This window comes from Pipistrellus kuhlii, unplaced genomic scaffold, assembly GCF_014108245.1.
Source record: "Pipistrellus kuhlii isolate mPipKuh1 unplaced genomic scaffold, mPipKuh1.p scaffold_m20_p_14, whole genome shotgun sequence".
Lineage (NCBI taxonomy): Eukaryota > Metazoa > Chordata > Mammalia > Chiroptera > Vespertilionidae > Pipistrellus > Pipistrellus kuhlii.
In genome coordinates this window covers 1,834,827-1,892,575 of record NW_023425449.1, presented here as the reverse complement: position 1 = coordinate 1,892,575, position 57,749 = coordinate 1,834,827, and the positions used below count along the sequence as shown (strand labels likewise).

The 57,749-nt window shown below is 44.8% G+C and overlaps 2 long non-coding RNA genes across 4 annotated transcripts; both read right to left on the bottom strand.

The window, feature by feature from the left end:
• Nucleotides 1-7,459: 7,459 nt before the first annotated feature.
• LOC123652335 lies at nucleotides 7,460-9,618 on the bottom strand. Of its 2 annotated transcripts, XR_006741606.1 has the most exons (4): nucleotides 8,916-9,618; nucleotides 8,449-8,877; nucleotides 8,301-8,306; nucleotides 8,197-8,208 (listed from the first exon to the last, which is right to left on the bottom strand). It is a non-coding gene; the product is annotated as an uncharacterized LOC123652335 (long non-coding RNA). The 2 variants fall into 2 exon arrangements; XR_006741605.1 differs by having other exon boundaries at nucleotides 7,460-8,877.
• A 645-nt stretch (nucleotides 9,619-10,263) lies between these two features.
• LOC118718646 lies at nucleotides 10,264-35,039 on the bottom strand. 2 transcript variants are annotated; one of them, XR_004987862.2, is made up of 3 exons: nucleotides 32,874-35,039; nucleotides 12,602-14,790; nucleotides 10,264-10,800 (listed from the first exon to the last, which is right to left on the bottom strand). It is a non-coding gene; the product is annotated as an uncharacterized LOC118718646 (long non-coding RNA). The 2 variants fall into 2 exon arrangements; XR_006741528.1 differs by having other exon boundaries at nucleotides 10,272-12,722; nucleotides 14,565-14,790; nucleotides 32,874-35,032.
• Nucleotides 35,040-57,749: the final 22,710 nt, after the last annotated feature.

Sequence of the window (57,749 nt, the reverse complement as noted above, 5' to 3'; positions counted from 1 at the left end):
CAGCCATTGGTTAAGGAAATGAATGCGCTTGTGCTGCTGGTATTGTTACGGTATCTTCAGTTCGTAACAAATGATGGTGTGTGTGAGTGTGTTTTCCGCTCATGGCAGTTATATAAAGTTTTCTTTTTAAACACATTTCTTTTAAATTACTCAACTTGAAATGGCAGACATGCTGCGGACAAGGCAGACAGACGTGAGAGGGAAGCACAGAGAGAAGGTTGGGAAACACTGGCTTATTTTCATGGGGAAAGGAGTCCCCTGTTGCTGCTCAGTGTGGAGAAATCCCCTTCGGGCCGAGGGACAGCCCTGCTGCCGATGCCTGTGCCCCCACAGCTCTGCCCACACATGCCCTGTGGTCCCCACACCGTCACACTTACTGTGAGCACAGCCTTCCCCCCGAGCTGCCCCAGCACCGGGGAAGCCTGACCTCCGGGCTTTGTCACCTGCTCCCCAGCACCCACCGCCCAGCACTGCTGAGCGAGCCCACCCACCCCTCCTCGTTTGCAGCAGCCTCGCTTCTCAGGGCCTGTCTGCCTTGTTCCTTCACTCCGTTCTCGGGACCTAAGGAGCCGTTCTCAGGCCCCGCATTTGCCCATTAAATATGTGCCTAGTGGTTGGCAAACTCATTAGTCAACAGAGCGGCAAGCCAGGGCTTGTGAGCCGCGGTTTACCAACCACTGGCCTAGACTCTTGTGTGCAGGACTACCAATGTGTGTATATATATATGCCTAGAGGAACCCCCTGTGCCACCCGTCCGGCCCCGGAGGGCTGGCGCTGCGCAGGGAGGATTGGCATCCTGGAGCGGAGGCAGGAAGCCATGTTCGGAGGGGGCTGTGCCTGCTGCACTCACCTGTAAGTCCATGGAGACCAGGTGTGGCCTGGGCTCTCCACGCCCCCTGCTCCTCCCGCCCGGACCGCCTGGCCACCCGGGAGGCACCCGGTCACCCACACACCCTCCTGCCAGCGCCAAACCCAAGGCGATAGGAGGGCTGCTGGGACCCACCCCCGCACCCCCTTCACTGGACGGGCGGCCAGGGGAGCCCGTCCCAGCTTTGGTTTGGAAACGGCTGCAGCGATAATAAGCATTTACAATCACCGCCCGTCTGCCGTGGATCCATTTCCTTCCGGAACTGCAGGCTGTCCCGGCTGCTGACGGTATCGGCTTTGAGCTGATGGCTTTTCCGTGGTGCCTACTGATGAGCAGGTGGGCTGTTTCTGGGTGGAACCCAAATGAATTTTGGAAATGTGGGAATGAAGCAATTTTTAAAAAATATATTTTATTGATTTTTACGGAGAGGAAGAGAGAGGGATAGAGAGTTAGAAACATGGATGAGAGAGAGACATTGGCCAGCTGCCTCTTGCATACCACCTACTGGGGATGTGCCCACAACCAAGGTACATGCCCTTGACCGGAATTGAACCTGGGACCTTTCAGTCCGCAGGCCGATACTCTCTCCACTGAGCCAAACCGGTTTCGGCGGGAATGAAGCTATTTAAAATTTGTCTCAGAATGTATCAAAGGCAAGTCTGAAAAAAAAAAAAAAAAAAAAAAGCAACTGTGGACTCGGGGCGTGGATGCTGGGTCACTGAGACAGCGGTGGTTCTCTCTGCTGTTCCCACGGCGTTTCCTCCTGCACCCACAGGGAGCCCGTTACTGAGAACAGTCCTGGCCCCAGGCACCCAGAAAGGACCAAGCCCCTTCGGGGGAGCAGACTGGCAAACGGAGGGGCGACTCCACCACTGGCTCCTCCACCGCTGGCGATTTGCACATTTCCAGCCGGCAAACATCTTTATCCTTTCATTCGCCAGGAATCGCTCAGAATGCCCTCCGTTAATGAAGAGGCAATCGCGGAATTAGATATAAATTGCTCCAAATTATGTCATTAGCGGCAGCCTCGTTCCACGGTGGTCCCCAGGGCACGTGGGCCTCCCAGGCGGCCGCCAGCGGCTCACAGCTGCACGTGCGTGAATGGGTGTCAATAATGTAGCAACAGGAAACGGCATTCAGTGACAAATCAATGATTAATCTAAATAGTTGAGTGGATTTGTGTCAATACTTTCATAATTATATCTAACGGCTATGCGACAACAGAATAATTTTCATTACGAGAAAATAGAATAATTATATGCTTTTTTTGAGAGAGAGAGAAAAGGAGAGAGAAATATTGATCTGCTGCCTCCCATAAAGCCCCAACAGGGGATCCAACTAGCAACCGAGGCGTGTGCCCGGACCAGGAACCAAACCCGCAGCCTTGTGGCCTAAGGGATGATGCTCCAACCCACTGAGCCACCCGCCAGGGATGCTTGTTTTTGTAAGATACTTTCCTGAGAGAGGATGCATACAGGTGACCTCAAAATAATGACCCTAGAGGCACCCAGCAATGATGAAGTCAGAGCTGGGGTTAATCACAGTCTGAGTGAGATGCTGAAAATCTTAAGTGGCACATTGTAGAGTCCATTTGACATTGTATGAAAGAAGAAAATATCCTACATAATAAAGATGTAACATGCAAATGGTCATTACGCGGTGAAGCGTAGCGACCAACCGCATAACCACCGGATCACAGATCAACAGGAGGTGGGGCAGCGAGCTACAAGCAGGCAGCTCTCACAGATTCAGATTCATGCGCAGGGATATATATATATATATATACATGTGTGTGTGTGTGTGTGTGTATATCCCAGTCGGCATTGCTCAGTGGTTGAGCATCAACCCATGAACCAGGAGGTCATGGTTCCATTCCCGGTCAGGGCACGTGCCCAGGTTGTGGGCTCAACCCCCAGTAGGGGGCGTGCAGGAGGCAGCCAATCAATGTTTCTCTCGCATCATTGATGTTTCTCTCCCTCTCCCTTCCTCTCTGAAAGCAATAAAGATGTATTTAAAAAAATAAATGTGCAATTACAATGCTAGCTGTGATTCAAAGGGTGGACATCAGGTCTTTTGGGAAGCAGGGAAGTTTGGCGGACATGGGGTTCTGTTTATTCCTGGGAGCTCCATGTGTGTCTGTTCATGGAATGCCGTGTCTCTGCGAAGTGAGAAGAGCAGAGAAGCGGACTGTGAGTGCGACAGAGATTTCCAGCCAGAGGAGGACCCACACCTACACCAGGAGGGGGCAGGACAAGACATAAGCGGGTGGGGAGACACCTGACTGTCGTCATGGGTTTTTCGAGTTAATGCGTTAGCCAAATGTCCTGGGAGAATGGCCGGTTGATTAACCTGCCATATGGTGCTGCTAATTGAAACGGAATGCTAATGAGGCATAGTGAAGTTAATTGTAAACTGAGGCAGAACATCGTGTGCCAGGGACTTACAGGACAAAGAGGTAAAGGTCGCGAGAACCCGCCTCTCCGTGCTGTGGACACAGCAGGTGAGCCTGTTCTGAGAGAGGGAGCCCCACCAGCAATTGCCAGGGCGTCAGTCACCGTGACGGACTCTGTTCTCACGAGAACCCAGCGCCTTCACAGAGGCTGTGCTTCCCAGGGGCCCGGGCTCTGATACCGCAGCCCTGGGGTGTGCAGACATGTTCTGTGGGGTAACAAGTTAACCAGAACAACAGTTACGACTTTTACAGACGAGCTTGGCTATGGGCACAGTGAACATTCCCGTGTTTCTGAGGCGTTCGGAGCATCCAGAAGTGATGTTAGCCTCTGACAGTAGAAACAGGGATCTCACTGAGGGTGTGAATGCCCGAGGCCATCTGTGTGTGAGGCTTTACATTTTGGTCAGTTGTCTGTGTTTAAAATACATGTTTATTGATTTCAGAGAGGGAGGAAGGACGAGGGGGAGAGAGATGGAGACATCCAGGGTGAGAGAGAATCATGGATCGGCTGCCTCTTGCACGCCCCACACTGGGGATGGAGCCCGCAACCTGGGCATGTGCCCTGACCGGAATCCAACCCTGACCTCCTGGTTCCTTGGTTGATGCTCAACTGTTGAGCCACGCCGGTCAGGCCACCTGTTTGTGATTAGTTTAGAGGAAAATTAATAAATGTGTAAGTGGCAATAGATTGAGTGTAAGCCAACTACCAGGAGGAGTCCCGGTGCATGAAAAAACGGGGGTCCCAATCACAGGAGGAACAGCCAGGAGGACCACCTGGATGCGCCTGCGGTGAGGCGGCGGGAGAGAGGGCGGGACGTTAGTTTTGTGGCCCCGTGTCCACAGCACTATTTGGACCAGCGGTTCTCCGCCTTCCTGATGCCCCGGCCGTTTAACACAGCTCCTCACGGGGTGGCCATCCCCAACCATAAGGTTATTTCCGTTGCTACTTCGCAACTGTCATTTCGCTGCTGTTAATGAGTCGTAATGTAAAAATCTGTGTTTTCCGATGGTCTTAGGCGACCCTGCTAGCGGTTCTCAACCTGGGAGATGAAATTAATTTTATGGTTGGGGGTCACCACCACAAGCTGTATTAAAGGGTCGCGGCATTAGGAAGGTTGAGACCCACCGATTTAGATGTTCAGAGGAAAAAAAGAAAAACTTCAAAAGGCATGGGCATCTGGGTGTCCATGAGCAGAGGGCAGGGCTCACCTGAACACAGAAATAGCTCGCAGTTGCTTCACAGACTGAGGCCAGGGCGCATGAGGGAGGCCACCAACCTCACATTGGTTTCTCTCTCCGTCTGTCTCCCACTCTCTCTTAATATCAATGGAAAAAGCATACCTGGGTGAGGATGAACCACCACAGCAGAGTGAGGCCACAGCCATGTGGCTGAGGGGGTGCCTGAGACAGGGCTTGGCCAGGAGGCAGGTGCAGGGTGGGGGGCACGCGCCAGCCATGAGCAGTTTTCTCCGCTCCACATGGGCAGAAGCAGGCATCTTCTGGGGGAACCCCAAGGGCAGGGATTCCGAGGGCTCGTCGCCCCGTCCCCCTCCCTCCATCGGGGCCCAGAACCCGCCAGCCCGGCTGGCTGCTGGGGGGGAGTCACCGGCCATGGCCAGAGGGCGGGAGGAAGCCAGGGACACAAACAGGCTGGCCGGCTGGGGCGCCCGCCAAGCTCTTCACGTCCGTCCTGCCACGGCCTCCCCGCCGGCCAGCCTAGAATTTTTTGGAACATATAGGTAAAATGGGGAACAAACAGGTAAGACAGAGCACTAAGTATACAATTTTACGTAAATGTTCCCAAAAATTCTGGTCTAGCACTTCTTAGTTGGGATTTAGGAATCTGTATTTTAACAACTCCACCAGGTGATTCTCATCACGAGAAGTTTGGCAAACACTGCAGTAAATAAACCATTGTGGTGGAGGGGCTGCTGACAGAGGAGTGACATGACGACCTAGAAGCCGTAAGGGGGCATAAGGGGGACTGTCAGGAAAAGATCACAAGGAAACCCATTGAAACCAAAAGCCAGGAGGAGCTTCCTTCCTGTTAGGATTGCCTGCAGAACTTTGTGGAGAAAATCTGTTAGGGATGGCCAGATGGGAGTTTTGAGGCTAGTGGCCTTCAGGTGGTGCATCACTCTCTACCAGAGAAAACTGGGGACGTAGCTGAGCCCTGCAGACTGGGCATTAGTAAGATTTTTAAAGAGCAAGTTCCACTGTAGGTAATTCAGTGACTGTCTGCGTGGAGGAGTTTGTGCCTCATCCTCAGCTGGAAGCTGTCATCGCCTCATTCCCCTCAGGACAGTGCGTCTCAGCAGTCCGGGCCAGGAAAAGCCTGGGCATTGCTTTTACAATCCGGACCAATCTCACAAAACCAGCGGGCGAGACGTGGGTTAAATGTTGCCAGCGCTGCTGCGCAAGCCGCTGCTGCCACGAGGGACGCCCTGAAGGCGAAGGGACAAACTGGTCTGGTAAGCCCATGCCCTCCTGAGCGCGGTGACCGGCAGAGACTGTGCAGGCAGGGAAATGGACACTTTATTTACCTCATTAAAACATGAACATTCAAGTTACAGTGTGCAAATGTACAAAACGAGGCTCCCCTGGCTCCAGTTATGTTTATTAGGAAAGTCTGGCTACAGGATGTGATTTATTCTCTTTATTTCACTGCCGATAGAAATAAAAACACACACACATAAATACCTGTTTTATACTCTTTAAAACTGTATTGGAGCGAGTCACGATGAACTCCCCATTACAATCTCTGCCGCAGTAACGGTGCTGTGCAGGCTGGAAATGACACTTGTCACAACTTACACTGAACTTTATCTTTTTCAAAGTCTTTGTGCATCGATTCCTTTACACCCACAGCCCTAAAGGCAGACAGCTGTGGTGACTAAGGCTCAACCTATTCACACAAATGCATGTACAGCATCAGTGAACTGTGTGAAGGGACAAGGCAGAGCCAGGTCTGCAGAACCTGTCCTGGTGTTGCACCCCAATGCCTGCTTCAAAGAGTTTAAAAACTCAAGTTGCTACCCACAGAGCACTTAACGGTTCTGATGTAGTTTACAAAGATGTGGATTTTATGCCATCAGCTTGATCCCCGACTTGTTGGCCTTGTTCTTGAGTTCCCCTCACTCCCAGGTTTCTGCAGCAGCTCCCCACGGGGTCCCAGGCCCCCCCCGGCCCATGACTGCAGCGGCCCAGCCAGGGGTGCTCTCCTCCCCAAGACACACACTGATGAGCGAGGCAGGGAGCCAGCAGACAGCCCTCCTAAGCCCTTCCCCTGCTCACACCCTGGTCCTCACCTAAAGAATCAACCCCCGCCACCCACACCCCCGGCCTCCTGCATTTCCTGCCTGCCCGGGTCCAGCCCACACCAGTACCTTCCTTCCCTGACCTCCTGCATTCTCTTTACACGTTTAACTCTCAGATCCTGGCTCTCTTGTGCTGTCAGTTGCTCTGGGAAGCATACGATTTGAAGCTACAAATAGCAGGTTCCAACGCTAGCTCTGGACCAAACAGGTTTTTAGTTACTTAACTGACCCAAAGCCTCGGTTTCCATTGAATAAGGAGAATAGATTGTCAGGCAAATGTGAGCACAATGAATACACTCACTTTGCTCACCTCCACCTAACAGAGTAGCTGCTCAATAAATGTTGAACTGAAAGGGGGGAGGGCAGAAACTGTCCTATTCTTCTCCTCTCCTTTAACCTGACAGACTACATGAAAAAAAACTAGATGGATGCCATACCCTTTTCCCCCCGATTTTTTTACAGAGGAAGAGAGGGATAGTTAGAAACATCGATGAGAGAAACATCTATCAGCTGCCTCTTGCACACCCCCTATTGGGGATGTGCCCGCAACCAAGGTACATGCCCTTGACCGGAATTGAACCTGGGACCTTTCAGTCCGCAGGCCGACACTCTATCCACCGAGCCAAACCGGTTTCGGCCATACCGCCTTCTTTAGAGTTGACACAACTCAGGTTTGGTCTCAGGAACCAGAGCACGAGGTATTCTCTCTTCACAATTCTGTTTAGCCCATGTGAGTGTCATCACAGTCAGGAGGGTGGTAATAATGTTTTAAATAAAACTCGTTTACATAGTATTTAACATTTATGAAGACCTTTAAAAAAAAAAGTTTATTATCTCATTTCACTCTCCCAGTGACTCCGGAATGTAGATAGAAAACGTGTCGTTAAATTTTATACCAGAATTATGAATTCAGTGTAGGTCTAGTACTTCTACCCTAATGGTTTACAAATCATTTAAAAAAAAACCCCACACTTTAATCACTTAAGACCCTAACACTACTTATATTTCACACCTTTAACATTTCCAGATGAGAGTGGACACTAAACCTGGATGGCCTCTATAACTGCTACGAAGAGCAGAGGATTTTCCCGAAGACAAGCTCAGCGTATTGCTTCCCGTGCACACCTGCAGCGAACGAGCGGCACGCAGGCGGCCACTAACCGCGGAGAAGCAATGCTTTTCTGTTCTCGGAAAGCTTCCCTTCCTTTCCGACTCCCCACTCTCTCGATGGCCTTCAATTTGCAGATTCACAAAACTGAGATAACTGGACAGGTCCTAAGCACAGCCATTAGTTGTTTCCAGAATCAGCTTCTGAGTTTGCACAGCGGGCGGGGGAGGGCGGATCGGCCAGCACTGACACTGTCTACAACGGGGCCTCTCACCCACAGGCCCAGCACGACCCTGGGCAGGTCACCGACCAAGGCCAGTTTCTGAACTCAGAACATGAGCAGTTTGAAGCAGTGAGGCCTTTAGCACAATCATTTATAATTCTGAGCTGGCTGATTTAAGGAAGTAAATGAAAGACATTAGTAAAATAAAACCAATGTTATTTACTTTACAAGTCTGATTTCCTCCCCCCACTCAAAACTTTTTAAGAATGACAATGGGACAAATAGTCTTACCACCCGTTCCACGCCCCACCCCCCAACACCTCCAACCCAACTCACCACTCTCCTGAGGTTTGGGGATATCCTCTTGATGGGATCTTTGTTTCACAAATGCACAGAAGCAGTATTATCCTTGTGTTACTTTTTTCATTTAAAACAGTTTGAGATTTATTTATATGGATACTCATCCATTTTAACTGTTACGATTTCAATGTATGACATTAAAAAGGGGCTTTATCTGCTACATTTCTGTGTTAGTTGGTCAACTTTTTCTGTAGTTTAGCCAGATGGCCAATCATTAGGCTTCGAAGGACACCTATGGGTCTCTACTGCACTTTTAAACATAACCATTTAACCATGTTGTGTTGGGATTCAGTGACACACAGGACTCAGAAAAATGGTCACAATTTATTATTGCAAAAAACAGTTTAAAACCCGCCAATGTGGCAGGCACCGAGGGGAGAGCCAGGAGACATGACGCCAGCTGCCAGCTGTCCTGGGAGCGCGTGGGCAGCACACGTGGACACTTGTGGACCAGAGAAACTCCCCTAAGACTTCCTGTGCAGGTTTTATCGGGGTCAGTGTCAAGGGCATGGAACACCTACATGGCTGACCTCACTCAGCTTCCGGCTCCTCCAGATGAACTCACGCTGTGTGGTTCGAGGCCCCACCGTACTCGCTGCCAGCACCCCTATCTGGGGTTGCGCAAACCCCCAGTGAACAGGGAGGCAGGGCGGGCGGGCTCAGGTTCTCTCCGGAGCCGGTCGGGGCCGGCCTTATCTGTGGAATGTACAGGATCTAACAGGCCACCTCCAGCCTCCCCTTCACACACCTATCAAGAGCCTTCTCAGTTCGAGGGCCCGGGGCTGAATGTTACTGGAGACTCTGGCTTTTTCATACGAACACCTATAAACCTACTTTTGCCACAGCCTGTATGTTGTCATAAGCAACAAAAGGCTGTGTTTTTCTGCTATCCCATACAAAGAGAAGGGAACGTTTTGTCAAAGTGTTTTATTACACACATTTCCTCCGGATCTGAACTGCAACCTTTGTGCGAACGATGGAGACAGCGTAGTTCACAACTGTCCTCAGTGCTATCTGTAAATGTAGCGGAATTCAAGGCAAATGCCAAACAACTCCTTGTAGAGCGAAGGCTGGTTCTCGCTTAGTGTTTCTGACATTTCCAAGGTCTTCCAGTGCCTGGTGCGCACAGCCAACGCCCCTCAGTGGAGGCCTAAGCGGAGGAGCCTGCGCCTGTTCAGCACCTCTCTGGGCTGACGCATCCTGCTGCTCACAGCGGTTTTCAAGTTAAGCGTGAACAGGTGAGAGGAGACTGTGGCGCACCCTCAGCTTTCTCCTGGGCATGTCTGCCCCTCCCCCAGGAAGGGGGGCCTGGGGGAGGGGCAGACATGCCCAGGAGAAAGCTGAGGGTGCACCACAGTCTCCTCTCACCCCCCACCCCCTAGTCTGCCAGGTCATGGCCACTGGGTGCTAAGAACATCGGCCTGGTCAGAACAGCTCTCAGCTGGAGCTCACAGAGCTGTCCGCCCACTATGAAGGCCTGATGACATCTGCATGGAGTTAAGGAAGGGGTTTCCCCAGTGCTCAGCAGGGGCCAGATAGAGTTAGCTGGGCTATCTAATCAAATCCTCATGACAAGCTAGGAGCTAGGAAGCCCATTTCACAGATGGGCCTAGGTGGGTTAACCTGACTCACTGCTATGCTGGCTCTCCTGCCACAGCCATAAAAAACAAGCCCACGATGAGCTAGACCAGTCATTAGCGAAGAGAGCCAAATATCAACAGTACAAAGATTGAAATTTCTTTGGAGAGCCAAATTTTTTAAACTTAAACTTCTTCTAATGCCACTTCTTCAGCAAAGACTTGCCCAGGCCGTGGTATTTTGTGGAAGAGCCACACTCAAGGGGCCAAAGAGCCGCATGTGGATCGCGAGCCGCAGTTTGCAGACCACGGAGCTAGAGCACTGAACAGAGGCACAGAGGGAAAGGGACTTAACATTTTTAATCTTCATTGTTGAGTATTACAGATGTCCTCTTTGCCCCTCTTCCCGCATCAAAGCCCTACCACCCCCCTTCGAACCTGCCCCTCCCAAGCCTTTGCCACACTCTGGGCTGTGTCCATGGGCTGTGCATGTAAGTAACCTGGTTAATCCCTCCTCCCCCACCTCCCTTCCCTCTGAAATCATCAGTGTGTTCGTGGTCCTATGTCTCCGGATCTATTTTAAGACTACAATGTTCTCCTTTAAGGACAAGGAGTATGAGGCCAGCGTGCTTCAGGAATCAGCCAAAGGTCACGTAAAAAGACAGAGCTGTAGCCTTTCCTCTCTCAAGGGCCTGTCTATTGTATGATCACCATGTCCTGAAACGATTATTCCCTTCCTGCTTCTCCCTTAACTCCTTCCACCAGGCCGAGGCACTGAGAGCGCCACAGTCACATGTGGACGCACAGAGGGAAGTCAGTGACTGAGTGCGGGCGGATACAGGATTCAGCAGGCCAGCCTGTATGTGAAACAAGGTATCTACTGGAAAGAACAGGGCTTCCCAAGAACGATAAGCGAGACAGAAACAGGTAAAGCAGGTTTGCCGACTTCTCTGAACACTGCTGCCCACACTGGACCAGTTACAGAGGGAAGTGAGGACCAGGCATGCGCTGCAGCCCAGGGTGTCTGACGCTTTAGGAGAGGCCTGTGCTCGGGCCCAGGGCGCCTCCTTCCCAGCCTTGGTTACATGCCCCGTCTGGCCGGCCACGTCACGTGTTCTGAGCACTCAGCACTCTGATTAGTTCCTCTGACGTCAGCCCTTGGTGGCCTGTCTCCTGCTCTGGCTGCCAGAGATATGGTCAACCATTGTTACACATAAGCAAACAGTGCAAACTGTTTATCTTGTTTGTTCAGTCCGAAGCTGAAGTTTGAATGCTTATATGAAAATAAGTTTGAATGGCTTCCCCAGGGTTATAATAAAAGCACTATCATTCTTATTGTACATACAGTTTAAAAACATGCTTTAAAAGTTCAAGGCGGACCACTATGAATCCTGACTAGGATTCCAGTGCAGGTAACTTTGCTCAAGGCCAGTGTGCAATGACAATCTCTGGTTCTGGTTCTGGTTCTGGTTCTACACCAGGTGGAGAGAATGAGAGGCACTTCTCCTGGTATCAGTGTATTTCCCACCTTAAACTGAAGACCCAATAACAAATCCTGTTGATTCTAAAATGCTTAATATGAAAAGTGACAGGATCCAAAAAACATCAACAAACTTACCAATAAGAGAGGGACAAAAGCAAACATTTAGTTGGAAGCAAAGCATATACTGGTTCCAAAAAGATATTGAAAATCAGAATCACACAATTTAAAAAATTATGGCTGTTGCATTCCAGATTGGCTGCATATAACAACAACAACAAAACGAGATAACAATGAAAGAAACCAACAAATATATGAAAACTTGCTCACTTCCCCTTTAGATAAGGGAATGCAAGTACAAGAGATACACTACTTTGTAGCATTCAGAGGAGCAAAAGAATAAACTGTACTTGTTCGCCTGGGGCAAGGACGAGGCCTCCCTAACGTTGGCCCCGTGCTCCCTCACTGTTAATCAGAGTAGAAATTGGCACAGCCCTTTAGAGATTAATTCAGCAGTATCTAGCCACATTTTATTTATTTTTAAATATTTATTTTCTTACTGATTTTTAAAAAGAGAGAAACATGTGAGAGGGGAAACACCGATTGGCTCTTCCTGCACTCCGAGTCCACAGCCAGAGCATGTGCTCTGACCAGAATCCACCCAGCGACCTCTCAGTGCACTGGATTATGCCCAACCAACTGCGCCACACCGGCCAGGGCTGTCCGTACTTTAAACAGACATGTTCCTTGACCCAGTTTATGCCTTTATAAACTGTCTTGTAGAAACAGTCACACCTATGCACCAAAACCCGTGTATTTTGCAGGACTGCCTGTAATACTGTAGTTAAAGATCAGAGCAACCTATGGGTCTACAATAGGGCAAGAAGTAAATTATGGCAGATTTATATAAGGAATGTGAAAATTTGATACCCAAATATGGAAACTTCTCCAAAATGCTTGAAAGAGTACAAGATATATATATAGTATAACTTCATGGTGATCTTAACACCACCAGCCTAGCAGCCCGGCACATATGTGCATGAGCACGGACGGGTGTGCAGAGTATCACAGTCAGTGTAACAGAGAGGAGGGCTGTGGCACTTGCACATTTTACTCCCAATAGTACAGATTAGTAATGGAACTTTAGAAAGTTATCTGAAAATAAGGACTTGCCAAATACCCAGTCCCCAAACTGTACTTCTCATTCATCTCATACCTTTATTCAGAAGTAGCTCAGCATTCGGTTAACATAAAATCTTTTTGTGCTACTGACTATACAGAGCACGCAAGCGATTATTAAATATAAACAGGATGCCCCAAATATTTTCACATATAACCTATAGGATAAGAAAAACGTATAATGTTAAAATTAAGGCAACTGTATACCGTTAGGGACCTTTTATACTTTTAACCTTACAAAAATCCTTTCTTCTGGGGAATTTGAGCTCTTATAAATTTGCATGGGGAACAAGTAGCAAAGAAACTTTCTCAAACTAGTTTTTAAAAACCAAAACAAACAGCCCAAACCCTGTTTTTAAATTTTTTTTATGTAGTAAGACAAGTACTGAACACGAGGACAAACAGCTGAAGAGTCTTTAAAGAACCACTCTGAATTAAGGCAGGAAAGGCCAGCACCTTTAAACAGTTCTAACTGCACCTGGTTAGTCCCAAGACAGTTAACAGCAGAACAGGTTTTGTGCTAAGATCTGGATTCATGGAATGGTTTTTATGTTTTACTCAGCCTCACAGGAATAATGTGTATTAAGTTATAAACACACCTTTGGGACTGGTTCTTTCCATTAAATTAAAGGAAGTTAAGGCTAATAAAAAAGTAATCCTAGTTTATAATGTGAAACTGCTATTGGTTTCAAAATGATAACTCTGTGAAGATTTAAAAGTTAAAAAAGCAAAAAACAACACAAAAAATCTTTCATTTTCATCCACAATTGGATACTAGCATATTTCTAGTTTTTAAAAACCTTAATATTAAGAAATTAACAAAAAGAGATCATATAGTTACTTATTGTAACTTTTGCATACTATTTTGCACTGAATAACCCCTGACCTTTATTAAAAAGTAGAATCACTTTTTAAAAAACTAAAATAAATAGAACTAAAAGGTAAGTTCTCGTATATCACAAATTTTCCATTTAACTGACATTTTTAATTACTGAAGTCTGTAGGGGACATTTGTTTAGAACCATAAAATTCGACTATAGGGAATCAATGAAATGAGGAAGATATAATGAACGGGAGAAGTTAAATAATTTCTGCCAAAGGCTTACAAAATAATGATAAGGAAGAGATAAATCTTCAAAGGATAGAAAACAGTTTCATTTTAGAACATATCCAAGTATTATCCAAGAAATCCAACTTTATATTGTTCTCTATCAACCAACTAAGTAACAAATAGCAATTGACAGAAATGAGGACATTTTAACATACATCTAAAATCTGTAACATTTAAACTGATAAGCATGCTCATCAGAAAATAAAATTCTATTACATTTCTGATACATAGTTTTTAAAGAAATCAAGATATATATGTTCTTATAAAGGTGGGGGTTAGCTCAGTATAACTTAGAATTGTATTAATTAAAATAAGATAAATACTCCAATTTTCATTTATTTAATGTGGATATTCTTCTAAGTGACAAAGTGAGACAAAGCTGATAACCCACATAATCAAAGACCCCATAATACAATCAGAAAAGTATATACTATAAAGATATAAATACATGACCACTTAACAAAAGAAAAAAGAGTAATGAATTAAAAAACACTTGAATTAGGAATTTAACTTTCAGGCTATTTGACAGGCTAAACAATACAACATACAAACATTTTTTTTTTTTTTATATTGGAGAATAGAAAAGAAAATCCACTGAGGTTCAAAGGTAAATTGATAGGAATTCCCAAATATGCTTAATTTGAAAAATATATTTCATAAAACTACCTTTAGATTATATGATGCTTCCCTAATGCACTATGATATTTTCTCTGAAATATTATTAACTAGAAAATATTTTAAACACTTGACAAGTTTCAAGTGACTATGTGAAACTCACTGAGATATGTTTTACATCTGAGAACGTAACAGAACAGCCCCCATTTAATAAAGAAAATAATGAAAAACTAGCTCACTGAACAAGTACCACGTAATGAGAACGAGTACTCACCTTTCGAGAACAGGTCTCCATGCCTTCAGCTCACACTGCTCTTTAGTTGAGTGTCTCCTAACATGGAAGCGTCTTCCCCAGAGAGGCATCAAACGTGGATCCTAACTCTGGACTTAGCCAAAGGTACAGCCCCTGCCCCGCTGCCAGAATGATGCGTACCTGTTAAGTAACCTTGGTTTTGTGGTGGTGGTTTTGTTTCTTACTTATTCAGAATGTGGATTTATTACTAAAAAAAAAAAAAAAAAGAAAAGAAAAAGAAAAGTAAAGCTGATTTCATGAAACTAAAAAATAAAGCTAGAGAAAAAAATTTTAAGTCTTTTCAATAAAAGCACAATATATGAAAATACCATTTAAACCAAAACAATACATAAATAGAACTAATTATCATGTATTCTCTTTAAATTTAGAAATGTATGATACAACTTGGGAAAAAATAACATATGACAAACAGGTTTTTAAAATAATAATAGCAGCTACCACTTATCAAGACCTTAGTATGTACCAGAAATTATTCTAACACTAGTGGGCCCGTGCACAAAATGCATGCAGTGTGTGTGTGTGTGTGTGTGTGTGTGTGTGTGTGTGTAGACGTTCTCTCAGCCCAGCAGCCTGCACCCTCTCTAATCAGGGACCCCTTGGGGGATGTCAGACTACCAGTTTAGGCCCAAACAATTCCTCTTGCAATCTGGGACTGCTGGCTCCTAACTGCTCACCTGCCTGCTTGCCTGATTGCCCCTAACTGCCTCTGCCTGCCTGCCTGATTGCCCCTAACTTCCCTCCCCTAAGGCCTGATCTCTCTCCCAACTCCCCTCCCCTGCCGTCCTGATCCTGTCTAGTCTCTGTCTCTCTAGGTTTTTCTCAGCAGTTCTCCAGGCTTCCCTCTTCCTCTTTCCTGGCTGGGAGGGGGCGGGGCCAGTAGGGGGCTGCTCCACCCTCTGCCCCCCCTCTCTTCCATCCAAGCCTCTTCTGTTTTGTTTCCTCATTCTGAGAGAGGCTGTGAAAGGGAGAAAAGGCTGTGAGCTGGTGGGCGCTGTGGTGTCTGTGCATGTGTGTGCAGTTGTGAGTGTGAGTGCCGGCCCCACTTCCCCCATCCCTGTCTCCGCTGCCACAAGTCCCCACCCACTAGAGCCTGCTGCACATGCAGCCTGGGCTTTAAGTCCAGTCTCAGGTTACTGTGGTTGTGACGGGCCCAGGGTTTTTATATATTAGACTACTACTGGTATTAACTTGTTTAATTTCATAACAATCCTATTAAGTTGGTAATGTTATATCATTTTAGCAGATTGGAGAAACTGAGACACGGGGAGGTTAATATATTCCCCAAAGTACTAGTACCTAATCAATGGCAGAACCAGAATGATTCAAGCTGGGCTTCAAAACTCTTATCACTCACTAAATTGTGGTGGTATGCAAAGTGCAAACCATTTCCATTATGTCAGAAAGTTGACATCATCTTTATTGCTAAAATAAAACCAAGTTGTCTGCTTGAAATGTGCCAGCAGTGATTTATTGAACACTGTAGTTAGCATTAATAACAACTGGCTTTTATTGAGCACATAATGTGATGGCACTAACGAGCCACTTTACCGCCATCATATAGGTCAATCCCACCACAATCTGGCAAAGTGGATGCTGCACCTCTTAGCAAATGAGAAAAGCACCGAGGTGTGAAAACAAGTTTCTTTTTCTTCTCCAAATCACTTAGCAAATTCAGGGACAGAGCCCAGACGCTACAGATGTATGATGTCACTTGCTAAAGCACAGAGAGATGCCTACAAATACGACCCAACCACCAAATAAGGACAATCTTTTGTCTGAATATGCCAAGTCTTGTGTCATGTTAGAGATAGAAGCACACAAATGAAAGATAGGACAGTAGCTTAAATGTACAATAATTACATTAAAAATCCACATCCCTGTGTACTCTTCTTGCCAAGTCTTGCCTTGGTCGGTGTTAATGGCTGACATTCCAAGACAGCTGAAGTAAACATCCACCTCCCAGCCAATCCATGTATTACAGCTGAGTGTAGGATGTTTACATAAACTGGTCTTGGTCTAAAGCAGGACTTACAAAATCCTTTACTGTGTTTACATTGGTCTTTAACCAAGACTAAAATTTATATTAAAGTACACACGAACTATTACTATATTTTAAAAAGATAACTTTATAGAATCTGTTGAAAAAAGAACAGTTACTGTGATTCACATAAATGAGGCACGAGTCAGGCTGAAAGCTATTTTGAGACAAAGTTGGGGATCCAAGGAAAAGGCAGAAGTGACATTCTTTCACTGCGGTAATTTATGGCAATATATGCAGACATTCTGTAAATGTTCCAAAGCTAATTGTGGCAGATTCCATAGCCTTTCATCTTGCTTCATCCCTCTGTTTAGAACCACTGAACTTGCATTTATAGGAACCCATTTGATGACAAGGGCATCAATCACCCATTCTTCCGCATTAAGAAGATTCTTGTTTGGGATCAAAGACAAAGTTAATAAAACATCTCTGCAGAGCTCCAAGCTTAGCTGTGCCTTTCTTTTTCTCATCCCCTCCCCCACATCCCGCCGCTTCCTCTCCCCATCTCCTCCACCACACTCAGAATTCAGACCATTTCACCCAAGCAGCACCCTCACCATCCTCCTTCCTGATCTCTTTCCACCTCCAATGGCCCCGTGTCCTAACAGAACCTCCCCTCCTCTCTGCTTTCCTCAGATTTAAAACATTAAAAGTGGTCTCACCAAGAAGAAAATCTCCACATCTGGAAGTAAAATTAAATATTAGAACCACTGCCAGAAAAACTAAAAATATCTGGAATTTCACAGGCACCCTGGACCCAGGGTACCTCCTAGGTCTCTACCTGGCTTCTCCCCTTCTGCCTGCTTTTCCTAAAGCATCAGCTCAAGATTTAAATACACACACACACACACACACACACACACACCCCTTTATTTTTCTCTCCAGGAGTATACTGTTTTTCTGTTTCAACTACTCCTATAGCAATATTTTTTTCCTTCTTTTCTTTGCAAATATATTCAAATAGTTTTTTTCTTATTTTCTTTGCAAATATATTCAATTAGTTTTGTTTGTTTGTTTGTTTTTGCACTAGACCATTAAAGTGATACTTTATCTGGCAGAAAAGTGGGTCTCAGGCTTCCAACAAACCTTTTTAAAATCAAACTTCTAAAGTACTACATATTTCAGGTTGGGGTTTTATGTATTTTTCTTCAGACACTAATTGGACACAATACCGAACAGGGACAAATGGAAGATGAGCTCCCTGGTTTAGAAGCATGGATCCGGAGCAGCATCTGCAGCACATGGGAACTTATGGGAAAGAAATGCACAGTCGAAAGCCTGCTCCAGACCTACAGTGGAAGCAGAAACTAATTCTTGCAGGGCCCTGCAATCTGTGTTTTAATGAATAAGCCCTCTGAGTAACTTTGATTCATATTAATATTTGAAAATCAATGGGCTGTTTTCACCAACTTCGTTGAAAGCCAAAGCAAAGATAGCAACAGACATTCAGTTATTGGGAGGGTTAGAACATACTACAGGTTTTTTTTTTAAAGGCAATGTCAAAACATGTATCCTATGTCCACCTATAATTAACCAGGCTGGGGCAACTGTGGCAGAGACATCTGAAACAGCACAATTTTTTTAAAAAAGTAATTAAGCTCATACTGATATTCAAACTTAATTTTTTCCCCTTGAATATGCACAGCAAATAAAGGAACTTTCATTCAGTGAATGAAGTTTTAACCAGAGGAGTGAATGGGAGTCAGAATGTGCTACATGCAACTAGAAAGGCATGTTTCTAGGGACTTACGGCTCATCGTCCTGCGACCAATGAGGACCCAGAGAACAATGTAATTTTAACCATGAATATCTGTACACAAACATATCTAATTGGAAATGAACTTGAAGACACATTTGTAATTGTTTTCTTTAAAAAAGTAATCCCTAAGTTATCTCAAAGCAAATATTAAGGAAAAAAACATGTCATCTTCAGAATGTTCAATAACTAAAAATAATTTAGTATCAGGTTTAACAAATCTCTGTAGATAGTAAAACTTAGAGCTTTCTATGACCTGTCACACTTCTCCTCAAACACTAACACCAAGGGTGGAGAAACCCAGCTGCTGCAGGCTCACTGGCAAATACTGAGCTCTAACATTTTAAGGCATTCATTTGAAATAATCAATTGCTAAATTTGCAAGCCACTGCGAAGTCTGTGAAGCTTCAAAATTAATGCACACAGAAGTCATTTGCAAATGACTACGAGGCTTCGCTCCAGCAGTGGAGCAAGGGCACTCAGAATCAAAGCCAGCATGGCCTCCCAGCCACCTCGTTAGGGCAGGATAACACAGAACAATGTTACATAACGCACGTCCCAGTAATTCCGCAGCTTCCAGGGATAACTGCCTCTCTGGCGGAGCATAACAGCTTTATGCAGAATACCTACCCCATTTTTAGCTTAGATTTGGGCTACCTTTCAAATTCAGCTATGCAAATTATTAAACTAGGCAGTTTCTTTCCATCTTGCTGAATTTCACAGCTATGTAACTTTTTCATTGGAAATAAACAATGTCACTTGATCTAACAAATCAATCCTATAACCAAAGAATTCTTTCTACCTTTGCCAGGGACCATTTCTTGGGCTTTTGGAAATGGCTCCATCCATTCGCTTTTTGGAATCTAAGGCTGCCAGTGTGCCAAAACACAGCCACATAATATACAGTAAATCTGCTTTATTAAGAGTTCAGTGAGAAAGGATGCTTAATGCATGCTAATCAGCAGGCATGAAGATTATACTTACAAGTTGCAAAGCTACCAGTGTCTGAAGCAACTAACTACCCTCTTTCCACCCGCACTAAGTATTGTAAACTACCACTCTAACAAAGGAGCATTCAAAAACCAATGCTATAGCACAGGCATTTAGAGTAGCTGCAGTATGACCAAACTGCCATTTGTTTGCTTGGATAAAGAACACAAGAAAACAGTAGACACTCCTATAATACAATTAAGTTGTTATCAGAGACCTCTACATGCAAGGTGCTCTACTTATGCCCATGCCCTCAAAAAAGCTTGTAATCTAAGCAAGGATGCGTGTAAAATTAGATTAGCAAGAACTACCTTTTGGTTTAATTATGCACTGAACCTAAAACAGAATGATGTTTAGTAATTTAGTAATAAATTATAAAAATACCAATGCTTTAATGAGGCAAAAAATTAGAACAGAAATGTTTCCTAGTGTCTGAAAGAGAAATAGAAATAAAACATTTTTTAAACTCCGAAAAAAGCTACTATAAAATGATACGCTATCCACTCATCCACACTGAATGTCATCTATGATAAAAGCCCTGTTTGTCAGCTCTGTGGAGAAATACGGAAAGAGACACAGTAGAGAGAACCAAGATGGTGGCATAGGTAAGCACCAGCACTTGCTGCCTCCCACTACTATGTCAAAATTACAGTGAAAATACAGAGCTATCACCCAGAACCACTTAAAATCAGACTAAATGGATATCCTATTACAGAAGGAAGGAAGGAAGCACATTGAGACTGGTAGGAGGGGTAAAGGCGCGGGAATAGGCTGGTCCAACACCCACGAGTTGCTTTTATTTAATCAGGAGGAACATTTCCAAGGCCTCCCATGAGAAGCAGGAGGTCCCAGCCACAACCCAAGCCCCCCACTCTTAGAGTTTCAGAGCTAGGAATATAAGTCCCCATAACTTCAGACTGAAAAAACAAGTGGGAATTGTGGCTGAGTGACATGGAGGCTGTTGGAGCCCCAGGTATTCCTCTTAAAGGGCCCACACATGAACTTATGGTCCCGATTCCTCTGAGCTCCAGCACTGGGCAGTGGCTTTGGGGGAACGCAGGGACATGTAGGGAGGAACTGGACTGACTGGCAGCAGGGCTGGAACTCAGGGCAGTTGGTTTTCTCCAAGACAGGAATGCTTGCTAGGGTCATTGTTCCTATACTGGGACCTTCCCATTGCAGAGCTGACAGCCATAACCCCACTCCATCTAATTTGCAGCTCCACACAAACTATTTGCAGCTGCTTTTCCATATGAATGGCCTGTTTGGCTCAGGCTTCAGACTTTGCTAAAATCTCTTAAGCAGCAGTTGAAGTCAATGTGCCCCAAACCCATCAATAAAAGGCCCAAGCACTAGCACCAGCCAGCCTTCCTCATAGCTGGGCCTTCCCTGGGCACTTCCTACCTCAATTCAAATAGCAGCTGTCTGCAGATCTCTCTCTAGCTCCTGCTGAGTGGCCCCAGGCAGTGGCTGAGTTTGCACCACCTGGGAGGCCCCATAGCCAGTGACCTGGTGGACAGCTTCAGACCATACCAGATTACAACCCTACACATCCATAGGTGACACATTCAAAGGGCAGACTCAGTGAGCACCAAAGCCCCACTGAAGCAAGTCCTGCTCTATAGGGGTATCTCCTGCATAGTAGCTCTTCCATTGTAGACACAGCTGGTCCTCACAGCCAATTGACCTGGAGGCCAATTCCTCCCAGTGGCACTAATCAAGGCTCAACTACAAGACTGATGAATAAAGAGGCATGGAGACATGGACCAGGCTGATGAATGTTAGAGGAAAGGGGGTGCAGGGGTGGAAAGAGATTAACCAAAGATCTTATATGCATTACCTCTGGACACAGGGTGGTGAAGGCCAGGGGCAAGGCAGGAATTGGGTGGAGGGGGCATTGGGGGAGGGAGGGGAGAAAGACGGACAACTGTGATACACTTTAACCAATAATGATTAAAAGGAAGAGAGATAGAGAGAGAGAGAGAGAGAGAGAGAGAAAGAGGGAGGGAGGGAGAGGGAGGGGGGGGGGAAGAGAATACCTGCCCAGAGGCATTCATACTCTACTATAGAAAAGGCAAGCTACACCCTGAAATTACTTAGGAAAATATACTTAATAGACCAAGTAAAATATAACCAATGGTAAATATTGTGAATAGGCTCAGTGCTTTGAAGTCTTATAATTTTCTGGAGAAGAGTTCTGATTAGGAGCTGTGACATCATTCAGGGTGAGCAGAACAAGAAGCTGGCAGGGTGTGTGTGTGTGTGTGTGTATGTGTTATGTGTAGGGAGTTGAGAGGAGGGAGACAAACTCTACACACACATCTCTTCCCTTCAGAGAAAACGGAAACTTCTAGGCTTTATGCTGCTGGATGGGGATGGTAAATTTATTCTCCAGAACTCCCACAGAATTTCTGAAGGAGGAAGCAGTGTCCAGAACTGTCAGAGGTTAAACTGCAGCCTATTAGGAAAAGAAATAGGGAATTAAAAGCCCACTGATAGGGCAAAACCAGAAATAACCTAGTGCGGCTGGGGAATTCTCTGAGGCCCAGCAGCAGGATGTGAAGTCTGGGAAGCTCAGCTGGCATCTGCAACAGGATATCCCGTTGTCAGGACAGCGCCCAACACTGATTCTCAGAACACATGCCCTCGCCAGAGCACTCACTGAGGATCTAAAGGTCTTTAGCAGCTCCCACACATTTCATAGCTTCCCCAGTTCCACTTCTCGGCATAATTATACCCAAACGATGTCTACGAAAGCTGGTAGTAGCAAACATCTGACTGAAAGCTTAGTTCTGTCTTACAGCTTCCAGTCGGGGATGTTTACAACCACAGACTTTCTGAACAAAAAACTCACAGAAGGAAGAGAAGCAAATGCTGCCAGTCACCATCTTCACCTAGTGTTTTTTAGGTTCTTCAGTGCTGAATGGCTTCTGTAACACCTTGGAATGAAAATGGTAAGTCAATGATATTGTCAAGAGAGTAAGTGGTTCATCAATCGTAATTTTCCTTAAATAATTTAAGAAAGATAATATGCATTATGCATTTATGTTGGCAAATATACAGCATTAAAAGTATTACCCAATTATCTCACGTGAAGATACATTTTTTATATTTATTATATGCAAAAATTAGCTCTTTTCTCCCTAAATCTAGAGGTTCAAAATAATAAACACAATAGAATGACAACCCTAACGATTAGTGACCATACATCTGCCCCAAGACCTCACTCTGTGCCTGCTGCCCTCCTGTTATTAACAGTGGCTCGTTTCATGAACAAAAGCCTCCCAGCTCAGCTTGCTAGTAGAGTGGTGCGCTGGCAGTGGGTCACACTGAGGAGCAGTCTAATGTTTTCTCCCTGCTGAGTTAGGTTAGGGACATACAGTGCATGGAAATAAACAAAACAAAGTAGATAAGAGGACTAAACTCATGACCTTGGCTTTGTTTATAAAGTGATACACTGAAACCATTTTGTTTCCCACACCAGGTTCCTGAAAGTCAGAAAGACTAGGCTAAATACAGTAAACCTGCATTCCATTGAAAGCAAGATGTACTTTAATCTAAATTACTGTTTCTTAAAAAAATTATAAAAGTTAAATCACAGTGATTTCCAAGAAATAAACATATATATACATACACACACAAGTATGCATATCTCTCTCTCACACAGAACACACACACACACACACACACCCCAACGGGATAACTTCCAAAAACACCAATAGGCACAATTTTGAAAGGGTACTAATTTTCTAATATCAATGTTTTTTTACGAAACCAAAGAGTAAGGGATTTCAGTCACTGCTATTTACTCTGTGATATTTAAAGGTTACTTTTAAAAATTCTTTTTGTATTTAAATGTCGTAAATAACTCTACCCATTATAGAAATAATGCTGGAAGTAATGAGGAAAGTGCATGTGGTCTCTATGGACACAAGATGACCTTCATTGTTTCTGAAGACAAATACTTTAAAAGTCCAGTGGCTATTTACAGCGAAGACTAGTCAAGCTGTTCTACAATGGAAAATTTCCAGATTTAAATTAGGGGGGGGGGAAGCTATTTCATGCCTAGAACAGTACATGATGCTTAACTAATTAGGATGCTGCAATATTAAGTTGCAATGAACCAGTAATTACAACTTTCTCCTTCAATTTCCCTCTGTTCTCAGTTTAATTTTTTTAAGGTTGATCAGAAGACAGAAATGTTTACCTCAGTTATGATATTTACTCACGTACACAATATACAGAATCTTTTCTTCAGGGTTGTTTGGGATCTTTGTCAAATGCTGTACATTTGTACACAGTGTATTCTTTCAGCTGAAAATTACATGTACAGAGTGAATAATTGTTACTATAGAATCAATTATAAAATACCTTCTATAATTATAAATATATTCTAGACATAATCTTCAAGTATAATATGCAATCTGTAGTTCAGAAATGTTCTTTAATTTTGTTCTTTTATTCATAATGAAATACAGGTGAAATCTAATGAGGTTGTAGCTGAGGCTAAAGGGTGACCTTTGTCACAAACATATTGCATGTATGTTTGTATACCCTTCTTACTACTGTTAGCACTTTTCCTGTTTACAAATTTTTATAAAGACAGGCAAACTGTACATTACATACATGTAATCTTCTATCCAGGCAGAAAAGAATTATTCTTGAACTGCTGGCTGGAACAGTGCTACTGTGCAGAAACTAGAATGTTTGTCAACCCCACCTGGCCAGGCAGGTTATGAGGATCCATATATAACAGATGCCACACTGCATTTTGTCTGATTCTGCCATACTTTACATCTCTTAAGTACAATGTTACAAACAACTTAGATACCTAAATACACCGCTTTCACTAGACAACCTAAAATGAAGACATTATCTCCTAATAGTATTACTATAAGGAAGTTTTCTTGAGTTTAAGAAAATTTACTAGAACACAGAAGAAAACAGTTAACAAGAAATATTTTGTAATAAGATAAACATGTTGGGGAAAAAACGAACTCAAAGTTGGTAATTCTCAATTGGCCTAGATTTTGCAGCCACTAAAGAAAGCTATTAATTTTGCTGAAATTCAGTGGTGCCTAGGCAACCTCTCAGAAACGGATACCACCATTTTGACCCTGAACTCTGAAATAGGCAGGGTCGCTGGAAGGGTTGACTCAAGGAGTAGTAGCAGGGAGCAGCAGCATGGTGGTGACAGAGGGAAACACTTGGCTGAAGGCAATAATTCACAAGTCAGTGGGAAACAGGTAGTGGAGCAGAAAACGCCCACATTAAAAGAAAAAACAAGATACCCTAAAAGACATTCCATTCATGTTTCCAACCCATTCAATAAAACTTACAATTCTCTATATACTCTATGTAAAGGAAACAACAGACACACAAAAGGGAAAGAAAATATCTGAATCAGTAAACTCAATTTATTTGGGGAAAGAAGTTTAAGGTGGCAAAATGCTTAGGACTGATGGCAAGAGCGTGCTTCCTGCTGTCTGAGGCCTCCTTACTCACTATTACCAATTGCCGTCTGTAAACAGGCTTCACAGTGTTTTCATTCGGTTTCTCACCTTCGACCAGCAGCAGGGGAGGTGCTAACCTACTTTATGAATGAAGAAGAAGGTACACACTAGAGGCGACTAGGTCTGACCAAGCTACGCCATTAAGACCGATGAGCCACTACCCAGGAACCACCTGCCTAGTGACGACCTCTGAGGGCAAACAGGCCTGGCAAAATGAAGTCTGAGGCTCTGACCAAAGTCACAGGGAACAATTATGATATAATTAATAGTAAAACAGCCCCCACCTACCTCCTCAAATTCTGAAAATCCCTGAAAACTATCAATGAGATGATGGAGGTGAAAGCACCTAGGAAGAGGAGGAGGAGGAGAAGGGGGAGGGGGAGGGGGAGGAGGAAAGTGCATCCCAGTCATCACCACATCTTAAGCCTGCGGAGCAGCCCACCTTTCAGATGGATGTCACAGTGACTCTCTGGGAAGCAGGCAAGGTGGGACTGCTGTCCCCACTGCAGGCAGCTTAAATCTTTACTGTTATAATAATAAATAGTTCATCTCTGCAAGCAATTATTCATTTCGGATGCTCTATGACACTCAAATTGATTATCAAAGAAAAGTTTGCCTAAGGAACTTATAAAAATGTAGACATAAATGACTTTTGAATTAGACCTCTTTTCAAAATATATATATTTTATTGATTTTTAACAGAGAGGAAGAGAGAAGGATAGAGAGGTAGAAACATCGATCAGCTGCCTCCTGCACACCTCCCACTGGGGATGTGCCCGAAACCAAGGTACATGCCCTTGACCAGAATCAAACCTGGGATCTTTCAGCCAATGCTCTATCCACTGAGCCAAACTGGTGAGGGCCTGAATTAGTTAGACCTTTTGTAACCATTTCCCCATTTCTGTCACCTCTACTGTGCTGCATGGTAAGTCACACGAACACCTTTCGGGCAGTGAAGGCTTAGGCTTGCGAGGCAGCAGCAGCTCTCTTTCCGCACAAACAGAATAAAGCATCATCAGACTCCCAGGCACCTCGCGTGCTCTATCGAAGCCAGTGGTTCTCCAAGTGTGGCCCCGAACCAGCAGCATCAGTTCCACCCAGGAAACTCAACGAGCAATTCTCAGGCTCACCCCCCGACTTCCGGGTCAGGAATTACGGGACAAGACTCAGCAGTGTCTAACAAGCCTTCCACGTGATTCTATGCACACGAAGTTCCTGTAACCACTGATCCATGTAGGATTTTACCACAGTTCCAATAACATGCCCTTAAAGTTTTTTAAAAAAGTGCGACAAAGTAGCTAGAAGATGGAAGGAATAAACGGCAACAGAATTAAAAACATCCTAATTATATTCCAATCAAACCTCACAAACGTGAACACCTAAATGTTGACGACTGGGAAGCAGAGGTGGACACTCCTCTGACTAGGGAACAGAAAAGAGGCTCGAACAGCAGTCAATTCTACTCAAGGCAAGTGTGAAAAGCACACAAGTCCCAGTCAGCCAGCCAGGACACCACTGGGGAAAGTGTGCAATTTCTGCTAAAAAAAACAATAAACACCTCACAACCAAAAACTGTCATTCTCAATCCAGAAAAAAAAAACAAGTACGTCCATCCAGCCAGAATGACAAGGACACATTCAACAGGCACTGACAAGCGCTTTTCTCTTCGACCTTCTCAAACGACCAGCATCAGTGCCCAGAGTCTCTCACTGCGACCAGGTGACTGCATGCATCCTAATAGCATAATTCAATTAACGTTCAGAACGCCAACCATGACAGTCACCCTTTGAAATGCTGTTTGGAATCATTTTCTGATAGTCAACATTTCTGAGGGCAGTTCGGGATAACAAGCAGGAACCTGAGCGTTACAGTAGACAGAACTAGGCCAATATGTAACTTTGGGACTCTGGGAAAGTGACTTGAGTTTTCTGTGCCTCCTCCATGACATGAGGATGTAAATGCTCGTCTTGTAGGATTCTTGTGAGGACAAAGGAAGATACTGTATGCCTGTCAAATGCTGAGCTGGTGTTAGGCGCAGACAATACGTGATAAATGGGGGGGGAGAGAAGATTCTTTACCTCCCTTTTGTAACTGTGTTCACATAGATTTTCCTATTTTCAATTTCATATTTATAAACTTTGCGTATCCTTCAAGGCCCAGTTCAAATGCCAAATTCTCTATAAAAACTTCACCAGTAAAACCAGCCACTTAAAATTTATAGACATACACATCAATAACAGGAACAATGAACATGCATCGAGTGCTCCCTATGTCTGAGACAGTGTTCTAAGTGTGACATGTCTGTTAGCTCAGCTAATCCTCACGACAGCCCTGTGAGGTGGGACTCTATTGTCCTCTTTCTGTAAGGAAGGGCACAAGGCAGAAAGCAGTCTGCCCAGAACCGCACAGTGGCTGGTGGCCTGGGCTCTGAGCCCCGGAGCCTGGCTCTCCCACTCCTGCTCTCACCTGTGCTACATGCCTCCGCTGTCGGCTGAGAAGGATGGGTAATTACTGCAGAGACCTTCCCAGAGATGACAGTGTTATATTTAGTACAGCTGACGATGTTTTCTATGCATGCTAAAATCATTCATTATGGACAGCTTATTCACTCTTCATGAAAAATACTTCTCCAATTCTAGTTCCTTCCTCATCAGGCCTGGGAGATGGATCATTTTATCCTCATGTGACCCAGAGATGGAGATTGCCATCAGACTGCCAAAACAAGCTGCCATCTAATACTCTGTGCAAATATAATACAGTTACCAGGAACTGATCATCCAATATTCTAGACAATGTATGCCATACTTGCAGATTTTGATTTTAGACATATACACATTGTCAAAGATACTCCTTGTAGAAAAAGATATGAGTTTCAAATTAAGGCAGGCTTAGGGTATGGAATTGAGTCTTACTAAAAAAGTACAAATATGAACATTCTTTGTGTGGAAGACACAAAGTTAATATCTTCATTTTTTTCAACCAAACTTTATAACCCAGAATCAAGAGTAAGAATAAAACATACCTATCCAAGGGATAATGTTTAGGTTATAAAGAAAATTATAAGCTCTTAAAAGAAGAAGGCTTAGAAAGAAACCACTTTCTCCACAATTATAGCAGTGCTACTTTACCTACTTGTACTCTGAATGTATTTTGGTTCCTTATTTTAAGATTCAGAAAGTGTTAGCACATCAATAGTAAACTTCATGTACTAGTTTTCTTAGGAATGACCGCCCTCAAAAATACATATGGCAAATGAGCCAAAATAAAGAAAAAAATCTTTCCTATTTTAAGAATTTTTCAAAAATTAAGAATAAATAAAATCTGCATCAACTGTTTTTAGGCTCTAAATGTAATTCTGTTTAAAACAAGCCAATCTAACACCAAGGTGCCTTATCTTTGGCCTTGGGCCAGGGGGCAGGAACAGAGAGGGCCACCAGGACAAGTGTTATTGGTCAGACAGCCCAGTGCAGGGACTTCAAATTCACCTACATTTGGTCTAGGGCTTTGGCGGGAGGGGAGGGGGGGAAGGTGGCACAAAACAGCTCAGGGAAGGCCAAGAGCTGAGGCAGTGTAATGTACATTTCACCAGAATAAGGGACCTAACACCTTGGACTCTGAAAGTAAACAGACCCTGAACCTGGTGCACCTCACAGACACACCCATCTGCATCAGGGCATTTAACTCATGTGGCAACTGTTTGCTGGCTTCTGTTTCCACACTAAGGGAAGAGTGTTTAGTCCATCCCAACAGCCTTAGTTAAGGGTAAGTGTAATATACCACACATGTAATATGAACGAGCAACAACAAAGGCAGCACACAGTAAGCAAACTGATGGCACTGTCTTTTCCTTGGTTCCATATTCTGTCTCAAGAGCCTTTCATCCTATGACTGGGAGGCTCATTTTTTTTTTTTTTAATCTATAATAATAAAAGGGTGATATGCTAATTAGACTGGATGTCCTTCGGACAAAGCTGGGGCTGGAGTGAAGCCACCTGGGTCCTGGGTGCCGACCAGCGGCCGGAGGAAGCTCCCCGGGGCCTGGAGGGAAGCCGGTGCCAGCAGCCAGGAAAGGAAGGCCTACTCTTGCATGAATTTTCGTGCACCGGGCCTCTAGTATTTATATAATGTGAGCCACTTAACCTCTTTGGATCTAAGTTGTTTCTTCTATAAAAGGAAGAAGTTAAGGCTAAATAATTCTTAAAAGTCCTTTCATCTCAATAACTCCATGACTGTATGATGGCACTATATTCTAGTAATAAAGACATGTCAACGGTTGCTGAGTGTTTCTATGTGGTCAATAAATCTGAAACCAAAGTTGTTTACTGCTCTGCTAGTCAACTGCCACATACAAAAAACAATCCACAAAACATTATTTTTGAAAATACATTTAAGTGCTTAACAAGTTTTAATAAAATGTAAAAGATAAAATAAAATAGTATTTGCTTTACACAACCCAGACTTGGCTTTGATCAAGTATGGCTAGGATTTATATATCTGGGAAAATATATTTTCTTTCTCACTTAACTTTGTGATGGCTTCATTTTATTATTAAGAACAGAGGCTCAAAAAAGTTAATCACCTGATCAAAGAAAGAGAATGGCATAAAGGTGATGCCAAAAATATGAACTTGTATCTTTACACCCAAACTTTCTATTTTTTCCCCTCCCTTGAGGATATGGGTATTGATTTCAGAGAGGGAGAGAGAAACTGGGATGTGAGAAACATCAATCCTTGCTTCCCATTCTCATCGCGACCGCAGATGGAGCAAACACGTTCCGGTGGATGGAAGGACGCTCCACCCGAACCACGGGGCCAGGGCTTCACTCCCAAACTTTCCGTTTCCTTTTTGGGTGTCAGCACCTCCACTCTGCTAATTGCCTAGGTTCTAGACTCTAAGTCCACCTACACTGTTAACTTCTAAAATACTTAAGAACTGTTATAACCCTATGATGAGAATAGTAAAAAGATGACTCAAATGAGGTATGACAGATTCTAAAATGAAACTGCCAATTCTGTCAGCTGGCTCCAATAAACAAGAAAAGAGGTTAAGTAATGACATTAGGAAGTGTCTGAAATAATTCACATTTTTAAATGATATGCCTAAAAAGATGGAAGGTGATGCTAACCCAGAATGAAAAGACTGCCATTCATCTGTTTAAGACCAGTGAAAAGGAGGCTACAATTAAAAACAAAAACTAGTGAAGTAGCAACAACCAGAAGCTGGACTTAAGAATGTTTAGGCATCGTGATAGTTTCATTTTAAGCATCAACTTGGCGAGGCTTTGTGCCCAGATATTTGGTCAAACACCAGTCTAGATGTTGCTGTGGAAGTATTGTGTAAATGCAATTTAATTAACATTCACAATTAGTTAACATTAAGTAAAGATTTCCTTCCGTAACGTGGGTGGGCCACATCCAATCAGAACAAAAACAGGTTTCCCTGGGAAGAAGGAATTCTGTGTCACGACAGGAACAGAAAGCCTACCCGAGTTCCAGCCTGCTGACCTATCCTATAGATTTCAGACTCAGGACTGTAACATCAACTCTCTTGTCTGAGGTTCTAGCCTGCTGGCCAGTCCTGTGCAGATTTTGGATTTGGACTTGCCAGCTCCTCCAATCAAGTGAGTCAATTTCTTAAAATAAATCAATCCCCACCCCCCCCCCCCGCCCCTCTCTCTCTCTCACACACACACATACAACCATATGATTCAACCATTCCACTTCTAGGAATTTACCCAAGAGAAATGAGGGCATATGTCCATACATAGGCATGTATTAGTAGCAGCTTTCTTTCTTTCTAAAAATATATTTTTAAAAATATTTTTATTAATTTCAGTGAGGAAGGGAGAGGGTGAGAGAGATAGAAACATCAATGATGAGAGAGAATCATTGATTGGCTCCCTCCTGCATGCCCCCTACTGGGGATCGAGCCTATAATCTGGGCACATGCCCTTGACCAGAATCGAACCTGGGACCCTTCAGTCTCCATGGCCGACACTCTATCCACTGAGCCAAAACAGCTAGGGCTAAAAATATTTTTTTAATTGATTTTTAAAGAGAGAGGAAGGGAGAGACAAATAGAAACATCCATAAGAGAGAAATATCATCAATCTGCTGCCTCCTGCACGACCCCTAATGGGGACTGAACTTGCAACCTGAGCATGTGTCCTGACTGGGAATCAAACTGGTGATCTCTTGGTTCCTGGTCAATGCTCAACCACTGAGTCACACTAGCTGGGCAACAGCAGCTTTATTTCTAAACGCCAAACACTAGAAACAACCCAGCGTCTATCAAGAGGTGAAAGAATATACAAACTATAGCATGTCTGCAAAATGGAAAAACACTTAGCAATAAAAAGAAATGATTGACGCACACTACAAGATGGCTACATCTTAAAATAATCATCCTGGATGAAAAGAAGCTAGGCTAAAAATGACTGTTTAATGTATCCAGGACATGCCAACCAATGTAAAGAAAACAAGTAGTGGTTGCCTGGGGAATAAAGGGAGGCAGGGGATTACTGAGAGATTAGAAAACTTTTGGGGGTCACAAATGCATTCAATATCTTGACTATGGTGATGGTTTTATGTGTATAAACATATGTCAAAGCTTATAATGTTGTACACTTTCAATATGTGCAGTTTAAGTATAATAATTATATCTCAATACAGTTGTTTTTAAAAAGTTGTGCCCCGGTCAGTGTGCTCATGGTTAGAGTGTCCGTCTGTGCACAAAAGGATCATGGTTTTAATTCCCAGTCAAAGGCATATACCTGGGTTGCAGATTCGTTTCCCAGAATGCGTGCAGGAGGCAACCAATAGATATGCCTCTCTCACATAAATAATTCTCTCCTCAGCCCCCAGTTTCCACTCTCTCTAAAAAGCAGTGGGAGCCAAAACCGGTTTGGCTCAATGGATAGAGCGTTGGCTTGGGGACTGAAGGGTCCCGGGTTCGATTCCAGTCAAGGGCATGTACTTTGGTTGCCGGCATATCCCCAGTAGGGGGTGTGCAAGAGGCAGCTGATCGATGACTCTCTCTCATCGATGTTTCTAACTCTATCTCTCTCCCTTCCTCTCTGTACAAAATCAATAAAATATATTAAAAAACAAAACAAAACAAACAAACAAAAAAAACCACTCTGTAACTTTCTGGCCCACCTGCCCCTAAACATGTGTGCTCTCCAGGGTACTCTAGTCTCAGTTCACAGCAGGGCTCCCCTTCCAGGAGACTCATGATTGCCTTGGGTAATTTGATGAGTTTTGACCCAGGTCCCTGTGTATTTATATAGACTTACATGTAATTACTTCCCAGGTTTCCAGAGCGCCCTGAGCCTTGGCCCTGTACTCCTCAGCTTCTCAGGTAAGGGGATTTCTTACAGAATCCTCCCCTGGGTTTGTCTCTAAACCCCCTGCAGAGTGAGTGAGGGGATGGCACACTATGGCAAGGAGAAATTCGAATGCCCACAAATAAAACTCACATGGAATCTAGGATCACATAATAGTTTTCTAGATATGTTGGCAAAATAATTCAACTAGACAGATTCTTAGGTTACCTAGTAAGTGTTGATTAATAGATTTATGAAGGAAGTTTCTGATGGCTATACTGTAGAAGACCATTCTCTTAAACATTTGCAAACATTTGCTTCACAAAAGGACATACAAAGCATGCTTATCAAATTTTGGAGATAAGTTGTGACAGTAAGTAGCTGGAACACATCTATGAATTCAGCCTAGGGGTAAGTAAGGTGAAGGTCAGGAAACATCCTCAAATTCAATAACCTTTCATATGTATACTTGATTCTTTCTCAACTACCAATAACTGGATGGCAAGCTCCTTGAACACAAGTCTTATTGATCTTCCGAGAGCACCTGCAATATTGTCAGAATACACTCTGCCAGGCCACATAACTCCATGGTAATGAATGGCTCTAATATCACAGTGCCTACAACACAAGCGTTGGTTTCTCACTTACATAAAATGTCTATTGTGAATCAGCTTCAGCGAGGCACCGACATCCAGGGACCCAGTCGGATGGCTCTGCCGTCCTGGGACCAGCCCTCACCAAAGCATGCTGGTTCTATGGGAGAAAGAAAAGACCACCAGCAGAAACATAAGATAGAGTTTGAAACATCTGCTCAAATGTCCCACATGTCTCTTACTCTAACATTTTCACTGGTCAAGGAAAACCAAGTGTCCAAACCTGGTGTCAACGGAGTGGGAAATATAGTCCTCCTGCAGAGAGGACCCTGGTCGAGAGGTGCAATAGACATTTTGAGCAATACTACAATTTACCACACAGCCTTCCCCATAGAACGTGCTCAGGGCCTGGAGGTAATATTTACATGCCAGGCCATAAACACCGAAGGGCAGGGACTGTAATCTGTCTTGTTCACTGGATGTACCAGCCACAGAGTGCTGGGCACACAGCAAAGGACAAACTGAATGCTTACACGGTGAGCAGTAATGAGATGAGCATGGGTTCTGGAATCACAGGCCTGGGATGAAGTGTTATGTCTGCCAATTCCTGACTTAGTGGAAAGTAATTTTTCTCTTCTGACTGTTGGATAGTTGTTGCAAAGATTAAATAAAAATATTTGTGAAAGCCCCGTGAAAACTTTGCTTTAGCTCTTTATCTTCAGATAGATAGTCCAATGGGATGACATTTGATAAAAACAAATTCATTTCAACTTTCATATAATGCAATACATAATATCTGGCATTTACTTTAAAAGCATTAACTGGCAAGGATAAGAAAGATTATATTTAAAGCAGTTCACAGGAAAAAAAACAACAAGGTTTTAGTTGACCATAGCTCAATATGATCAAAGGGTAATGTGGCTGCCAAAAAATGTTAATGTACATTTCAGGCTGCATGAATAGAAGCACAGTATCCAGTTAATAGCTTCATTGTCTTCAGCAATTGTTCAGCCATACCGGAAGTAGTCAGTTCAGCTCTGGCTACCATGTTTTAAGAGGTATAGTGACAAACAGACTTTGTCATGAGTTTAGTGATGTGGATGGAGAAAGGTCTGAAAACCATGTCATGTGCATATGGTTTGAGAATTAGGGCTTCCCCCCTAGGCGCATCAAAAAAGACTTAAGCAGGATTTAACAGTCATTCTCAGATACTTTAAAAGTTACTGTTTGTAAGAAGACTAACTTTCACATGCAGAGACTTAGATTGCCAAGAACCAGGAAGTGAAAGTTAGGGAAACAGATCTAGCTAAGAGAGAAGTTATTTCTAACTGGAAACATTCTAAAACAAGAAGGGTGGATGACAACATGATAGAGATGGATGTGGGAGGACCAAATCTAACTTACTCCTCTATTAACTGAGCATTTTTTGAGGCATTTGAAAATGTCCAAATGGTATTTTTCCCCCTGATTAAATAATATTAATACTAGAAACAAGAACTGCAGTAAAAAGTAAAACAAGGAGGTATTTGGCTTAACAGGCACCGAAAGTCATGCTGGTGAAGGGAAATGAAATTTCCAGCTGGATAACATTAGATATATAGCCAGCGTTGTGGTTTGCACGGAGGAAACAGGCTTAGTCAAAACTGTATTCTACAAGTTGTTTTTCCTGGTGTGACCTAGCTCCTATAATTTCCAAGGAGGTGCAAAAAAATATTTACAAGTTCCTACAACGGCAATCAGCAAAAATTTGCTAATACTAAACTAGTGTTGTAATTACAAGACAATTTCTAGTGTATCGATCAACTGGAATAAGTATTCAATTTTCCCATGGGAGACTATTACACACATGCCATTGGTATTAAAAATGATTCCTTGCTAATATCTTGTTTCCTTACTCTTCAAAATCCAGCTTCCGTTTCCCCACACATTCTCTGCACACTCTGGTCTCCCCAGTAGGTGATAAGTAGTGTATAAAGATAACACCTGAGTTATCTTTATATCCCAGCTTCTCATGTTAAAATCACTCAATTAGTACAGTAAACTCAAAATTGTTCTTTAAAATTTTCTTCCTTTAGTAAAATATTGTTTAAAGTTATACACTAATTTCTCATTATATTTTAACCAGATGCCCCGTGCACACAATTTGTGCATGGGTAGGGTCTATAGGCCTGGCAGGCGATCAGGGCCGATCTGTGGGGTGACTGGCGGTGTGATTGGGGACCCTGACTGGCACCCGCCTTGGCCAGCCCCTCCCTCCCCTGCCCCTGGTTGCCTCCCTCTGAGGGCTGGGGGCAGCTCCTGCGTTGAGCATCTGTCCCCTGTGGTCAGTAAGCATTATAGTGACCAGTCATTCTGCTGTTCCTTCTGCCGTTGGTCAATTTGCATATTAGGCTTTTATTATATAGGTCTGTTACACACAAGAAAGCCAAAGCAGGCCAGAGAGCCACACTGAGTATTGTGTGCTTCATTCCTTAGTATAGCTACTCTTTGCAAAATATCTTGGGATACAAATTTCTTCTTCCCTTAAATTTCTCTCTGCATGCTTAATGAACATATTTAACAGGATTTCACTGTACTGACATAAATTACTAACACCCTACTTACTGCCTTCACTGCAGGTACGTAGATAAAATATGAACTTAAAAAACAGGTTCATTGACTTTAAAATAAACTTGTATGTGGCTTTTTGGAGTGGACATACATTCAGATTTTTAAACATCTATTCTTTCAAGCCAAGAAAGTAAAGGAAATGTAAAAAACAAAAAAGCTGAACACCTATCCTCTGCGAGGGAACATGCAAGTTTAGGACGTATTTGGGACAGGTTAAGGCTTGTTGAACTTGTCACTGGATGCCTAGCCGGTTATTTATCTCTCCTCTCTTGTGGGCACTACCAGGAATTGCGAAGGTCATGGGAACACAATGCTCTGCGGCAGGATCAGGAGAACATAGTTTCAAATCTCCCATGTCAACCCCTCTGACAAAAACAGTCCACATTCCACTGGGAGGTGGGAGAATGAGTCAGTAAAGAGATAAAATAGTTGCCAGTTTGAAAATGCAGTAACTAACTAAAAATGTTAAATGTCTTTTAAATTAGATACTCATGTATTGAAGCATTTTTTAAAAAAGATGGAAATGATGCACAATAAACATTTATTTAAGAAGCCACTAGAAACTAATTATAGATAACATATACTGAATGTTTTGCGTGTGTTGGGCATACTTAAGTGCTCAACATACATTAACTCATGTATACCTTCATCACAGCCATTTAAAACAGAGCAACATCCTCATTCTACAGGACAGAAAAGAGAGGCACAGAATGGTTAAGTAACTTGCACAGGATCACATAGCGAGCGAGGGGTAGGTGGGAAAGGGATATGAATTCAGGCAGGTCTGCTTTAGGACCCATTCTTTAACCTCTATGGGTAGGTATCACTACAATCCATACTTTGATATTTGAAGGGCTTTATGAGATTATTAGCTTTAATCACATATAAAGAAAAATGTTTATTGGCAATTAAGACTGTACAAAATTATTAAAACTAGAGGCCTGGTGCACGAAATTCATGCGCGCGCGCGCGCTTGTGTGTGCGTGAGTCCCTCAGCTCAGCCTGCACCTCTCACAATCCTCCCCGTCGGGGGATGTCTGACTGCTGGTTTAGGTCCGATCACCAGACATCCATCCCTCTTGCAATCTGGGACCACTGGCTCCTAACCGCTCGCCTGCCTGCCTGATCATCCCTAACTGCCTCTGCCTCGGCCCCTGCTGCCACAGCTTCCTCCGGAAGGACATCTGGAAGGACACCTGGAAATTAGCTGTTACACTTTTATTATTATATTGTAGATATTTTCACAACTAACTTTTAAGATCAGATGACTGAATCCAATATATCACTTCATTTAAGCCAATAGCACAACTAATCTAATCTTTCCATGGAATATATATTTTGCCCTTATACTTCATATGTGTAAGTGGGAACCTTTTTACAAAGAATAAGTATGTGATACCATGTCACTTTAAATACTTTGCACTGGCAAGATCTGGGATGTTTTATTCACATGAATGTGCATTAACGTAACACTACTACTTCTCAAATTCTAAATGCAATTAGTCAACAGACATTTGAATACTTAACAAACACCAAGTCTTATGGATACAAAGATAAATTAGATGGTCTCTGCTCTCAAGGGGGGCCACAGTTACGAAACAATGGAAGTAAGTGCTTTTAGGGAGCTATGACCAAGGCTCCAAGGGAACAGAGTTCCACCTAATATGGCAAGAATGGTGGCAGTTCCACGTGCAAAGGCATGGAGATGTAACATTTTCCTCTTAGGGAATAACAAGCAATTTAGATAGAACTAGAATGCAGGGTGTACAAGGCAAGCCAGGGAAACAGTGATGAGAGATGAAGAATGCCGCTGCAGCGAGATAAATGTCTTAGAAGTCATAATAAAAAGACCCAACCATTGCAAGGATCTAAGAGGAACAGTGATGAGATCAAATGTGCTAATGAAAGTGGCTATCACACTTTTTATTTTCAACAACAGAACCTGCACTGAAATGAAATATTATGCAGACTTCCAATTGATCATGTTAACTGCCCTGGTTGAAATTGGAATGAGCCTGTTCGACTTTCTCCAGAAGCCTTTTTCCTAAGTTTCAAAACCACTGCTTTAGAAAGAAGTCATTGTACTAGTATCTTCCCAATCACATTCTATGTACTTCATGCGTCTCCCAATGTGATTCTAACTTCTCAGTACAAGGATTCATCCTCATAGTTCAATTCAATTACAGAACGAGGCATAACTAAAGAGATATTATGAGGCCTTCAAAATTAATAACAAAAAGTTACAATACAGAAAAAGAAAAAATTATCAGCTTTTGTATTCTTGAGTTAAATTATAATTTAAGTGACCACATTTTCTAACCTAAAAGTTAGAATTTATAGTTAGACATAATAGCCAGATTATTCAAAACTCATACAGTATTAGAAATCTAGACCATAGGATTGTAACTAATACTTTCCAAGACGGATGTACTTGAATTTCTTTACAATAACTCTGTATGTGAAAATCCTTCCCCACCTGTCCTCCCATCTTATAAAATTAGGAGTTCTAAAGTGACCGCTGAGAATGACTGTCGCTGTGAAACTGCTTTCTCGTGGCCATCTAATCCGTTCCCAGCAGTAACATGTAAAACTGAGTCAAGTCATGCAGGTCCTACCTAACAATTTACTACTCTTCACAATGAGAAGTACTAATAAGAAAGCAAGGTCACAATCCTAGAGAAAAGGTATTTAATGATGTTTTACATAAAACAACTTGATTTACTTTATACAATCTATTCTAATCTAATCCCTACCATCCTTCCTTCTGCCTTTATCCTCCCTTGTTCCTTGCACTAACATTTTCAGAAAACAAAATTAAAGTCTCAATAAAATTTAAATTGTCAACCCGTTATAAATAGATTAACTTAAAACAATTCTCAAAACAATGCTTAACACATAGTGTTATAGAACAATCTCACTTTTCTTCATCAGACAAAACATGGAAAAATAACCAACAATCACCCTATCATGCATTAAAAGTTCTCTTATAACATGTGGCTGAAGGCCAACTACTGACAATTATTGATATTAAAAGGGGGAAGAGGGGAGAAAAGCAGAGGACATAAATTTAATCCTTCAGTACATCATTTGACCAATATGTACAATACATTCACGTATAAGCATGTTTAAGAAATGTTACTTTAAAAGAAACAATATAAACATCATTGTTAGGAAAATACCATTCCATATGATATCATAAACTCAGTCCAAAACTTAAGCATTCAATGGATCACTGCTGGGCATACTCTAAGGCAGCGGTCGCCTACCAGTGGTCTGTGGACCGAAAGGTTGGCGACCTGCTGCTCTAAGGTAAGGGCGAGTTTCTGAAAAATATTCCATGAATAGATGTTTTTTAAGAGACTGTACAATTACTGTGTTGATTTTAACAATATGTCAAATAAAGTTAACTTAAAATAAATGCTGATAGGATTTTTACATTATACATGCTGTGTCTAACTGTCCACATAGTAATACAAAAATGTTCATAACTTAAGATAAATTATTTTCCTCTAGCTTGTGAAAATTGCAATAAACTTTCTATTTAGAATATTTCTGATTAAACCACATTCAATAACTGAAATTCAAACAATCTCCCAGATGAAATAGTTGGGAAAAATCAAAGAGGCATTTCTATCATTCTGAATGTTCTACAGATGCTACAGACAAGATGACCCAACACTAAAGACTAGCATGGCTTGAATATGGAAAAGATAAATATGAAAGAAAATCCTTTCAGAATAATGAGCAATTTACAGTGTCATCTGTGACTAAAATTCTGAACTCAGCCTTTCTTATTTTTAAATCATTTACTCAAATTTCTGCAGATTACAAGGTCTAAATGCTTTAAAATCCCACTTGGTGGACTTACACATACACATTAGTATTAGGTAATATTTTATGCTTAATAAGTCTAGAAAATATATTTCAAGACCCAATTTACATAAAGCATGTTGCACTGCTGATTGCATTTTACAGAAAAGAAAAACTGGGAACAGAAAAATTAAGTGACATTTAAAAAGTGACACTGGGTTAAATAATGAAATTGAGAACATAAATCAGCCTTAAATTCTAATTAAAATTTCTAAATCATTACCTCTTTTCTCACAGATTTTGGCACAAATAATTTTTAAATGCAGTCTACTTTTTTTTTTTTGCATGTACTTGAACATTTTTTAAATTACATACCCTCATTAATGATAAATCCCAACAATGAACTTATTTACCTCACCGTGCTCTAAAGTTAGTAATCCTTTGAGATAGTCCCTTGGGGTTAAAAAAAATAAGTACTTCTCTTAATATCACATTTTTAATCTTCATTTTTATTCACTTGTCCAACAGAGGAACTAAGAACCTGTTCTAAAAAATCAGCGGCATCAAACTATTCCCTAAATTTTTATAATATTTAATTATTTCAAGAGGAATAAAACTGTGCTCATTAACTTAAAGTTGGGCTCTCAACCCATAGTCAGCATGAAAAAAATTATTTTCTTTCTGTCTAGTGCATGAAACAAAACAAAAATTACTAAAGCTCTCAAAAGATACCTAAACTAATTAATATATCTGCACGCCCAGTTCTTATCCTTTAAGTCCCTTTAAGACTTCTCTCAAAAAGTGGGGAGAGGTGTCATCAGAAACCCAAGCATGAACAGTATAAAGAAAAATTTGATTAATGATCCTTAATAAAGTTTGTGTCTAGTTCTTCCCTCGTTCCGTGACCCAACAAAGCCCGAGCTAACCCATTAGCAAGTTTTACTAATATTTTCACACTCAGTTCTCTTTGTCATTATCACCAAAGCAGAGATTTCTGAATGAAAACTCCCTAAGAACGTCATTCAATATCTCCTGGGATTCCAAATAAACCTGATTGCACTAACAAAAAGGAAAGAAGAAAATAAAAATTCTCCCTTGAAAGTTTAAAAGAGTATATAGTTGTTCTTTTATCAAAAGAGAATTTTTCACAAGTGACCTAACTAGAACTGCACCTTAGGAAAACCAAGCCTTTAATTCTGGAGAATAATTTGCACCTGGAGAGAAATTCAAGGTAATGGTTTTCCCCACGTGCGGACTTCAGAGCAAATCTATGCATTCGGAGTTGCTGTAGCGTGGGCATAACCATTTGCCAGGGGCTGCAGGACCACCGTCCTAGTGAGAACATCCTGTAACACGGTGCTTTCGACACCTCAGTACCTAAGCTCCCTTGGATGGGGTTCCAGACGAACCTACCATAAAATCCTGGCATTTTAACTAGGTTTCAATGCATTCCTTAAATGGGAAAGCACAAATCACATGACAATGTTCCCATTCGAGTGAAACATTAATAAGGAGCACGCAATTAGCACAATTTTGCATTTAAAAAGCCCACAAACACTAATTTTATCCCCAAACATTTTTGGGAAAGAGCCAATTCAAGGAACTCACTGATAAATCTTACATTATGCCAAAAATCTGTTGCTAAATTGTTGCGTGGCAACTCATTTTTCATAAAACAAAACACATTTTATAAGTAGCATTAAAAAAGCATTAATTACTTGATGGTACCTTTTAGTCAGCCCTTTTTTTGTAAAATATGGACTTCTCATATAATAACATAACTAACCACTATTTCATTTGTTGTGTCATCTTATACTCGTAAACATCAAATTTCTTAAAGTGAGCACAGCTGTTTTCATAGCCAACTTCATCCCAGCATTACTGCCTTCTCATTTCCCAAGTTCTAAAAATGTAACCCCAAAAACCAGCTGTCCAACTGCGGTAGCATATACAGCAATACTAGAAAACTTGAAAAAAGAAATGGAGTGATTTTTAAAATGTAAAATAGAAATGGAAATGTATTCCCAAAAAGGTAATGACCACAACACATGCCTAATAAAAATTATTTAAAAAAGTATCAAGACATGCGCGTCTCGGATGGCTTTTCCATGTCTATCACCTGAAGGAACCCACAGCCTGTTTGTCTCCATGAACACTGACCTCCAAGAAGCCGCCAAGACCGACAGGAGGGGACATGCTGAGTAAGTGCTGATTTGCCCAGTTCTAGGGTTCCCTTTAAAAACAGAGAAGGGAGAAACAAAAATAACATTTATTCACATCTCACAGGAAATTATGTCTTAGGTTTTAACACCCAAGGTATCAAAAGTACCCCATCCACAGGACTTCTTTACACAGACAGGTACCAGAAATGGCCAGAGGGCCAGACTTCAAAGGGGCATCACCGCACAGCAGCAGCACAAAAAGTGCTGCACAGCAAGAAGGAACAAGACCCCAGACCAGACCAGAACCTTCCGTATCCTATCCTGGCTGCAGGCCACAGCGACTCAATTTCAAAATGAGGGCTCTTTCTCTCCTGACCCAACTTTTTGAAGACAAAGAACCAAAGATGAAGCAGGAGAAGTACCCACACATCAGGAAGGCTTAGGTGAAGGACGGAGCCTGCAGATGCTGAACCGAAAACAAGCTCACCGGGAGGGGTCCCGGCTGCTCTCCTATCCTTCACCAAAGACCCATCAGCGATCACAACCTTGTGTCTCGCACAAACCAGGCATTTTCTTGGGTGAGACTTAAAAGTTAAACACTTTCACCCACTTGGCATAATCTGTTTCAGCTAGACTCAGAAAACCTTATCGATGTGAAAGGACTGTGTTTTGAAATTTCCCAATAACTTTCAAATAAGAGAAAAGAAAAACAAAAGCGACAAGTCCGAGCTAGCGCTGGATCATTTCAAAGTGACTCCACGGAGAGCAGTTCGCGGTGGGTAATCCACGCTGGCGCCTGGCCCACAGGCCACACGCGGGGTAACGCGGGAAGGAGAGGGGAGCCTGGGCACCAGGATGGGCGGGGGCTCCCGGGCGCTGCCAGGGCCGCTCCGCTCGCTCTGCAGGGTGAGGGGTGGTGGCCCGGCTCTCCCTCCGCTCCTGCAGGGCCCGCCCCGGTATCAGTGCTGGGCGTCCTCCCATTTTCCTCCCGCGGAGCCCCGACACCTGAAACCCCGAGACAGACATCACCTGGTCTCCGCTGCGGAGTTTGGAGTCAGTGTTTTTAAAGTGCACCTGGCACGGGCTCAGCCGGGGTGCGCGTGTGAGTGTGTGTGTGTGTGTGTGTGTATGTTTGTGTTGTGTGTGAGTGTGAGAGTATGTGTGTATGTGTTTGTGTTGTATGAGTGTATGTTTGTGTTGTGTGTGTGTTTGTGTGTGTGTTGTGTCTGTTTGTGTTGTGTGTGTGTGATTGTGTGTGTGAGAGTGTATGTGTTTGTGTTGTTTGTGAGAGTGTGTGTGAGTGTGAGAGTGTGTGAGTGTGAGAGTGTGTGTGATTGTGTATGTGTTTGTGTTGTTTGTGTGTGTGTTTGTGTTGTGTGTGTGTGTTTGTGTTGTGTGTGTGTGTTTGTGTTGTGTGTGAGAGTGTGAGTGTGTGTGTATGTGTTTGTGTTGTGTGTGAGAGTGTGTATGTTTGTGTTGTGTGTGTGTTGTTTGTGAGTGTGTGTGTGAGTGTGAGTGTGTGAGTGTATGTGTGTTGTGTGTGAGTGTGTGTGTGTATGTTTGTGTTGTGTGTGTGTGTGTGTGTGTGTGTGAGTGTGTGAGTGTGTGTGTTTGTGTATGTGTGAAAGATTAACCCGTTTCCTGCATGAACAGGGCAGGAGGGGCTCGTGGCAGGCAGGCCGATCCCTCCCTCCCAAGTAACTTTCTGGTCCTTCGTCCTAAAATAACCAGAAGCAACAAACACCGCCATCGGCATGGCAACGCCCGCCGCCCTCCCGCGGCCCGCCGTCCGGCCGTCCGCTCTCCGACTCCCCCCGGGCGGGTCCTCCGCTCCCCCGCTCCCCCCGGGCGGGTCCTCCGCTCCCCCGCTGCCCCCGGGCGGGTCCTCCGCTCCCCCCGGGCGGGTCCTCCGCTCCCCCGCTCCCCCCGGGCGGGTCCTCCGCTCCCCCGCTGCCCCGGGCGGGTCCTCCGCTCCCCCGCTGCCCCCGGGCGGGTCCTCCGCTCCCCCGCTCCCCCCGGGCGGGTCCTCCGCTCCCCCGCTGCCCAGGTCCGGCCGGGAGCCGCCCGGAGCGGCCGGGGCGGCAGGGCACCCGGGCGCCGTCCCAGGGCGGAGTTTCTCCAACTGCCCCGCCGGCGGCCCGCGCCCGGCCGGCCCTGCCCCCGCCCGCCGCCCCGGGGCGGCCCACCTGCCCCCCGGCCCCGCGCCGGCCGCCCGTCCCGGCCCCGGCCCCGGCCCCGCCACTGCGCCGCCCGAGGCCCCGCGACCGGCCGACCCCGCGACGCCCCCCAGAGGCCGCGTCCCGGCGCCTGTCAGCGCCCGGAAGGAAGGGGTCCGCCGGCGGCCGAGCGCGCCGGGCGCCCCGTCTCCGCCCGGACCCGCTCCCCGCCGCCCGCACTCACCTGGCCGGCCCGGCCGCGGGGCGGGGGCGCGAGCAGGCCGCCCGCCCGCCGGTCCGCCCGCCGCGGCCCCCGCCGCCGGCGCGCGCCCCGAGCCCGCCGCGCGCCTGAGGCGCCGGGAGGGGGGGAGGCGCACGTGGCCGCGGGGAGAACGGACACGGAGGGGGGGCGGGGGCGGGGGGCGCGACGAGAGCAACGGCTCGGCGGCGTCCGCGGGGAGAAAGCCGCCTCGAGCGGGTCCGTCCGTCATGGCGCGCGGCGGCGGCGGCGGCGGCGGCTCCTCCGGCCTCCCGTCCCCTCGCCTTTAGTTTGACCTTTCCCTCCAGTGTGTCTGAGGGACGGGGAGCGCGGCGGCGCGCGCGCGTGCCAGCGCGTGTGGTGTGCGCGCGTGCGCGCGCGCGCGTGGGGAAGGGGCCGGGTTCGCTCCCCGACGCCTGACGTCACTGTCATGGCAACGGCAGCCCCGCCCCTCGATTCCCATTTCCTTCCCCCATCTCCCCGGTGCACGGTCCGGGACCTCACGTGCTCACTCACACGCACGCACGCACGCACGCACGCACGCACGCTTGGAGCGCTTGCGTCCAGAGCGCTGGGCGTAAGGGGAGGGTGGGTGGAGGTCGTCCGGGCCTCCGGCTCTCTTGCCTGAATTGGACCAATCCAGTGAGAGGGCGCCGTGGGCGGGGCGGGGCGGGCGGGCGGCGTGAAAAATTTCCCGAGTTAGAGTGGGAGCCTTTCCTCCGCGGCCGGGCACTGGTGGAGAAAGGGGGCCGTTGCCCGGGAGTTTAGGGAGAAGGAGACGGAGGAGTTTAGGGAGAAGAAGGAGGAGAGTTGAGGGGTGGGAACCCGGGTCCCCAGTTTAGGGGAGGTTAACCCTTATATAAGGTGACCAGACGTCCCGCTCCTGGCGGGACAGTCCCGATTTCTAACAATTTGCTCCGCGTTCCGCGGCGTTTTAAAAATCGGGACTTTTTTAAGGCGCCGCGGGGACAAATGGTTAAAAATCAATCGGGACGTCTGGTCACCTTACCCTTATCCAACGAGGACCGCGACAGTCAACCTCGTACTGCAGTGTGGCCCGGCCCCTAACGCTGTGTGACCTTGGACTTGTGACTTAGACACTCTGAACTGAATGCCTTGGAGTTAGTGAACTCTACCACGGTGCATGAAATGCCTCACCAGACACATGGTAGACCCCACATACCTAAGTGTGGAGCCCACAACCTCCTTACTCCACAAATGGGGACCCAGGGCGCAGGGAGATTGAAAAGATTAAATGAGCCGAAACCGGTTTAGCTCAATGGATAGAGCGTCGGCTTGGGGACTGAAGGGACCTGGGTTCGATTCCAGTCAAGGGCATGTATTTTGGTTGCGGGCATATCCCCAGTAGGGGGTGTGCAAGAGGCAACTGATCGATGACTCTCTCTCATCGATGTTTCTAACTCTCACCCTTCCTCTCGGTACCAAATCAATAAAATATATTAAAAAAAAAGAAAAGAAAAAGAAAAGAAAAGATTAAATGACTTTATCACTGTCAGTGCTTGGTCTTGCCTGGCCTTCCCTGAGAGAGGGGATAATTCCAGGAAACCTTCCCGAGCTCCCTTTGCTATCTTCGGGGTCTTTTTTATTCCCTCCCCCTTACTCCGCCCCCTATTCATGCACAAATTTAGTTGGAGCTCTGGACTTCAGAGCTGGACAGCCCTGGGCAGTTTGTGGGCTTCTTCGTTTGCATTTGAACGCACCATTACACACTTCAAAGCCAGTTAAAGACACGTTAAAAGCCCTTTTGCTGTTTCTCTTGAAATCATCGTGTTTTCTTTGATTACAAATCTGCATCATTAACCTACCTAGTATAGGTGTACGGGAAAGGGGAGTATTTCACTCCCTAAGGCAGTTTGTGGGCTTCTTCGTTCACACCTGACCAAGGAACAGAATGGCGCTCTCCCCAAGTTCCTCTAGGGTGGAAGTTTCCTCTGGAGTTTTGGTTAAAGTATAAACACTGGAACAAAAATGTGCACATACCTAGCTAGTGGGGAGAGGTTAAATCAGTGAACCGAGGTTTATGCCTTTCCAGCCGGGAAGGAGCCATGACCTCAAGGCTGCACAGGCACCTTAGGATTCAGGTGACCTGGTGACCCAATCATTGCTCAGACTTGTGCTAGCTCCTTCTATCTTAGCTGTCCGTCACTGCCTCCCCGCAGTTCTCCAGTGCCGCCATACGACTTAGCTCTAGATTGGCAGTTAACTTTTTCTCCCTCCCTATCTTGTAGCCCCAAACCTAAACCTGATGCCGGTAAAGAACATCACCCATTCCTCAAACATGCCCTGTTTCCCCTATTCTTTCCATGAATTCATTCCCTTGACCCTTCCACGTTTCAGCTAAACAATAGATTTTTCCAAAAAGTCGCTGAATCTATTCAGCTGGAGTGAAATAGTCCCCTTTCCTGTGCACTTGTACTAGGCATATCGGTTAATGATGCAGATTCGTAATAAAAGGAAAAACGATGATTTCAAGAGAAACAGCAAAAGGGCTTTATTCAAAGGAATGTCCATCGCTAGCTACACATTTCCCCCATCTTTAGGGTAATTGGTGGATACCATCCCAATAGAACTTTTCTTGTTTTGAGGCAGACTAGAGACCCAATTTTCCACTTCTTGTAAGTTTTGAAGTGCTGCTCAGAAAGTACATGTGCCATCGATCAGAACAAGTGGTCATCTGAAGGAGCAAGGTCTGGTGAATACGGTGGGTGAGTTCATACTTCCCAGGCAAGATCTTTTAACGTTTCTTTAACTGGCTTTGAAGTGTGTGGTAGTGGGTCATCATGAAGCAAGTTTACTTTGTCGTGTCTTCTGGCCCATTCTGGTCATTTTACCATCAAAGCGTGGTTCAAGTTGATTATTTGTTGTCAGTAGCGATCAGTATTAAGGTTTCACCTAATTTTAGGATTGCATAATACACCACACCTTCCTTATTCCGCCAAATGCAGAGTATTTTGTTCGAAGCGATTTGGCCTTGCAGTCCATGTTGATGGTTGGCTTGAATCAAACCATAATTTTGTGCATTTGGGATTCTCAAAATAAATCCACTTTTCATTGCCAGTCACAATTCAATGCAAAAAAAAAAAAGGCTTTTTTTTCATGCTATTGAAGCAACGTTTTACTGATGACTTTTCGGTTTTCCATTTGTCTTTAATTCAGTTGATGTGGCACCCATTTTTCTTCCTTTAAAATCTTCCCCATTGCTTGTAAACAATTGGAAATTGTTTATTGAGCAACATTTAATCTTTCTGCAAGTTATTTTTGAGTTTGACACGCATCTTCATCCAATAATGCATGTCATTGTTGGTCTTCAAACTTTTTCGGTTGACCTGGACGTTCTTTGTCTTTCACATCGAAATCATCACTTTTAAAGCATTTAAACCAGCATTCACAAGTATCTTGAGATGGAGCATATTCACCATAAGATTCCCGAAGTATACGATAACTTTCAGCAGCACTTCAAAATAATTAATTAAAACTTCCCACAAATGCTCTTTTTTTGGGGCACAAAATTCTACATTTTTAAGTGTAAAAATATTTATGATGTTAATATCTTCAGAAAATTTGACATATGAAGTTTAGAAGTTTGTTGTCAATACAACAAAATAGCATACATATCATATCGCATATACACTGAGTGGCCAGATTATTATCTCTGAATGCGGAATAATTTGGTCTCTAATAATTAATATTAGAGGCCTGGTGCATGGGTGGGGTCTGGCCAGCTTGGCCAGGGGGAGGGGACATGGGCGGTTGGCCCCCCCTGCCTGCTGGTAGAACTCCTGGTCGAGAGGACAATTTGCATATTAGCCTTTTATTATATAGGATATACATTGAGTGGCCAGATTATTATACATTCAGAGATGATCATCATCTGGCCACTCAGTGTATATCACATATGTGTAACTTCATTTATTGAAAAAAAAATCCGCATTATTAACCTGTACACCTTGCTTGGGTCATTGTTCCTCGAAGACTTTGTGCTCTGTGATTTCCGCTCATGTCGCCTACAGAAAGCTGCTCTGAACATCCGTGTATAGGTTAGCTTCTCCGATTCTAGCATCTTATGGTCTCATACAGCACTTATTACCCATTCTGTTACTGCTTGATTTATTTGCCTTCTCCATCAGACTCTAAAACCCTTTAATGGCAGAAATCATGCTCTTCCACTTTGCATTTCCAGCACCTTCCTCAGAAACACACCACTGCTGAACAACCAACCATTGAATTGTCTACATGAGCACCCTGCCCATTTCATCAAGTTGTTAGGAGTAGAGTTCACTTTGTTTATGTCTCCGAACTTAAGATTTTTCTGGCAAGTTACGAGTTACATAAATCTTGGACTACTCTAAAAGGCACCTGAGATTACATGGTCACCTTCATGCTATGGAAGAAGGTACTGCAGGAGCACAGGATCCTGAGCAGAACAAGAAGAGGTCCAGGGAAGAAGAGGTAGTCATTTCTTCACTGCTATCAGGTACCTCGAATGAGAGACTTTCAGACGTTAGGGATGAGATCATTGGCAGGTGTGTCTGATGTTGCTCCCAGAACAGGGGGGAAATTATGTAAAGAGGAGTCTTTGAAAAAGATCAAGCAATGCTTGCTTACTCTGAAGTGGTGGCCTGTGTTTACATGTCTTATCTTCCCCACTGGAATGTGAGCTACTGGAAGGCTGGGCCCCTGGCTTATTTTATTCATGTTTGTAACCCTAACACCTACCAGGTTGTCTGGCACACGGTGAACACTCAGTACTTGTTTATTCCATGAATGAATGTATTCTAAGCTCCACGAAGGAATAAAGCTATTACAGTTTTTTTGATTCTCATGAAGCGATACCCTAGTATTAGGCTGGTAATAGGTAGGTGTCTGAAATAACAACGAATGAATGAAAGGGCAGCGATGAGGTAGGAAAGACCTACCACACATCACGAACTTAATACATTCCATTCATTAGCCCAGTTAATCAATCCCCCATCAACCCTATACTGTGGGCATCAATTCAGATAAGGTAACTAAAGCTTAAGGTGGGAACTGGACTGGGCCAAGGTCACACTTTTAGTTGTTGGCTAAGTCAGGTTTGATTACAAATTCACCTAATTTAGAAAGAGACAAGCCAGGCCCAGTGAGGGCCGTGTTTTTCTTTTTATAATTATTTTTTCCATAGCTGAGATGATGATTCCTTAATTTTAGGATACGAAGGTTCGGCCTGTAACTCGAGGCTGTTTAAAATTGGCCTTGGGAGCATGAAGGACCCAGCTGATGCCTTTTTGAAGTCTAGTGAAGGGAAATGTATTTGAATTTGTGACACTGTCAGCTGAGTTAAGGGGAATCTTGGCATTTAAAAGGCAAGCATTGAAAAGTGGGGTCAGAAGAGAGCCAGGTATGTTTGCGAAAAGGGCCTCATTAGAAAAAGGGGAGGGAATTCAGTTCTTGTCTGGAGGGACTCTGCCCCAGGATCCCGGGAGGCCCTTGGAGTTTGCGTCAGAGCTCAGGCAGACTTACAAGCACCCACTTGACTGGAGGGCACTCTCTCTGGGAAGGGCACCGTCTTCCACCAGTGTTTCCCAGACTTCTCTCATGATGAGAATCACCTGGTGGAGTTGTTAAAATACAGATTCCTGAATCCCAACTAAGAAGTGCTAAACTAGAATTTTTGGGAACATATAGGTAACATTGTATACTTAACTAAGTGCTCTAAGATGTATTTTAACAACTCCACCAGGTAATTCTCATCATGAGAGAAGTTTGGGAAACACTGCACCAGAGCATCAGCTTGTCGGGGGAGGAGGTGAATGAGGAAGAAGTGAGGAAGAGAGCTAACACACAGCCAGCCCTGGGGTGAGAAAGGGGAATCACCTGTTCTACCTTCATAGCCTGTGAAAACCAGTGCATTGGAATTAGGAAGCTGTCTGCAGGCTGTGCACTGCACAACCCAAGGGGGCGCTATGTACATGGGCGTCTCTCTGGGGCTATATAGAACCTAATCTGCATAAACATGTAGCAATGCTGAGTGACCTGTACCAGGCCATCTCTGTCTACCTTGGCAATTTAAGTGATCCTGATTATACCTCCGATAATACAAATCAATATTTATTGAATGCCAGTTATCATCTAAAAACCTCCAATGGATATTATTGTACAAAGTTTTATCTGAAGATTTGAGCAAGTCAGATTTGATTACAAGTACACCTAAGTGCGTATTTCAAAGTGCTTATTAAACTGATATCACTACCATTCCATGTGTTTATTCTAATAAACAACACTAGAGCATCTAAGTTCCAGGCATGATTCAAAAAAGCTGGTTTCAACAAATGTACTAAACACTACAGCCTGGCCGGGTGGCTCAGTGGTTGAGTGTTGACCTAGGAACCAGGAGGTCAGGATTCGTTTCCCAGTCAGGGCACAGGCCCGGGTTGTGGGCTTGAAAAAAAAAAGATTTTTTTTTTTTTTTTAATTTCAGAGAGGAAGAGAGAGGGAGAGAGAGAAACATTAACGATTAGAGAATGGTCTATTGGCCGCCTCCTGCACCTCCCCTTTCCTCCCCCTCCTCCATCTGAACATCTGCCCTTGACTGGAATGGAACTGGGACCCTTCAGGCTGTAGGCTGATGCTCTATTCACGGAACCAAACCCATTAGGGCTCATCATTGATGTTTCTGTCTCTCACTCTCCCTTCCTCTCTGAAATCAATAAAAATATATTAAACAAACAAACAAACAAAAATACCCCACTAATAACAAATTTTAGAAAAATGATTACTTGATTTCTTAAACAATAAAACTTATGCTTTTTTTAGTTCATTCATGCTGTTCTCCAGATCCTTTTTGATAGACACTTACCCACTAAAACTTGGATATGGCAGCTGGTTCATCCATTGCAGTATACCAGGATGTCCCAGTGAGTGAAGCTTTTATCGCCCTTCCCCCGTCTCCCGCCCTGTTTCTTTTCCCTCCTCGCTGTTTCAGAAGAGGTGCCAGAAAGCTAGGCTTAAGGGTTTCCAGGAGTGCTGGGGGAAGCATCGTTAGTAGTGAGTCCATGGCTCTCTTGTCCAGGAAAGAGTGTGATCAGCCTGTAGCCCTGGGTCTCTCTGGGGAAGAAAGCTGATTCCATGTAGACACATTTGACTTGGACTGCTATCCGAGCAAGAAATAAATGAAAAATTGGGAGGTTATTTGTTGTAGAAGCAAGCTTTCTTCAATGGATTAACTAGAAAAGTAAATGATAATCCATTTTGACACCCCCATATTTGTGGAGCTGCTCATACATACAAGTAGGGTTAAATTCTTAATTTCAGAGCCCCCAGTCACATAGTTTTATTCTAAGTCTTCGATGGCCTTTATATACACACTAGAGGCCCAGTGCACAAAATTCATGCATGGGGAGCATGGGGATCCCTCTGCCTGAGCTGCACCCTCTCCAATCCAGAAACAATCAGGGGATGTTTTACTGATGGCTTAGGCCCATTCCCTGAGGGGAGAGCAGTCTGGCCTCCCTCTGCAGGAGGTGACCAGGCTGATCAGGGGAAGGCACCACCCCCATCACCACACTGCTGCTGCCACTGCTAGCCATCGCAGCTGCCAAGGTGTTTTCATCAACATGGACTCCAGTCCCTTCACCACAAAAAGATGACAACTTTCTTTAGACATTTTCAAGACGTCTCTTTCATAGGATATGGCATTTCTTTCTTTTTGTCTTCACCTGAGGATATTTTTTCCATTGATTTTTAGAGAGTGTGGAAGAGAGAGAGAAAGACAGAGAGAAACATCAATGTGAAAGGGACACTTCAATTAGTTGCCTCCTGCATGAGCCCTGACCTGGGTCTCGGCCAGGGAGGAGCCTGTAACCTAGGTACATGCCCTTGACCAGAATCGAACCTGGACCCTGCAGTTGGCAGGCCTAGGATCTATCCTCTGAGGCAAACTGGCTAGGGCAGGAGATGACATTTCTTAGCCCCTCCAGCAGTGGACCTTCGTTTTTTCCTCCAGGAATGAGGTGGAAAAATCCTAGATCACCTTCTTGGATTCTTATTACCCAAGTTACCAAGAACACTGCAAGCGGCGTATGGGGAGCTTAGCCAATGAGCGGTCAATAAAGGTGTTTCCTCTGTAGCTCACGTGCAGAGGTGGGACTGCAGGCGTGCCCTGTTCTCTGTAGACCTGCGCCATCTGTGACTGGCCTCACCACGCACGCAGTCCCCTCCCACTCACCTGTGCGCGCAGCCTCCTCTCGAGCAGTTGTGACATTATGGTGTCCTGGACAATTTGGGTATTGCCTCTTTATATATAGTAAATCATTGTTGCGCACTTCCAGAAGCTGATAATTAGTTTTTAAAAAAAGCCACCAGGAGGAACTAATACACACACATACAGATCACTGAGGAACACACACACACACACACACTCACACACTCACAAACCTTACAGAACAGCTGGGGGCAGAGCCTCAGGCCACTTTCTTTATTCTTGCTCTTATCAAGATCAATATCAGCATCTTCCTCACCACTTTGCTTTAAGTCAAAGCACTCTAAGACGTAGGAAATAGTAACCTTGTCTGTTTCAGGACCTGGGGGAGGGGTGAGTGGGCCCCAGGAAGGGGTAGGCTATTTTTTCTGAGCCGTCACGCTCACCCTGTACGTCTGTCCTGTGACCTTATGCAGCATGCAGCTCCAGGCCAGGCATCTGTGTCCAAATGGCCCTCAGCTCTCCAGAATGACGGCAGAGATGGCATTTCCTGTTGATACTTTACGTGAGAATCAGCATAAAGGACTCCAGCGTGGCTAAGCGAGCTTTCCGTTCTCCCCAGGATGGGGCTTGGGTCCACCCTGCAGGCCAGGAGTGTGCCCCGGGGCCAGCCACCCGATCTTTCTGTCAGGCTGACAATCTGAACCAAGCCAGAGGCCAGGGGACACGATGCAGGAACAGCCAGAGAGGCGAGGGTGGCTAAACTGTGACAAAATCCATGTGTCTAGGGGCGCTGCAAAGGTCACTCCTGTCAGATGTCCTTACAGTCAACCACCGAATTTCTCCTGCCACCTGCTCCGAGGCCACGAGCAAAGCCCGGCACTGAGTTAGGCGGGGACGAGCCCTCTAGCTCCAAGCCTTGGGAACAATCAGGGAAGCCCTGGATCCGTTTTCTCAGGAATGCAGAGGACGGAGTATTTATTGAGTCACCGCCGTGTGCAAGGTGCTCTCCTAGGTGCTCTGTGCATGCCAGGTATTCAAGCCTCAGGATGGCCCTGCAAAGTTAGAAAGGGCAGGAAGGAAGAAGGAATGATCTGGAAGACGAGAAAGCAAATTCAGGGCATGTAAGCGACCTGCTCAATGTCACTGCGGCGGTGATGCAATGTGTGCAGACTGCTCTTTGAAAAAAGGCAGCTTGTGTGTGTACGAGCTAATTCCAAGATCACGGGTATTTTAAGCACATTTTTACTGAAGAAAAAAAAAAAAAGTTAATATGGTAAACATTAAAAAAATATGTGCACTCACAAATAACTCCCATCAGGAATAATTTGGAATTAAAGGGTTTTAAATGCTCGCTACCTTATTTTTCTGGGAGGGGAGCCAAGTCCTTAATAAGAATTTCTGCCAAGGAGGAACCTGGGACTGAATCTTATTTATAGAGGCAGAGATGATTTTTATTTTAATCTCACATTCTTACTCTCCACTTGAGTTTGTCAATGAATACAGGACTAACAAATAATGGGAAGACTTAATTTGGGGTTGTCTAAGTCCTCCTCACCCCGACTGCAAATCCTGGTTTAGGTTTAAGGCAGGTGGATGCTGAGTCAAACCTCACGGTGTTCTCCTGCCTTGTCTCTCTCTCTTTAGTCCACAGCAACATGTCATATTCCTGCTGCAGAACAGGCATCGCTCAATTCATGTTTAGTCATTGACTGAGTGAAAATGGGGCGGGCTCAGTACTATGCTGCAGCCGGCTCACACCAGCTTACAGGAACTGACCACACACACCTCTTCCTGACTCTGCATTCCGTGACATCTCGTTGGTAGCTGGACATTGGCTATTGTGGGAGTAGGTTTCAGTATAATCCGACTCCTTATCCTGACGACCTCCAGTGGCCGAGGTCATCTTAGCATCTACAGATGGACCCTGAGCTGGGGCCTCCATGCTCCTTTTCCGTCCCGGACTCTCTTGTCTCTTTGCTACTTTGGGTTTTACTTTCATCCCCCTTTCCCGATCCTCTCTCTTTCCTTCGTCCCTCTCACTAGCCACCATTGGCATTGATTTATAGCTTTATTCGCTGTATTTTGAAATATGTGATTTTACATTTCTTCTTTTTAATTTCAGAAAGGCAAAGAGTGGAACATTTTATATCTCCTTCAATAAAAAAAGAACATTTTGATTTGCTTTTTATACATCCCCATTACATCCATTTGCTTGGCTTTGGTCCAGGGTTCCACTCTGTCAAAATCGTTTTAAATCTTGACATTGTCAGTTATTGGCTTTGCTGTCCTTCCTGGCTTCATATCGTCTGCCGAGTGCTGGACAGAACCTGCTCTTTCGGAGCGTTCTTTCCATCACCAGGCCAGGCAGGTGTGGTGGACATCTCTGCATCAGCACCTCTCCCGGGTTAGCAAGCTAAGAACCCCCTGGGCGGCTTGTGGGAACACAGATTCCTTGGTCCTGGAGATTCTGGCTCAGGAGGTCTGCAATGGGGACTGAATTCGAATTTCTAATACGCTCCCAGGTGGTGCTGAGCAGGGCTGCCCTGCATCAATGGCTCATTCCCGTTAGTGGTTTATTTCTCTATTATGCCATGGAAGTCCATAGGCAGGTGGTCCAGGCCTGGTCCCATGATGTCAGAACCTAGGCTCCGTCTGCCTGCTTTCTGCTGCCATGGCGTGTGGCTTCCCATTCCGAAGTGGCTGCTGGAGCTCCACGCATCATACCCACATCCCAGCCAGTAAGAATGAGGAAGTGGGGGAGGGGTGTCCTCTCCCTTTTTAAGGCCGTGTCCCACAGGTTGTATATGGCCCTGCCATCTTCGTGGGCAGACCTTTGTCACAGAGCCACCCCGAACTCGCTGCAAAGGAACCTGGGAGGTGTAGTGTTCCTTCGGGGTGTCTTGTGCCCAGCTAAAAGCCAAGGTTATTGGGACCATATTAGAGGCAAATGCCTTTCTAACATGACTTATTTTCAGGGTAGTAATGACCTACTTTCCTCCCACTCTCTGGCTAGAGGTTTGCAATCTCAGCTCCATTGTGTGCTGAGCGATTAACAGAACATTCCGAATTTCTCTGTGTTCACCCGCTCAGGCTGCTATCACCAGACACCATGGCAGGGTGGCTGAAACAACAGAAATGTGTTTCTCAGTCCTGGAGGCCGTGAAGTCCAAGTTCAGCAAACGCAAGCAGTCACCTTCTCGTGCTGTCCTCACAGGGTAGCTCGGGGGCCGGAGCGGAGGGGGAGAGAGAGATATTGGTGTCTCCTGCCAGAAAACTAATCTTATCCGATCAGCACCCCAACCTTATGACATTGTTTAACATAAACTTCCTCCTTCTAGGCTCCATGTCCGAATACAGGCACCCTGGGAGGTAGGGCTTCAATGACTTTTTTTGGGGGAAGGAGGAAGGGTCAATTCAGTCCATAGTATCCCCCTATAAGTAAATATCATTACTTTTATTTCAGAGTTCAAGAAATCATATGTCAGAGAATTTTAATCATTTTCCTGAGGCCCCAAAGTAACGAAATGCTTAAACTAAAACTCAAATGAATTCCATAAAAGCCCAGGATCCTTATGCATATTTGGCATCACTGATTTTGTACATGTGTTTGCAGGGTGAACCTTGGATCAGCCAACTACTGTTGCTAATCCAGAGATAGGCATCTATGTTAGTCCTTTTGTCTGTGCATCAGCTGGGGACCAGCTGATTCTGGCTGGGCAAGATTGGGAGCCTCTAAGCTACCGGCTGGGATGGGTCTCCCATCATCCTTGGACCCGTGAACTTGTCAGCATAGTCTTCTCACACTGAGGGCAGAGCATGCCCAGTTGTGCAAGCCCATGCGTGCAGTGGGCCTGCTTTATGCCATGGCCCAGGGCAGCCATGTGACCAAGACCAAAGAACACAGTATCCTCCCGGGAGGGAGTAAACATGTTTGAATGCATTCTAATCTACCGAAAGCCCTTCGGCAGAGGCACCGGAGTGGAAAGAGCACTAGACCGAGGTTCAGGAGTTTGGAAAATTCTGGTCCCAGATCTGCCGTCAATGACTCGTGTGACCTTGGACTTGCTACTGGTCCTTTCTGGGTCTCTAAGGCCCAGGCAGGCTTTTTGAAGAAGCAGTGGCTTGAAAAAACAAACCACTGCCTCTCACACTTCTTCGCTCCTCGGAGGGTGGCTCAGTCTTTCTGTGATTGGAGCAAAAATGCACACACAGCCCTGGGGCCCCTTCGGAACTGACGGGCTCATGCTCCTGACTCTGCTAATGAGACTCCGTTAATGGCCCAACAGGAGCGCCGAGCAGCTGGGCCCCCTGGTCACTGGAAGGCTCCGAGAGCCATGGAGCCACAGGGAGGTCACTGCTGCCGTGACCTCCTGCTCCTGGCGCCGGAGTGCGGGCCTCGCTCCGCTCAGACAGGTGCGCTCTCAGTGACTTTCATTTCGGTGATTTACGATCATGCTCGGAGGGCGCTGGCACACACGCCACAGTTTATTCCGCGGAATTAATGAAGTCTGATTAATCTCCCCGTCCCCAGCAGAGTCTGCTCTGAGAAATGGAGCAGGACCGCCGCCAGGCTTTTGTGTGAGTGAAGCGGGCAGGGTTCATGGCCTGGGAACCCTCCGGAATCCTCCCAGCATGCACTTGTGAATCACGTGGGTCTTGGCCATTAGACCCAGCGACTAGGGAGAGACCGTTTTAATAGCACAGTGTACATGTGATAACTGCAGCTGCAGTGAATTGACCCGTTACCGTGAGTCCGGTGCTCTGCTGGTCCTTCCCCGGCACTGTTCTGATTCCTGGAAAGAGCCCACGCTTTTGACTTGGCTGGGTACCAGTTCAAATCCTGGTCTCACCACTTACAAGCGTGTGACTGTGCGTGTAGAGAGGACACTACCGGTGTCCCTCATACACTCCACCCCTACGTTCTCTGCCTACCCAAGTTTTGTACCATGGACAGTCCTTGACCTTCCCTGCATTGTTAGGAGAGATCAATATGTAAACAATAACTTATATTAAAACTAAAACCCACGGTGGCCTTAAGCTGCAGACCGAAACACTCCATCTATCCATTTCACTGGGGTTCTCCCCGTTCTACAGAGTATTGGAGGTTATGAAGACTCCCTTCAGAACTGAGGGCTGCTGTTAATGGAAACACACAGGAGAGGCAGAGGGTGCCGTGCTGGGGAGGGTATCGAGGTAACAACCAGGAGACGTGAATTTGAGTCCTGGCTCTGGTGACTCCAAACGGTGTGGTTTCGCGCTAAGTCAACAAACATTTCGAGTCTCAGCCTCCTCAGTGGGGAATGGGAGCTTCTGTCCAGCCTGTTGCACAGATTTCATGCAGAGACCCTTAGCGATAAAAGCTGTCAGTGACCGGTAACTCCATGTTGCAAGTGGAGAAACTGAGGACACAGGTGTAAGAGGTAGAACGGAAGAAGCATGAGTCTCCGGCATCTCTCCAACCTTGTCTCGTTCCGTGTTCCCTTCACTTGGCTGCAGCCACACTTCCCTCGAACAAACCAAGCCTGTTCCCTCCTAGGCCTTCGCCCTCATTGCCTCTTTTCCTTGGAGCGCTCCTCCTCTACATCTTCATGTTCTTCGCGAAGGGGTTGGCTCTCTCTGGTCATGGCGGCCTCAGCTCAAACATGGCTTCCTCGGAGAAGACGTCCATGGACACCCATCGGAGGCGGCCCCTCGCCCAGCTGCCTTCAGCACACCTTCCTCCAGCATCCATCTC